Raw genomic sequence first — 59,648 nt, 5'->3', positions numbered from 1 at the left:
TTTTATTAGTTTAAAATTATTTTATATCCGTTATATTAATTTTGATGTATACTTTTTAAAATATATTTAAATTTTATTTTTTTATTAAATTTAAGATGGTTAATCATAATAACATAAAATTCTAATTTAACAATGAAATAATTATATTACGTTTTATAGAAAGTTACCGATAATAAAATATTTAATAAAATTTATATTAAAATAAATAAACTATATAATATACATGTATATAATTTTGAAATTCAAATCTGAAAATAATGTGACATGAAAACTGAATTGTTGAAATGATGATGTTATTTTGTTTCTAGTACATCAACTTTTTTATTGGTTTGAGTAACATAGTCCATCTAAGTACGTAATGCACATGCTTGCATAAAAATTAGATAGCTCATTATTGCATTCCATTTTAATTCTCATATCAACTTATTTGAAGATATAAAAAATAATTAGTAATATCACAATCTCCATAGCCACTATTATTGAAGATATAGGTAAAAATATAATATCTACTTTGCTTGCAGAAATAACAGAGTCAAATTTGTTTTTTTTTTGAACGTCAACAATATCGAAAAGTTTGAATTTTCAAAGTATTGATATAAAAAATTGCCATGGATAAAAATATGTTTTATAATTATATTATTTTCTATTCAAATTATAAAATGATTTATCAAAACATTTACTTAATGGACTGATTTAGTAGACAAATATTAAAATAAATATATACTGAGTTTTTATTACAGCTTAGAAATTATAGTGACCGTACTGAAAGTAGAACGGAGGCGTGGGTCCGTTACGTCCGTAACACTGTTTGAGTACTACTAGAGTATACGAACCTGGAAGTGCTTTTTCTGAAACGCAGAAATGTAAGTAAACTGACATAAATGTATACACACAAACACACGCAACAATACTTTTATCATTGTTACTGAATTTCATTCTTTAACAGTGTCAAATTGATCATTTATCCAATAAAATTAATTGAATTTATGTTTTATATTTGTCACTATTTATATATATTTTTTACATTGGAGTTAAAAAAATGTTATTAAGTGGACTTAAGTCCTCATGTTTGAAGAGTTTATTTTGACCAACTTTTTGATAAACATGTCTAGAAAAAAATAATTCTTATAAATTAGAAATTGCTATATATAAATTTAATAAAAACATGATATATACAATTTTGTAATGTAGTGTAATAAAATAACATCTTTCAACGTAAAAGCATGCATAACAAAAATATTATTGTTCAATATATAAAATACTTTAAAAAGTATAATTATTAAATAATTTAATATATAAATTTTTTTTATTTTCATATTACTTTTTATGTGAAACTTTAATGAATAATTGACTAAAAACTAATACTTCTATATATTAATTAACCATATATCCTCTACGAAACTATGAGAAATTAAACATTAATTTTTCAAAAAGGTAAGAGAAAATGTTAGCAAATAAAGTGGCACTGATTGTGGTTATATATTTGGAAACCCTCTCAAATATTCTTCTTATCTTTCTCATTATTTCTGTGTAAGCATAAGAAGAAACCAATTAAATTAAATAATATTTCATGAAAGCACGAAAACAAAACACCAAACTAACTACACGGATGGAACATAATTCGCAACCTACAAACAACATTATTCACATCTTTTTGTCCCTTCAAGTTTCTTAATTAATTAGATTTGGAGATTTTGTAGGAAGTATGTTTTGTTGAAAAACATTGAACAAGGCAAATAAATGCCATGACCCAAAGTTTATAAGTGGCTTTCTATGCTCAAATCAAACAAACATAACATTCATGGATGTACCATTTTAAATTAGTTTTTTTGCCAAAGCTACCAAAGGAATTGGCCAACATTTTAGTTCTAATTTTTAAATGTAATAAGGATGTTGTAGTATTTTATGGTATTTAGAGAAGATTCATCAATTAAATATGAGTTAAGCTGTAAAGTAACACGTAATTTATAGTTTTTTTATATTATTGAAAGTTTATGTCAATTAGAGAAAACATAAATTTATAAACTTAATAAGAGTAGATTTTACTTTCGGTTTTGAAAAGTTCATTTAGATTTAAAATTTAATTTTTAAAATGATATTAAAATTATTTAAAATTAGTTTGTTATTGATTAGACATTTTATTTTGTTTATTATTAAATTACTCATTTAATTCACATTATATATATATATATATATATATATATATATATAATAAACTGTGTTAAATCGGAAAAAAAGTAAAATAAATTTATATTATATAAATAAATATAAACTTGAAAACTAATTTTATATATAAAATTAAGTTAGATTTAAAAATTGTATCAACTTTTTCAATCTACTTATACTCATTATAAGATTTCTAACCATATTAGAGTATAAGATTAGAGATTCTAAAAGATTTGTATCTGAGAATAATGGAAATGATTAATTTTAAGGATGAGAAGTGACAAATGTTAATGAAGTAATAATGATAAAAATAAGAAGAGAAATACATTGAAATCTGATTTAAGATGATGGATAAATGGGAGATAAGAAGGGTTTTTTGGCATTTCATTGGAAAAATATAAAGAAAGAGAGAAATGGGGTAACGCTGCACATGGGATGTGGTCAGATTTGGAGGTTAGTGAAAAATGCTGCCTTTTTAGAAGAGATGTATACTAAACTTACGTTTGTTGTTTGTTTTAATATTTTATGGTCCCTTTTCTTTGAGAGATGAACAAAAGAAAAAACATTGAAAATGTTGTGCCAGCCTAGCCTCACACATTCATTGGTTCAGTTCACTAGGAAAGAAAGAAAGAAATACATTGTTTGGTAGAGTTGTAAAGTAATTATATATCTTTTAATTTCATCATCAAGTAGAGAAACAAAGAAGAGAATTTACTTTTTTTTTCTTGAAGCCATAAAAATAGTATTATTTTCATATTTTTTTCACAAAAATATGAGAAAAGAAAAAAAAAATTCAAGTAGTCATTAAGATACATATCATTTAGTAGAGTACAATAACACAAATACATACCCACAACAAAACAAAGTTTATTAAACTCCTATAGAACAAATATGGCAACAATGGACTATGAACTATGGACCAATTCACCAACTTCATGGTAGTATCAAAACTATTACATTTTGTTATGTAGTAAGGATATTTATGTAATAACATAAATATCTTAGATATTTTAGACAGTTAAAATATCAGTCAAAGCCACTAACCACACTTTTAGGTAAGGTGGTTATTATTATTTTGCTTATAAATACAGTGACAGGACCCAAGTCCAGGTACGTTCTCTTTATGCTCTAGAGATCCTGAATAATATTTCAGAGCAGTATCCAATTGCTCTCTTCTGAGCTTCAGCTCCATAACTCATATCTGACTTGAGCGTCGGAGTATCTTTGCAGGTACCTCCCCCTCCTTTGACGAACATGAAGAACAACAATTGAAGAAATGCAAGCATCCCAGACATCCAGGAGCAACAGAGACACACAGGAAAATGTACACCGAAACACATTTCAATTTATAATTCAATCATTAATACTTTTCTTGAAATGAAGTGTTAAAAACATGTTTTTATGAAATATGTTAACTTTTATGAAAGTTTAAATTTTAATTATAATTTATTAAGTTGTTTAATACACAATGTGATTTTAAAATGTTAAACTTTTGCATATATATAAAATATTTAAAATTGATGGATACATTGTTTAATACACAATTGATTAATTCTATTTTTTCTGTTAAAAATACTGTAAATAAATAGCCTGATAAATTTTTGAATTACATTCTGAATTTAATAAAATTACACAACTAGCTGTTTATATAATATCTTTTATAATATATGAATTTACAAAACTCAAATGATTGTTTGATCGTGGTTGAACTTTTTCTGAATAAGCTAAACAAATTTTATTAAAAGATAGTTAATGTTTAATGTTACTTTATAGTATATCACATTTTACTCTTACATATAAAAAATGTACATATTCGTGCATAGGTAATTAAAATTACATCCCATGTTTAATCTCAAATTTGTAGAATGTAGTTAACACTTCACACTTAAAAGTATGTTCATAAATCAGTATATCCAAGTAATGCAACTTCTCAAATGACAATTGTCATGTTTGATTTAGTACTTTTTTTAAAATTTTAATTATATTTAACATTGAATTTGTAAAAGGAATTTATAATATTATATATATTATAAATATTATAGGTAGATAATAGTACACGATATTTTTATCATAGGTGGCAATTTCTGTGAATACATGTATTGTTTTTTTAAGAGAGTCAACCTTCGGGACCATAAAATTTGCGGTGAAATTAAAATTGTGAGCACTCATCGATGTTTGGATTGAGCAATTTTAGGTGTTATGACCACTTATTCAATTCTTTGTTTCAATTCACTGATATCTGATCACGTTATCCAGATATGATGAAAATTGCGTGAGCATTGTAAATGTTTCCACCATATATGACCACTTATTGTATTTATAAACACATCAAATGTATTTTAATTATGAAAGATGATGCATTGAGTTAAGTTATAAGGTAAATAAGTTTAACACCTAACTCTTATAATACACATATGAAATTTAAAATCATACATAATAAAAAAAAACTATTTTGATTTTAAAAACATAAAATTCTTCTAACAATTAAAGAAAATATTTATTAGAATATAAATTGTAAGAATCTTACATTAAGGAAATATTTGAAGAAAAATCTTAAAAATTATGTAGAAGAAAGAAACTCACAAATTAAACTAGAACACGATCTCTATAGTGAAAATATCTAATAAAATTGAAAAAGTTATCAATAATTAACATAAAAAAATATGCATAAATTAAATTAAAATTAATAATAAATGATTGATGAACATTTAAATGTGAAAATTTATAATAATACTTTTATTTACTTCAACTATCCAGAATATTTAAACTATTTTCAACAAACATTATATTGTTAAAATATATTTTTTAAATCATAAATTATATTCCAGTTTAAGTTGAATAATAAGAAATTTTAAAAAATTAAATTGATAAAATAATTAGTGAAATATTTTATCATCCTAATTATAATATTATTCTCATAAGTTAAATTCTCAAAGGGTGAGAAAAGTTTGTGTGTACATTATGTATGGTGAACGAACATGAATTTCATTAATTTTTTTTATTATAAAATATAGTTTAAAAAATTGTTTCAACTTCATGTTGAATTAAAAGCTACAATAATTAAATTTAATTCAACTCAACTTTTTAAATTCTAAAAATACTTTTATCAATTTAAAAACAAGAAGAATTTGTAAAATTATTATTATTTAGGCAAGAAAATAAAATGAAATATCTTTCATTTTGCAATTGTTCAAACTTTTATAACATTTAACTTAGTTATTTTATACCTTAAATACTCTATGTATACTAAAACTTTTTTTTTATAAAATTTGGATATAGAGAAATGAACTAAAAATCTCCTTGCTAAATTATTTAAAATCACACACTACTTGAAGAAAAGGAAAGGTATTGCTACAAGAACTAGAGACAGAGGAAGAGGTCAGCCTTAGTTCGTAAATATCCTCAAAAACAAAGGGCACTTTCCCAACTTTGCACCTATAAATCCTTAATCTCACACCCTCCTTCAAATCCCTCAACCTTTATTTCTATCAACAATTCATCATCAATTCCACTGCAACTTTCTTAAAAACAGAACAAGAACAGAGGAAAACATAGGAGAAAAATGTCCCCAAAATGCAGCCAAATCCGACACATCGTTCGGCTCCGCCAGATGCTGCGGCGCTGGCGCAACAAAGCTCGCATGTCTGCAAACCGCACACCGTCGGATGTGCCTGCAGGACACGTGGCTGTTTGTGTAGGCACTAACCTCACCAGATTCGTGGTGCGCGCAACTTACCTGAACCACCCCGTCTTCAAGAAGCTTCTCCTTCAAGCTGAAGAAGAGTATGGCTTCTCCAACCACGGTCCATTGGTCATCCCCTGCGACGAAATGCTCTTCCACGAGGTTCTCCGGTTCATCTCTTGGTCCGAATCAGCAAAACCAAACCGGTTTGTAAACCTCGAACTTGACGACTTAAAACAACACTGCCACATCAGAATCAACAACAACCTTGATTTTTGGCCAGAGTCTAGACCGCTCCTTCACGGTCCCAGTGACAAAACCGTTTGGTAACTCGAATTTTTATTTTTACACAGTTCAAAATGGACTCAGCTGAGTTTTCCAAAAAAGGTCTAGATAAACCTGGTCTGGTCTGGTCGAGATTTGAGTTGAGTGAAAAGAGGCTTTATTATAATTATTATTATTACTAAGTGAGATCTCATTTTCATAGTAAGGAAGTTTGTTTTGATGTGAGTCGAGTTACACATATCATAAAATCAGTGTTAGAAGAATGGTCCGGGAATCACCGATGGAGGAGATGGCACAACCGAGTCGTCCCGGGTTCGGATCCGAGTTAAGGCTGTGATTTCATGGCTTGTTCCAAGCTGCGATATGAGTCTCTAACTGTCATGGTAACACCCACACGATGTAAAGCACTTATTATGTTGTATTTATTTTATTCCATCAATGCAAACGCAAATTAAGTTGTAGTGAATTTTTAATTTCAATTCACTCTTCTTTATACCATATAAAAAAAGTTAATTTTTTTACATCTAATTTCACTAAAAGTGTTTATCTTATTAATTTATGGTATTAAAATTTTATTAGTTTATTTAAGAAAAAAAAAAGTAGAGAGGATATTAAATATAATGTAAAGTTTGTTGGTATTCGTGGAGGTTGCAATCAGAGTAGCAGTTGTGGGAGTTATAATGACAGAAACCCACGTGAAAGCTCTTGTTCGATCTCTCTCACTTCAAATGTATGTTTTCACCTGATCTTGGTTCTGTCCCAAGAACACTCTCATCACTGTTTTTTCCAATTTTTCTGTCCAAAATTTTGTGAAATGAAATTTATTTAGAAAAAAAAAATAGAAAGAAAGAAAGAAGAACCTCATTGACCAAAAGAAAGTGAACATGATCACAAATCACAATCATGCAAAAAAAGGGTCTTTATATTCATGAGAGAGAGGACATTTCTGCCAGCTAAGTCCTCACCTAATTAAACACAAGTTTTGATTACTATTCCTATAATGCAAGCTAAATAATTTCAATTAATGTATCCCCTCTTGACATTATTATTACTCAATTTTAATTAAAAAAACTTTAATTGATATTACATAAAATGTCTTAACAAAAGCTTAATAGTCTCTTAACTAAAACATCCTTAATGAAAGATTAAGTCTTATAAAAGAAAGTAAATAGAAAAAAAAAATAGTGACAGATGAGTTTGATATATATGATTGAGATTAAGGTAACTTTTGTGTGCTGTTTTCATGAATATGTACAACCTGGAAGAAAAGAAACATCTTTGTTAGAAACGAAGTCGCATGGGTCTCCACCATGCATGTTCGAAGCATTGTGTTCATTAGAATCTTTTGACGAAATATATGACCCAACTCTGAGAATAATATTGGTGTCACAATCAGATAGTTTCTTTTCAACAATGTTTTAGGCTTTAAGATGAAGTGATCGGGAAAAAGCACTTTCGCGAATTTGATATTTGTTTTTATTTTATTTTGTTTTTTGGTTTGGTTTGACAAATTGATTTTGTGGTGGCAGAGAAATTCTGTAGAATGTATAGCTATAGTGGAAGTGGAAATCCTTATCACTGTTTATCTTGAAAAACAGATGAAAGAAAAATGAGGAATTGACACGTATTGATTTTTGATGTGGAAATAGCCTGAACCGTACCAATAATCGAATTTGGTGGTGACCCAATTTCACATTCGAATTTGAACACACCACGATATCTTTATCATTGATCACAGTCCAATTTTGATTCATTCTCTATATGTCACATGCTCTTTTGTTTAAGATCACAAAGTTCATTTGTATATGGTACAACTATATATTCATTTTTTTTCCTATCTAGAGTCTATTAGATTTAAAATGAAAACCTTTTTATGTTTAAATATTTATTTTTGGTAGACTTTTTCATAAAGAATCACAAAAAAATACAAAATCAATGGAATATGAGCTCAATTCATAAAGGATAAATATCATTTTTAGCATAAAATTATAAGATAATCAATTTATGTTTTTTATCCTACTTCAACTTTTTCATTTTTACTATATATAAGGCTTGAATTCTTATTTGTATTCAGAATTATTTTTGGAAGAATTAGACAATTTTTCAAGGCCATTGGATTCCAAGTGGCCTTCACATCAACTGGTTAGACTTCAAGTGATCTTTATATTAACTGGTCAATTTTATTTTTAAATCTCCATCAAAATCGTTTGGATGATATATGCAAAAGATACTCCAATGCTAAAGTCACTAGATGACCAAACAAAAATGTGTTGGACATATATATGAAAGTTATACCTTATACTTTTATTTATAATTGTTGTTATGAGCTTTTACCTTTTTGTTGGCTTAATAATGATTTAATCATACCTTAATCAGTAGTAGTACGTTGATTCGTAATTATCATTCGTGTTAATCTAACCTTCATTTTGTAAAAGGATAGTCGATCACACATGATCAGTCCAGAGTTCGGTCAAAGAATAGTCGACCAAAGGGTGTTCCTTCAGAGGGTGGTAAGCCAAAGAGAGTCACCCCAAAATAATAAACCAAACATGGTTAGTCAATGATGGTCAATCCAAAATGGTGAATCAAAAATGATCAACTCAAAGTGATTGGTCCATATAGGTCAACCAATGTGATTGACCCAAAATAATCGACCAATAATAACTGATACACAATACATTAATAATTTATCAAAATAACTTTTAAGTTTTGGCATGATAACTTTTCCCCATTTTTTTATTAATTTAGAGAATACATTTTTTATTATATTTTTCCTTTGATATAAAAGTTGTTCTTTACTTCTTCATTTGCCGTTTCTATTTTTAAAATTTTCAACAAATTAAGTGGTAACATTGTGCATCTTAATTTTTTTTTACATAATATATTATTAATTTGTTTCTTACATTACAACTATCAATCAATCATAGTTTTTTTTTCTTCTTTTAGAATAGCCTAATTCTACTTGTAATTATTGTGGATAATGAGGTCTAAATTAAAAAAGAAGGAAGAAAACCTGGAAGGGTATTGCTTTCTACACTTTATCAAATTTCTTCGTATACCTTATCACTTCCGAAATTTATTTTCCAGAATACAATTAATACTTCCAGAAATTCTTTTCCGGAGAGCAATCACTCTTTCATGTCACATGGAAAAAAATTTCGAGTAACTTTTTGATGGGGTGACGCAGAAATTTGATAGTGTGTAGGAAGAAATATCCAAACCTAAAATGGTTGTAGAAGATGTCCAAGTCCATTTTTTTTATCACTAATTATTAGGTGCTTTTTTTCTTATGCATCCTCATAACTTCTAAGTGCACTCCCATATCCTCCATAATTTTTAAAATACCATTTTACAGTTTGTAAAAGCGATTTCTAGATTACCTTTTCCAAAACAAGCTTTTTAATAGAATTCTAAAATAGAATTTTTGGAAAACACGTTCTATAATACTGCATTTTGAAATGAGCTTTCTCAAATATAATTTTTGGCTCAAATATATTTTTTGGAGTGAGTTTTGATGTCTGAATCAAGCTTTTGAAACAAATTTTCTAGAACATAAGAGATGTGGTTCGAAAGAGAATTTCCATAACAGCATTTCCGAAACAATTTTTTTTAGAACATATGTAATACTTTTAAAACGAGTTTTCCAAAAACAAAAATCTTTTCTTTTTCCCCTCCCAAAGAGTGTAACGATGATAGAGAGCCAATGTGCTGTTGAATGTAGTGGTGGTAAGGGTACTTTAGTCTTTTCTTATTAATATGTGATGATAACTTAAGAGTATAGGAAGAAAAAGCCATAGTTATTTTTAGGAGAATAAAAGCCCATCTTTGTTTTGGCCCAACAATGCCTTCTTCTTCTCAGAGTACAACAACAATGGAGAAAAGAAGGTATAGTTGGAGGCAGGTGATAGCTGCCATGGTGATGACGGTGAAAGTGATGGTAGAAAAGGCTTGGAATTTTAGTATTTTTCGTATAATTATGCAATGAATGTAGTAACAATGAAATGCAAGAAGGAGAAACCTTAGTAGAGTTTTAGAGAATTAGGTCTAAATCACTTGTGTCATGTTTGGTGTTATTTCATTAAAATTTTTTATTTAAGCTTTGTCAATCATATAATCAAGTTCAAATTTGTTATATTTATTATTATTTAATTTATTTAGTGAGATACTCATAACACCATTTTTTTAATTATATTTATTTAGTAAAGTGTTCGTAACTTTATTTCTATTTATATTTATTATCCAATTCATTTAATTTATTTAGTAAAGTGTTTACAATTTCATTTTTGTTTATATTTATTACTTTTTTTTATTTAATTTATTTACTTGAGAGGTTAACCTCATTTTTATTTTTGTTTATTATTTTTTACTTTATTTCATTTATTTAGTGAGATTATGTGTCAAAAATCAAAAGTTCATGGGTCATCTATCTAATTGGTTATATATTGTTTATGATCATATGCAAATCACTGAAAAAAAAGCAACAAGCTTAAAATTAATATAATAACAAAGTTGAAAATGCAAATACTAGTAGGAGTGTTTAGAAAATTCAAAACTAATTATTTACTTAACGTTCAATAGATGTACCTTTATTATATTCTAAATAATAATTCTTGTACTTACTTATCCTTATCGTTCAAATATATTTTAGAATAAAGAATGTGTATCATCTTGTACATACAGTTCATGTAACAGGATTGTATGGTCCCGGAATATGGGTGTCTGATCCTTATGGACTAACTGGAAGGATACAATCCGTAAATCCCGCGTGGGGTGTGGAAGGTTTTGATCCTTTTGTTTTGGGACCATAGGTTCTCATCATATTGCAGTAGGAACATTCGACATGTAGGGAAAATATTGATATTGATTCTAACAGTATTGTTGCAGTCTTTTCTATAACTTTTGTCGTTGCTGGAACTATGTGGTATGGTTCAGCAACAACCCCCATTGAATTATTTGGTCCTACTCGATATCAATGGGATCAGAGATACTTCCAGCAAGAAATATATCGAAGATTTAGTGCTCGACTAGCTGAAAATCAAAATTTATTAAGAGCTTGGTCTAAAATTTCCTAAAAACGAGCTTTTTATGATTATATCGAAAATATTCTAGCAAAAGGAGAGTTATTTAGAATGCGTTCAATGGAAAATGGAGATGGAATAGTCGTGGTTGGTTATGACATCCCATTTTTCGAGATAAAGAAGGACATGAGCGCTTTGTACGTCGTATGCTTACTATTTTTGAAACATTTTCAGTTGTTTTAGTTGATGTGGACAAAATTGTTAGAGTCGATGTTCCCGCAACACAATATAAAGCTTCAAAAATACTCCAAAATAAATATTGTTCCTAGTGTAGTATGAACTTAGACATTTGTACGCTGAATAATATCGAACAAGTAGGTATAACTATTTAGTTCTATAGTGGTGAGCTTAATGGAGTACGTTATAGTGATCCTGTTACTGTGAAAAAATATGGTAGACGTGCTTAATTATGTCTTTCTTTCTTTACTTTATTTACCTCTCACTTTAATTAACAACTTAATTTAATTTATAGATAAGTCTTAATTGAGTAACATAATTATTAACTAAAACATCAACTATTTGGAGTTAAGCAATAAAAACTAATTCAATTAAAAATATTGATATCTTTTATGTGTGAGACTACATGGCTTAATGCTACTAGACATGTTAAGTTGCCTCCTAATATTGTTGGAGAAGTACTTTTGGTGTAAAAATATATATTTTAGAATAAATGTTACTTATCCTCTTGTACATGTCGCTGCACATTCATGCCAGGCTAAAGGAATTGCGGCAAGCCTTTTACCATTTTTCCATTTTGTAGTATTTTCAGACCTTTGTAACTGAAATGGCCATACCTTCGATGCCATAAATGAGCAAGTTCTTGTGAAGTTGCTTGCAAGCAGTGTGACGACACAGTAGAAGCAAGGACATAAAACATCCTGTTTGCCGACATGAGAGTAGATATGATAAGACCTCTCTCTCGATCGTAAATTCTACATTCTCCATTTTGAATTAAAGCAGTGATGCCCCTCTCTTGTAATTGCCTAACGCTCAATAAATTGTTGTGCAAGTCAGGAACATAGAACACATCACTTATTACATGTGTTCTTCCTTGCACTTGAAATTTAATGTCTCCTTTGCCACATACTATCATTCTTGTGTCATTTCCCAGCTTTGTGAAAATTTGTCATCCATCTTGTGAAACCATTTTTTGTTGTCGGTCATGTGAATTTCTCATCCATCTTGTGAAACCATTTTTTGTTGTCGGTCATGTGATTGCTGCATCCACTGTCAATGAACCAAATATTATCTTGCTCTGCATTATTTTCTTCAACATAAGCCATTAATAATTGCTCCTCCTCTTCATCTAGTTTCGCGTAATTGACCATCTTCTCCCAGTTTGGACACTCATATTGAAAGTGTCCCAATTGGTGACAATTAAAGCATTCAATAGTTGCTTTGTTGAAGAATCTACCTCAGCCTCTTCCTCCTCTTGCAGTTATACTACCTCTTCCTCTCTCACGGCCTCGTCCTCTTCCACTTGTTGTTGTCTCATCATATGTAATCTTCAAAGCCTGTTCATCCCCTCCTTTTCTCCGTAATAGCTTTTGTTCATGAACAAATAAGGAACTTTGGAGTGCATCAACCGTAAGGTTGTCGGTGTTGTGTGCTTCTTCGATGGAACACACAATGTAATCGTAGTTCTCTGTGAGAGTTCGCATAATCTTTTCAACGATTTTTGTATCTGTCATGTCTTCTTTACAATTTCTCATGTCAACGGCCACCACCATGACTATTGCGATATAATTGCTCACCGTCTCTTTCACCTTCATCTCCAAAAGCTCAAAGGCCCTCCTGAGTCATTGAATCCCACAGTTGTTTGGAAGTCTCCTTCTGAGTAATGGTTTTCAAAATAGATTTGTCAATAGCTTGAAAAAGATAGTTTTTAGCCTTTAAATCCTTCAGCCGCATCTCGTCTAATGTTTTCTTTTGCATTGCTGACAGACTTTCTTCCTCCTCAGGCTCTTTGTAACCTGATTCTACCACGTTCCAATACTCTTTCGACCTCAAGAGATTTTCCATGAGAAGACTCCAATGATCATAGTCCCCATCAAATTTGGGAATGGAAGTCTGTACGAAACTGTTTGCCTCAGCTGTCATGTCTCTCACACCCGTATTTTTGCTCTCACTCTCGCACTTTATCAGGCTTCTTTCGAAGCTCTGATACCAGCTTTGTTGGATACTAAACTAATGCACACTGCAATAGAATTGTTCATTTGCTTTATTAATGCAATGAGGCTTATATAAGCCTTTCACAACAATCAAGAGAAAACTAAGGAACCACGTTTAACAGCACCCTATAACATGGAGGACTAATAAATATCCACGTTTCAACAATCCCTATAACGTGGAAGGTGGAAAACTAACCAGCACTGATAATAAACAGAATTTAAAAACACTTAAATTGAATTACTAACAAAAGACAATTTATCCTAACAATATTGACACTGATCTAGCAGTATTGTTGTAGTTTTTTCCGTAGCTTTTGTCGTTGTTGGATCTATGTGGTTTGGTCCAAAACGAACCCCATTGAAATTTTTTGTCTTACTCGACATCAATAGGATCATGGATACTTCCAATAGGAAATATATTGAAAAGTTGGTGCTCGATTAGGTGAAAATGAACTATCAAAAGCCTGGTTTAAAATTCCTTAAAAATGAGCTTTTTATGAATACATCGAAAATAATCCAACAAAATGGGGTTATTTTGAGTGGCTTTAATGGTCAATACAGACGGAATAACCATGGGTTGGTTACGTCATTCCAATTTTAAAGATTAAAAAGGACATAAGTGTTTTGTACGTCGTATGCCTACTCTTTTTTTAAACATTTTCAGTTGTTTTAGTTGATGGGGACAAAGTTCTTAGAGTTGATGTTCCCTTTTGAAGCAACACTCTATAATGCTTGAAAAATACACCTAACTAAATATATTGTCTAGTGTAGTGTAGACATAGGCGTACAATACTTAGACATTTGTATGCTGAATAGTGTCAAACAAGTAGATGTAACTGTATAGTTCTATGGTGATGAGCTTAATAGAGTAAGTTATAGACGTGCTCGATTATGCCTTCCCTTCTTTACTTTATATATCTTATTATTGAATTAAATACTTAATTCGATTTATGGATAAGTCTTAATTGGATAAAATAATTATTAACTAAAGCACCAAATGTTAAGTGTGAAGCACTAAAAACTATTCAACTAAAAAGTTTAGTATAAAGATAAGAAATTCTTTTTCTTTTGTTTTATAAACAACCTGTAACATTTAAACCTGCATATTGACATTCGCAAGCATTATGAGATTAAGAGTGGTCAGAATTTTAGATGCCAAACATGACCTTTATTCTGCAGTCATAGATGAAAAGCTACCTATGAGAATTTTAGAGGGTTTGTGGAGGGGAATGAACACTTTCAACATCTAGCCACAACTATGTTGTGTGGCATAAATTTTTTTTCTTCATCCTCTACAATTTTGATAAAATAAAACCTCAGTTTTCTAGTTTATTTTTAGTCATAACTAATCACTTTTTATGATCGTAGGCTAATCATTTATGTGTCATCCAGTTTTTCTTGTTTTCTCATTCTTTCAATGATTATCTTGCGATCAGAAAAACATATTTGTTATAACTTAAAATAAACCTGAGGATTTATGTTATCACTAAAAATAAATTATAAAGAGCAAAGAAGCACGTGATTGGGTAATAACAATATTTTGGAGGATAAAAAACAAACGATATGTCTCACGACACAGTTGTGGTCATATGTTGAAAGTGTGCATTCCCTTCTAGGACACTACGAACCCTCTCCAATTTTTATAGACAACTCATCTATGACCGTAGGATATATGTCATGTTTGGCCTCTACAATTTTGACCGCAGATGTACTTTTAATCCCAAAATGCTTGTGAGTGTTAATCTGCAGTTTCAATGTTACGGGTTGTTTATAAAACAAAAGAAAAATAAATGCCTATCTTATATTCCAATTTCAGGATTTTAAATGTTAATATATTACTTATGAAGAAGATGGACATGCTTGAAATTTTACTCTTTCTTTTGACCTAAAAGAAAAAACAGATAAATAACTTTAGGAATTTCAAAGTGTTGCCATATAAGAACAAACAAAGAATAAATATAGAAGTAGACTTTAAGAACGTCAAAATGTACACCCATCCGGGCGTCTATATTAAGGATTATGTAGGGTAAATATTGACACTGATCTAGCAGTATTGTTGTAGTTTTTTCTGTAGTTTTTGTCGTTGTTGGATCTATATGGTATGGTCCAAAACCAAACCCCATTGAAATTTTTGGTCTTACTCGACATCAATAGGATCATGGATACTTCCAACACGAAATATATCGAAAAGTTGGTGCTCGATTAGGTGAAAATCAACATTTATCAAAAGCTTGGTTTAAAATTCCTTAAAAATGAGCTTTTTATGAATACATAGAAAATAATCCAACAAAATGGGGTTATTTTGAGTGGCTTCAATGGTCAATACAAATGGAATAACCATGGGTTGGTTACGTCATCCCAATTTTAAAGATTAAGAAGGACATAAGTGTTTTGTAAGTCGTATGCCTACTTTTTTATAAAACATTTTCAGTTGTTTTAGTTGATGGGGACAAAGTTGTTAGAGTTAATGTGCCCTTTTGAAGCAACACTCTATAAAGCTTGAAAAATATACCTACTTAAATATGTTGTCTAGTGTAGTGTGGACGTAGGCGTACAATACTTAGACATTTGTACACTGAATAGTGTCAAACAAGTAGATGTAATTGTATAGTTCTATGGTGGTGAGCTTAATAGAGTAAGTTATAGGCGTGTTCGATTATACCTTCCCTTCTTTACTTTATATATCTTTTTATGGAATTAACAACTTAATTCCATTTATGGATAAGTCTTAATTGGATAACATAATTATTAACTAAAGCACCAAATGTTAAGTGTGAAGCACTAGAAACTATTCAACTAAAAAGTTTAGTATATAAGATAATAAATTCTTTTTCTTTTGTTTTATAAACAACTTGTAACATTGAAACTGCATATTGACATTCACAAGCATTATGGGATTAAGAGTACATCCGCGGTCAGAATTTTAGAGGCCAAACATGACCCTTATTCTACAGTCTTAGATGAAAAGCTACCTACGAAAATTGTAGAAGGTTTTTAGAGGAGAATGGACACTTTCAACATCTGGCCACAACTATACTGTGTGGCATAAAGATTTTTTTTTTCATCCTCTACAATTTTGATAAAATAAAACCTTAGTTTTCTGAGTTTATTTTAGCGATAACAAATCATTTTTTATTATCGTAGGCTAATCATTTATGATCATCCAGTTTTTCTTGTTTTCTCATTCTTTCAATGATTATCTTGCAATCACAAAAACATATTTGTTATAACTTAAAATAAACCTGAAAAACTGAGGATTTATATTATCATTAAAAATAAATTATAAAGAGCAAAGAAACACATGATTGGGAAGAACACAATTGTAGAGGATGAAATACAAACGATATGCCTCTCGACACACTTGTGGTCATATGTTTAAAGTGTCCATTCCCTTTCAGAACACTACGAACCCTCTCCAATTTTTATAGACAACTCATCTATGACTACAAAATAAAGGTCATGTTTGGCCTCTACAATTTTGACCGTAAATGTACTTTTAATCCCAAAATACTTGTGAGTGTTAATCTGCAGTTTCAATGTTACGGGTTGTTTAAAAAACAAAAGAAAAATAAATGCCTATCCAATATTCCAATTTTAGGATTTATTGCCGATGTGTGTTGTTCTCATACAAGTGGTCATTCTTGAAAGTGTAAATATATATGCATATCCCTGCATAAAACAAAAGAATTTAAATGTTAATATATTATTTATGAAGAAGATGTACATGCTTGAAATTTTACTCCTTCTTTTGACCAAAAAGAAAAAACAGATAAATAACTTTAGGAATGTCAAAGTGTAGCCATTAAAGAACAAACAAAGAATAGATATAAAAATAGACTTTAGGAACGTCAAAGTGTGCGTCCATCCCGGCGTCCATGTAAAGGATTACATAGGGGAAATATTGACATTGTTTCTGGTAGTATTGTTGTAGTTTTTTCTGTAGCTTTTGTCGTTATTGGAACTATGTGGTATGGTCCAAAACCAACCCCAAAGATGGAATAACCGTAGGTTGGTTATGTCATCCCATTTTTAAAGATAAAGAAGGACATGAGCGTTTTGTACGTCGTATGCTTACTTCTTTTGAAACATTTTCAGTTGTTTTAGTTGATGGGGACGAAATTGTTAGAGCCGATGTTCCCTTTCGAAGCAACACTCTATAAAGCTTGAAAAATACACCTAAATAAATATATTGTCTAGTGTAGTGTGGACGTAGACGTACAATACCTTAAATTTTGTATGCTGAATAATGTCGAACAAGTAGGTGTAATTTTTTAGTTCTATGGTGGTGAGCTTAATAGAGTAAGTTATAGTGATCCCGCTACTGTGAAAAAATATGGTAAACGTGCTTGATTATATCTTTCCTTCTTTATTTTATTAACAACTTAATTCAATTTATTGATAAGTCTTAATTGGATAACATAATTATTAACTAAAGCACCAAATATTTAAAGTTAAGCACTACAAACTAATTGAACTAAAAAGTTTGGTATATAAGATATGCGTTTCTTTTTCTTTTCTTTTATAAATAACTTTGTAACATTTAAACTACATATTAACATTCGCAAGCCTTCTAGGATTAAGAGTACATCCGTGATTAGAATTATAAAGGCCAAACATGACCTTCATTATGCAATCATAGATGAAAAGCTATCTATGAAAATTGGAGAGGGTTAGGGGAGCCCTAGAGGGGAATGAGCACTTTCAACATCTGGTCACAACTATGTTATGTGGCATAAGGTATTTTTTATCCTCTACAATTGTGTTTTTATCTCAATCCAATGCTTCTTTAAATTTTATAATTTATTTTCAGTGATAACATAAAACCTCAGTTTTTTGGGATTATTTTCAGTGATAACAAATCTCTTTTTGTGATCACAGACTAATTATTGATGTATGATCCAATTTTTCTTGTTCTCTTTCAATGATTAGCATGCGATCACAAAAACAGAGTTGTTATCCCTTAAAATAAACCTAGAAAGCTGAGGTTTTCTATTATGAGTAAAAATAAATTATAAAAAGCAAAGAAGCACAAGATTGGTAAGAACACAACATAGTTTTGGCTAGATGTTGAAAGTGTCAATTCCCTTCTAGGACACTACAAACGCTCTCCAATTTTCATAGACAACTTTTCATCTTTGACTACAAAATAAAGGTCATGTTTGGCCTCTACAATTCTGACCGCAGATGTACTCTTAATCCTATAACGCTTGTGAAGGTTAATCTGTAATTTCAATGTTACATGTTGTTTATAAAACAAAAGAAAAAGAAATGCTTATCTTATATTCCAATTTCAAGATTTATCGTCGAGGTGCATTGTCCTCATACAAATGGTCATAAAATACGGTTGGTATTCCTGGATGTGTCAATGTATAGATGCATATCCCTGCATAAAACAAAAGAATTTAAATGTTAGTATATTACTTATTAAGAAGATGAACATGGTTGAAATTTTACTAAATTTTACTCTCTTTTGAGAAAAAATAAATAAATAAATTACTTTAAGAACGTCAAAGTGTAACTGTATAAAAACAAACAAAGAACGTATATAGAAATAGATTGTCAAACTATTTACATAATGGCCATACTTCAAAGATACTAATGCCCAAAAAAATAATACCTTCATAATATGGTCTTCTAGGAATTGTCAATGTTGTTGCATATAGTGAAGAACACAAGTTACAAGATGTAGTAGAACATGATTATGTTTTTCTTTCTTTACTTTATAGATAAATCTTGATTAGATAAGATAATTTTTAACAAAATCACCAATTATTAAGAGTTAAGCACCATAATCTAATTCAATTATAAAGATTAAGTGTGAGAGTACATGGCTTAATGCCTCTTGACATGTTAAGTTACCCTCAATATTGTTGAAAAAGTATCTTTGGTGTAAAAATGTAATTAAAAAATTAAGTGTTACCTGAGTTGACCATGTGTCATGGTTATCAATAAACGTGACAATCTTAAAGACCTCTATCTGATCACACCTGACGCCTTTCCTCTAGCATCACACAGCTGTCAAAACTCTCCATTAACAACATCCTGCAAATTAAAACTAGAAGATCAATTAACATGTAAAAGGATTTGTTTAAAACTAACACAATATAGTCCAAATAGGCATTCCTTTAGTTACTTTTCATTATAGTCCAAATATATTTTAGAATAAATGTTACTCATCCTTTCGTACATGTCAATGCATATTCATCTCATGCAAAAAGAACGTTATCGAAACGATTATATATTCCTCCCAATACATATTAAAAAGATTGATATTTTTTATGTGTGAGACTACATGGCTTAATGCCACTTGACATGTTAAGTTGCCTCCCAATATTGTTGAAGAAGTATCTTTGGTGTAAAAATATAAATAAGAAATGAGTTGTACCTAAGTTGACCCTGTGTCATGGTTATTAATAAATATGACATATCTTAAATCCCACAACCCGATCACACTTGGCGCCTTTCCTTGATCACCAACGCAGCCAACAAAACTCTCCATTAACAACATCCTACAAATTAAAACTACAAGATCAATTGCAACAGGATTTGTTTAAAACCAACTCATTATAGTCTAAATAAGAATATCTCTTTATTTACTTATCATTATAGTCCAAATACATTTTAGGATAAATATTACTTATCCTCTCGTACATGTCATTGTACATCCATCGCATGCTAAAGGAATGTTATCGAAATTATTATACATTCCTCCATGTCCTTGAGTAAAACGAGTATGATGATTGATAACAATGTCGATCCTTACTCTAACTCTATATTGTTTCATCTTCTGAAGTAAAGTTTTTAATTGATGCTCAAAACCATATTTAGTATTCAAAAAGTATGATATGATCATGTCTAACAAATAGTATGATTATTTCTCAATTTGAATCCTCAAAAGACACAACCAAAACAAATTTGAGAAGAATGTAAATTGAAAAAGGATGTGAAAGTCACAATCAAGTAGATTGATAAGTCAAGTGAAATATTTTTTTCTAATGATATGGATTGTTAGAATTATTAGTTTAAGGGAGAGATTATTAGATATGTTAGTATTTTTTTTAGTAAAAAGGATTGTTAGTAGATAATGGTAGTTATCTATCTTGCTTTTTAGGAGTTAGTTGAGATTTTTTCTTTTCCATTACTCAATCAATTTTTTATAAGCCCATTTAAACCACTTATTTCCGAATCAATAAACAAGCAAGAGAGTTCCTTTTAATTATTCTTTATTTTCTTGTAGGGGAGTCTTGTTTTAATTAAAATTGTGGAGCTTAATTTAGTCTCACACCGGATCTTGTTCTCTATTTAGCTATATAAGTAACCCACTATAAAGCTTAAAAGATACACCAAAATAAATCTACTTCCTAGTGTAATATGGACCGTGACGTACAATACTCAGACATTTGTACGTTAAACCACTTTAAATTCTTGTTGTTTGTGGTGAGATATTATAATTGATATACTTAGTTATGTCGAAATCAACTTATTCAATGTATTAAATGATAAGGGATGAACATATGTGGGATACCTTAAGAATTTCTTTTGTAATAAAATCAAAAGATCTCGTTCTATCTACCCAATTGACTATATGTTGTCTATGATCATCTGCTATCATGAAAAATGTAGCAAACTAAAAAATTCAAAATTAAGTGAAAATTATTTACTTAATTTAAGTTTTAATGTACCTTAAGTCCAAATAAGAATCATTTTATTCAAACTAACATTATATTCTATTCAATTAAGTGAACGGAATAAATAAATAATTGAGGTTTTTTTAATCTGTTTTAACATAAAAAGTTACTTTTAAAGCATGAAAGTGAAAATGCCTTGATTTGACGGGGACAAATTAGTATTGTATTCATGATTTTTTTATTATAAATAATTATTTAAATTTAAAAAGGTAATTATTAAAAGAATAAATTTGTAAAAAAAAATTAAATACCAAAAGGTGACTCTACTTTAATAGTATACTTTTCTAAAATTTAATTAATATATCTTACATCAATAACATAAGATTGTAAATTTTAAAAATTTAGTTCATTTTTATAATCAAATATTAGTGCACTCCAAATAAAAACGCTAGCATTTCTAAGAGAGAAATCTCCTAACAACACGTCTTACAGGTTTGTTTGAAAAAAAAACTGAAAAATGTTATCAGTTATTATTCAACTTTCTAAAAGTAATATGTTTATGACCAATTATCATGTAAATTTAATTATTTTTTCAACCTAAAGAAAGAAAAAAAAAAACATGTACAAAATGAGAAAAAACGTGTATAAAAAAACATATATAAAATCAATTTTAGTTAAAAATAAGGAGCTGCAGGAATTTTTATTATATTTTTAATGAGGGTAATTTGGGAAGTGTGACTTTTATGGGAGAACATGGAGGTGCAGGAAGGAATAACCATCCTTCCATCTTATGGGCCAACCAAACTTTAGTCCAAAAAAGTAGGTGTTACTCCCTCCACCACCACAACTTGCTTCCTCCACCACCTCATTCCCTTTTTACCTTTTTTTTTTTATTTTTTCATTCCTATTTTAACTTTATTAAAATTTTAGGGTTAATATTATTTAAAATCTCACGTGAACATTCATTCTCTTTATCATTCTTCCCTCTTTCTCTTTATTATTTTTCTCAGGTTCACTCTTACGTTCTACTATCGTTGGTTGTTTCTCATGTTACACTTCTTCTTCTCTTTTATAGAATTGTGACGTGAGAGTGTGGTGGACTTTATGTTTAGTAAGATTGAAAGTGCAATTCATCTTCAGCCGTGAGTGGGGTGGTGCTTCAAGGTACTGATTCAGAGGCGTGAAGGTGCGTAATAAAACCCTAAAATATAAACCGTAATCGTTAAACGGATGTGAGCATCCGTCGACGGATGTCGACATCCGTTTTCCCTTAAACGGATGTCGACATCCCTTTTCCCCTTATGTTGACATCCGTTTAAAGATTATACGGTTTATATTTTACAGTTTTTTTATATTAATTTTGAAGATATTTAAATAATATAATTTATATTTTTTTTATATATTATTTTTGAATATATTTTGATGTATTTTAATAATGTATTTTTGAGGAGGAGGCATATCAGGCCTATGGAGGAAAAATGGAAGATGAGTAACGGATGTGATGGAGTTTGGGTGAGAATTTGAGAAGGTTGGGAGGTGGGTGAGAAGGGGTAGAAAGATAAATTTTAGGGCTAAAATAAATAATTAGGATTAAAAAGTAAAAAGGTTATTTTTGTAATTATAAAAGGTTAGTTTTGTAATTCAAAAAATATGTAATAGAATTGGGGAGGTGGAGGGAGAAAATGTGGTGGTGGAGGAAGTAACACCCCAAAAAGTACAAACTTGTGTCGTCCTAGTCCAGTGAAATATTGAAATTTAAAAAGGATATAGTATTTTTTTCGAAAATTAAAAAATAGTTAAACCTAATATTTATAAATAAAAAAAAATATTTTTGATTCTAAAATAATGTCCTCATGTATAGAGCTGTCAAAATAGGTCACAACTTGAGGGCCAATCTGGTCCACCACAGGTTCGAGTCAGGTTGGATTTGAAAAAATTGTATTTTTTTATACGGATCAGATTTCAATCCGGCTCATTTAAACCCGACTCATGTGGGTTGAATCCGGCGTGGGCCGGGTTGGCCCACCAGTCCCCCTACCTAATTTCATTTTATTAAAATTTAATTTTAATTTTATAAAAAAATATTTCTTATTTTTTTTTTTGCTTGAAAAAATTATTTAAGTTCCTTATTTTCAAAATTAATTAAAAACCCATATTAGGAGTAAAATTTGTTTAGATTTGAATTATAGAAAGTTTTTAATTTTTTATTATTTAAAAAAAATTGTAATTAAGTGAGTTAGTAAGTCAACTCGTTTATCCACCAACCTCTGGTAGGTCAGGTCTAGTTCGAATTTTTCTGGTTCGCTTATAAATGAACTGGGTTGGGCTGGCTCACTAAGTAACCTCTCCTTAGTGAGCCGTGTGACTCGTTTTAAGAGCTCTACTAATGTGAATATGTTTAGATTCTCAACAACACTCTAAGGAAACATTTTTTTAATACAAGAAAAGAGAATAAACATTCCGAAGAATTTTACATGATATAATCAACATATCTTACATCATTAGATTGCAAATTTTAAAATTTTAGTTATTTTTTATATTCGTATCATAAAAATTATTATATACGTAATTATAACTACCATTATTTAGCTTCAGTCAAAAAATTCTCTCAACCACAAGTTTTCATTGCTTGCTACAAGTTTGTTTGGAAAAAAGCTGAAAAATGTGAATATTTTCAAAAGTAGTCTGATTATGACCAGCTAGCATGGGAATTTAATTATTTTTACGACCCAAAGAAAAAATCATCTATAAAATGGAAAAGTTGTACATATTCACAAATTAGCATTTTTAGAAAAACTGTGTTTCAAAAATTCTTTAAGTTCTTTGTTATTAAAGAACAATAACTCTTTAATTATGTAATTATATTTACAATACAAAGTATTCTGAAAATAAGAAAATCAACAAACTAATAATTCTAGCAAGCACTTATTTAAAGAAGTCACGTCTTTTGGTTTTAAAATGGTTAGCCGATTTAATAACAGAATCTAATTACTCAAATTTTTAAAATAATAAAATCCAATTTAGAAAAAAAAAAGTTTAAAATAACGATTAAAGACTTCAAACTAAAATTAGAAACTTGATTACACCTAAAAATAACCAACTCAAATTCCCAGAAAGAAAACATTGATTTGATTTCCAAAAACACGATTGAACTGTCCCATATATACTTATATACTTAATTAACGTAATAAAACTTTAATAAGAATATCTTCCCTTAAACCACACCAACTTTGAACCAATAATGTCTATCAGCCTTCCTTCACAGGATTTGTCAATTAAATAAATTATCAACTTAAAAGAACTACCAAAATATCAAGTTTTAATATTCAAATTGTCAAACTTTTTTTTATATAGTTCAGCTCCGATGATGAATTCCGTCAGCCCATCTGCACCAACCCACATGTAGCTCTTCCAGACATTCGTCCACATAACGACCATGTCATCCCTCTTGACATTTTGGAAGCCTTCCCGCACAGTAGTTTTAGATATGTCTAAAGCTTCATTGTAGCCGGAGACGATTGGCATCAGAATGTTTGCACAGGCCATTGCATCCGGAGGTGGAGCCATAATCGAGTTCATTCCATACAGCCTTGCTAAGCGTGAGAACGCAGGGGGGTTGGCCTTTACGGTTGCAACGCCATTACTGATGACATCGATGACATCCCTGTACATCTCATTCAGTTTCTGACCAGCAGGCTTAGTAGCCCATAAATCCGGCGTGGAGTTGGCTATCATTAGTCGCTGTACCGGTGGGGGTGTCACATCTATGCGGACGGCTAGTGGTGTTGCGAGTGCGTTATATCGAGCCATCACCCTTGCTAAACAGTATGTTTGCCCCAGTCCGAATGGGTCTGCGACCGTTCTAGCGAACAATTCTTTTTTGGCAAGTAACTCCTTCTGAACATTCTCTGTGGTCATGGTGCCCAGATAGTCGATCCATGTTGTCAACATCATCTTGTTCTCTCGTTACGATCAAACGATTTAAAATAGTTTTCCTCGGCTAAGTGCAACAGTCCAAACATGGACAGTAGGTTCAAGGACAGAGCTAGGATTGAACTCTCCATTTTCGTCTCATATTGGACCACTGCTTCCATATGATCGCGAGCTGCGTTCCTCACGACATATGTGTATTCCTTAGGATAGCGCGAATCAGGCGAAGGTAGTACGCCAGCACCCAAACTATATGCTCGAATCCATGCTGCAATAGGCACCTGTTCGCAGGCGGTAAAGTTCAATGCAGCGATTTGTCTCAGAGAGAACGCTTTCAAGCGATTGTAAAAGCGCTCCATTGGGAATATCTCGTGATGAGCCCAGGCGTGGTCAGGCAGACGCATGTCCTCTCGGTTTAGAATCCCCCAGTCTCTAACATCAAAGTTCATCTCCAGAGCATTACTCATGTAAGCGTAGACATAGTCGACGGTCGCAGGTGCAATATGTACATCTGCCGGCCCAGTGGTGTCCCAGTAATTCTTTGGTTGAGTGATCGCAATAGGCTCTAAAACTTCGACACGCCGTCGGATTTGAGCAGCAGGAGTCCGAGCATTGACTAATGTATACATCTCCGCGAACGGCATACTAGGCAGCCGTTGATAGAGCCTCCACAGGTCGGCCTGTTTGTCCACTTGTCCTATAGCTGTGTCAGTCGCTCCCATAGCTAGTCCTGCAGGGATGATGAGTTTCTGCTCTTGTTGAATGCACTTCTCTACCACTTGCTGCTCTGCGATACCAGATCTTGCATTGGCACTGGTTAGCGCTAGTGTACTCATCGTGTTCGCATCCCAATGGGAGTCTCGCAACATAGCGTCTACGTCAATGGTCGTACGCAGTGCAACATATTGTGGATCAGTTAGCAGTTGGGACAAAAGGCCAGGAGGAGGTGGTTGAGCTTGTTGGTCGGCCATTGCACGAAGGAGCGATTAGACGAACTATTATTAAGTACGACAGCCAGTAGTTGTTCACGTTCTCCTCTGCTGATGTCCCAGACTTTATATCTTAACCTCATTTATTTGACAATAATGATACTTTAAAAAAATTTATTTTTTTATATTTATATAAAATTATTTTTTATTTATTTCTTTTTGAAAAAGTACAAAATTTTATTTATTTATGACCATTTTATACTCTTACTATCAGTCAAATTAATGTAAAAGTATCTCTTCCTATCATTACTTTTTTTTAATTTAATGAAGAGATAATTAACCGATTTCCAAGTGTCTAGGTTCAAGGTATGTCACTCGATTCCACTCTCCAAAATTATCAATTTAAAGTTAATTAGAGTTCCAACATATGCTTTCAAAATATTTCCCAAAAAAAAAACACTTTTCCCAGACAAAAACCTACATAAATCTTCTCACTAAGAATTAAATCATGACATGACCTTCTTATCATTACAAACTATTTCTCTAAGTGGTTCATCAAATTAGGTTTCAAAATGCTTTCAAAACAATTCCAAAAAATCATTTTTATAAAATTTAACACTACCTCCATTTTTCTACAAATAACTAAAAATAAGTATAAATCAAAAGATTTGGACATAAAACCTTACTCTTCAAAACAAGATATCTAACCAATAAAACTATCACAATATTTAATATAATAATAATAATAATACATATTACTATTCCTCTTATATTATATTTTTTATAAATATTTTTTTAAGTCTTACAAACTCCCATTCTTAACTAATTTACTAATTCAACCATTCATTTACATATAATCAATCTCACCGTTATCAATTCCACATATAACAATTAATTCAAAAATTACACATATATCAATTTAACTATCAAATCACATATTCTCGCATATAGTATTAAAAAAAATAAATCAAATGTTACAAAATAATATTAGTATTTTTTATTCGAGAGAAAATTATCTTCTCACACTATTACTTGAAAGATAGGTACACAAAGTATAACATCTACATATAAAGATCAAATATTATAGTTAACCAGCCATGCTAGAGCAATAGTCACTCATTCCCCATCGGCCGATAGAGTAATACTCGTGACCTTTCTACAGTCGTTCAGTGGAGACAACCTTTGAATATCATTAAACGCATAATTAATGATGTAACGGTTATTGTGGAGAGGTTAAAGTTTGCATTGATTCTCATTAAGAGATAAATTAATGGATTATACAGGTCACCCCATCTTGATATTGAGAAAGGAAGATCCAGGCAGTAAGGAGTACGGAGGACCGATCGGTGGAAGCGAAACATTCCCGAGCAGAAACAACAGGAGTTTTCCTCATCCCATTTCAGCAGAAACATATATAAAAGGTTGACACGTTAAACTTCTGGTTCATTTTATGTTTTACAACCTCTAGTATCATCCAATGCTCCTAGCAGTGCAACTATTATGGAAATATTTTTTTAATTCACACATAGTATTAAATGTTTACTATTGAAGGTGAGATAGGTAAGTTAATATCACTTTTAAAAAATTTACAAATCTTGATCTTTGTTTACCATGTGACCAAGTTAACAATGTCTTATAATAAAACAGCAAGGGAGCACGCATTTTTAAATTACATATACGTGAATTATAATTTACATTTATTTATATAACAAATCATTATAATTGAAGTTTAAATTTAAATTCAAAACTATTATTTAAATTTAAAAAATATATCTTATTTATTTTTATTTAAAATTATTTCACTTTTATTATTTTAATTTTTAAAGTAGTCCAAAATGATACATTAGATGACATTGTTACGAACATGAAAAAATGTGTAATCGTTTCAAGATTCATTTAATATGGGATGAACATGCACTGCATGATCGCCACACTCACGGACAGCCAACTCAAATTCCTATGCATTGCACTAACTGCTTACATTGCCAAAGAGAAGAAAACATTGATTTGATTTCCAAAACCACCATTAAAACTCTGATTGGTCTATATTCAATGCATGTTACGTCAGCCCTAGAATCATCAAATTAGGATTCTAAAATAAATTTTCATAAAATACTTTACATAATTTTCTTTAACACAAGAGGTTTTAATCAAATAAGCTATTACAATATTTTAAAATAATAATAACAATAATAATATGTAATATTACATATTATTGTCTTTCATATATTTTATCTCTGGTAAATACTTTTTTTAAATTTTATAAACCTCAATTTTCAACTAATTTACTAGTTCAATAATTCGTTCACATATAATTAATCTCATCTGTATCTAAACAATTTCACATATATCAATCAATTAAAAAAGTAACTCATATACCAATTTAACTATCAAATATTCTCACACACAGTATTAAGAAAAGATATATCAAATGTGTAAAATAATATTAGTTTCCCATCTAGAGAAAAAAACTCTTTTCTCACATTATTATTTTCTATAGTTTTATACAACACATAATCACCTAAATTATCGATCAAGATTTTGATTACAGTTTTAGGCATAGGTCATAGAGAAACATAGATTCACCACAAACAACATTAAATCACATGCATCACCTCATAATTCACATGTAAGCAAGAGTAAACAAAACAAAAATTTATTTTGTTCGACACTTTAATCGGATGGTTGAATAATTTTTGCTAGAAATAATCTGATGATTTAAACAGATGAAAAATAAAATTAGAATTCAAGGGAAAAAGATAAAAAATAAAATTAGAGTTCAAGAGAAAAGATAAAGAGAAAACCTAAAAGAAGGTTTAGAGAAATGTTAGTTTTATATAAAATAAAATTCAACTATTAAAAATCTTTACATAAATTAAACTTTTTATTATTAAAATATTATAGTGTTCTCTTTTTTATAAAAATCATCACTACTTGCAGATCTCTTCCATCTTCCCAGTGTTCATAACTTGGTCAATATCACTCACACTGCTCCATTATTTGCTTCTCCAAACCTTTCCAGATGGTGGAACGATATCTCCTCTCCTCATTCTTGGAAGAAGCTTCTTCAAATTCGCCAAGAATACTTAAAAAAAAATTAAAATGTTTCATCTTTTTTGTTTTGTTACATTTTCTGTTTTTTAGATATATATCATTAATTTCAGATAATTAGGAATGATTGAGTGTAGTTAATCATACTTATAAAAAAGTAATCTAAGATCATTTCCTCCCGTATATGCTTAGTTTCTAAAAAACACACTAAGAAAACAATTTTTTTAATACTAAGAGAGAACAAACATTCTCAAGTTAAAACAATCGGGTATGTGTGTATTTTTTTGTTACTATGATAAAAAAAAATTATTAAACTATAAAATGATTTTTTAATTATTGAAAAATTGTTCATAGAAATAATTATAAATTAATATATAAAAGAATAATTATAGAAAAAAATATTTTTTTTATAAATTAATTCTAGATAATATTTTTAACGTATAAATAATTGTTATTATAAGTAATTATTTAAATTTAAAAATTTAGTTATTAAAAGAGAAAAATTATTAAATTATTTTTTATTATAAATAATTATTTAAATTTTAAAAAACATTATTGAAAGAATAAAATTTACAAAAATTTGTGTATATCGAAAGGTGAATCTCTTTTTTTATAAAATTCAATTAAAATATCTTACATTAATAATATAAGATTGCAAATTTCAAAAATTTAGTTGATGTTTATGATAAAATATTAGTATACACGTAGCTTAAGTCCGAATAAAAACGCTAGCATTTCTAAGAAAAAAAAAATCTCCCAACACGTCTTCAATTGCTTGCTACATGATTCTTTGAAAAAAATAAACTGAAAAATGTGAATAGTTACTATTCAACTTTCTTAAAGTAATATGTTTATGACCAATTATCATGGAAATTTAATTATTTTTTCAACCCAAAGAAAGAAAGAAAAAACATGTATAAAATGGGATAAAACGTATAAGAAAAAAAAAACATGTATGAATCAATTTTTAATCAATTTTAATTAAAAATAAGGAGGTGCAGGAATTTTTATTATATTTTTAATGAGGATAATTTGGGAAGTGTGACTTTTATAGGATAAAGGAAGAAAAACAGGTGCAGGAAGGAAGCGCTATCCTTCCATCTGATGGGCCAACCAAACTCTAGTCTACAAAATTGTAAAAACTTGGTGCCGCCAAGTCCAGTGAAATATTGAAATTTAGTAAGGATATAGTATTTTTAGAAAATTAAAAAATATTTAAACCTAAAATTTATAAATAAAAAATCTTTTTGATTCTAAAATAATGTCTTCACGTATATATGTTAAGGTTCTAAACAACACACTAAGGAAACATTTTTTTACTACAAGAAGAGAGAACAAACATTATGAAGAATTTTACACGATATAACCAACATATCTTATACCATTAACATAAGATTGCAAATTTTAAAATTTTAGTTATCATAAAAATTACTATATGCTTAATTATAACTACAATTATTTAGCTTAAGTCTGTATAAAAAAGCTACCATTTGTAAGAAAAACATTCTCCCAACCAAACGTCTTCATTGCTTGCTACAAATTTGTCTGGAAAAAAAACTGAAAAATGTGATTAGTTAATATTCAACTTTCTAAAAGTAATCTGTTTATGATCAACTATAATGGAAATTTAATTATTTTTACAACCCAACGATAAAAAAATAACATCTATAAAATGGAAAAGTTGTACATATTCACAAATTAGCTTTTTTTGGAAGAACTTTGTTCCAACAATCCTTTTAGTTATATCTTATTAAAGAACAATAACTCTTTAGTTCTGTAATTCGAAAAGCATTGAAAGATGATTAACTATATTTACAATACAAAGTTTTTTTTAAATGGGATTAAAAATATAAAGAGTAAAAAATATTTTTTCTCTAAAGAGGCTATAGCTTGTTGAGAATAATTACAACTGGTAAGAATAAGAAACTCACAAACCCTAAATTTGTCGTTTTTGTTGTGGAAAAGAACTACAACTTTAAACCTAATTCTTAATTAATGATTAGGAAAATGGAAGGAAAATAACGATGCATATTACTTACTCCTCTAGCAAGACCTTGTTTAAAAAGAAAAAAATGAATTTGGCCACGTGTGTAAGAACCTATATATATATATATATATATATATATATATACATATATATATATATATATATATATATATATATTAAAAGAAACTAAATTCATTTTCTTAAAATTGTTCCTCTCTCTAGAAAGCTTCTTCTTCCTCCTCTGACTTCTCTCTAAATTCCCAGCATCTTGAACCATAGGAATTCAATTCTGGTGTTACCCAAGCGTCTGCGGAGTAGAGGGCTTCATTTCTACCGAACATCTTCTTCTTTCCGATCGGGGCAGGTTGAGTTCTTGTGTTGTGGGCAGTTGCAATAGTTGTGCTTGGAGAAACCCAGGTAAGGGGAGCTAGATCTTTTTCTGTAGATTGTATGAACAATACATGTGCTGAGATCTGTAATATTCTGACGTTTGATGAGTAAAATTTGATGTAGCAGCTGTGTGTTGAAAGTTAAGAGGATTATTAGTGTTTTGAGTTATTTTGGAGGAAGTGGGATAATGAATTTGAGTAGTGAGGATCAAGGACTGTTAGAGGCTGTTGGGGTAGTTTAGACAGGTCATATGTGACTAGTTGGAATCATCAAAATGGTCAAGAACAGGTTCAAAGTGGTATAATTGGTTTTGAGTCTCTAAGTTGAGGAATTGGAGATTTTAGAGTAGAGTTTGGTGCATAAATACTTTAGATTGGGGTTAGGAAGGTGTAGAATCATTTAGTCTAGTCCAATTAAGTATATACATCAAATTAGGAGTGTTAGAAGTTGGCCAAGTTGAGTAAAAGTGGTAAGGAGTGGTTGAGTTGCATAGTTCTGCAGATTATGCAGACTCGCTGTGCGAATGGATTAGAACGAATTCGACTAAGTTGAAATTTAATTAAAAATTTAGTTAAAGTCGACCAAGTTGGTCATGATAAAATTTTGACTAAATTCAATCAAGTAAATTCATCTTGATAATCGTGATGGGCAACAATCGGTTTGGACTGACCAATTTCAACCTTTGTTCCAATTTCAATCATTGTTCCGGATTGATTCGTCATAGCTTTCTGCCTGGACTAGTCTATCTCGACTTTCAGCCCCCAGACTGACTCGTCTTGACATTTGGACTAGGTCTACCCACCATCTTGACCTTTGACCTTAATCGACATGTCTCAACCTTATACAGAGACCGATCTTTATCAACCTTCGACTTAGGTCGACTAGTCTCTGTTGTTGATTTAAATCAGCTAGTTTTGACTTTTGGTTCAAAAAGATTTGTCTAAATCTTTTGGCTTAAGCTTACCAATTTCGATAATTGACTCATTTTAATCTTTAATTTTAGATAATTTGTATTTAAAGTATTACTTTTTAAGAGTTAATTAAAACTTTTTAGTATAACCAAACTCATCTTAGTCATAAACCGTAACCCATTTAATAAAAGGTTTTGATGGTTGAAATTTTTTTTATTCAAACGAAGACCTAAAATAGGCCAAATTGATACCTCTAACAAATAAATCGGGCTCTGCTTACATTGACAATTGGCCCACAATAGAAAAACTGAAATGATTCTTCCTTAGAAATTTATAATTATTAAAATGTTCACTTTATCAATAATATCATCTATTTGAATAAATAAGAAATTGTTTTGGTCGCCTTTTCAAGAGTTTCGGGTTCTCGTGGTGATTGAAAAATGCACAATAACGAAACTGTTAATCAGATAATGATAATTGTACAAAAAAAAAAGTAGAATCCTCCTTCACCTAGCAACACAAGAAAGAAAAACAATATTAAAATATGAAAAAAATAAATAGATAAAATAGATTCAATCTATGCACATAAGAGAGTGTAAATTAAAACATAAAAAAAGATTACATTATTTAAAAATTGGTTTGGGTGAAATGAACTTCATCAAACAGTTTTAATGGTGTAATGAAAAATGAAAGCATGAGGCACAAATGGAAGAAAACACGATGCAACAATGACAAAGAAAGGAATTGATTGAGTGGGGTAAAGTGCATTAATCACATTTCTGTTCTTTCAGAAGACAAAATCCCAATGTTGCTTTTCTTCATTACTCAAGTAGTTGCAGCCTATTTTCAAGGCCATGCAATGCAACAACAACACCAAATCATTTTCTTAATTGTATATATCTGTGTGAAAAACATCAAATATTCTAAAATGTATTTCATTTATACTTTCTATGTAAATTTAATGAATTGAGCACGTGAAGTGAGTCTTTTGAGTTAAAAGACTTTTTTATTTTTTGTTCATTCATGAAATTTGTTGTATAAATGTCAAGCACTGAGATTGCATGAAAGTCAAAGGTGTTGTTGACTTTTGAAAAAATTTCAAGAAAAAGTGTGAGAATTTGCATGTGAGAGAGAAGAGTGAGAAGAATCCAATGAATGAGATAGAGATGGAATTGGGAATGAGAATGCATTGACATGTGAAGTTTCAGAAAGTGGTTGTGTACCACAGAAAGTGTCATGTCCAACATTTTGCAGTGAACATCACAAGGCACCACACAACACAACACAAAAACATAAACCCTGTTTGACTTTCCTACATAGGATCATAGGAAACTAAGTTTTCTTGGTCCCAAACTATCAACATAAGAGAACTTAACATTGGTTTGGGTATCTCAATGAAACATATACCTTATACTTTGTTCACATGATCCAATTCGAAGATAGTAGTTTTAGAACTCTTATGATGCAACATCTCATTTTAAGGACAACAATGGTGTTATTTTTTCTACACTACTTTTGTAAGTTCTCCAAATAAGGGCTTAACCTATTCACAAACACCTTGGAAATAAACATGTAATCCCTAAAAAGCCCAAAACAAAAATTTTGGTGGGTTGGAAGAAAAAAAGGAAAAACTTTAAAATATGATAGGATCTACTTTATATTTTCACTTTTTTTTAATCTCTTTTTGAATTAATTAAATTATATAATTTTGTAAGAAAATATCTGTATTTCTTTTCTGTTTTTACTTCTTAAACAAGTAAATATTCGACAATTTTTATATCTTTTCTTGCTTTGATTTTTTTTTTACCTATTTCCATTTCCTACACCTTACAAAGAGGGCATTAGTGATATTTCTCTAGCTCTTGAGAATAAAACACATGAGCATACAGCGTTGTTGATTATTAAACAAATTATTTTGAGAAATTAATTAAAATATTTATACTAACTTATAAGAAATGGATGTATTTTATTTATTTATTTATGTTTGAGCATTGTGCATAAGGAATAAAAATGTATAGTCTATTGGTAACAATGAATTTATAAAATAATTACATTTTATTTACTCGATTGCGTTTGTGAAATGACATAAGAGTAAAGTTAATTATAACATTTATGTTTATTTTCATATTCTTGTTTTTTATTCTTGTGTTGTTATGATATTACATGTTATTTCTGTTATGTTTAATAGTATTCAGAATCGAGACTTAAAATAATTTAAATATTTTTTTTCTAATAAATTACGGTTTTAAAATATACAATCAGAACATAACTATTGAAATTATTATTATTATTATACAAGTTATGTATGTATTTGGAAAAGAATATATTATTTTCATATAATTAAGAATTTCAATTAGTTTATTATTTTCCAATCTTATAATTTCCTTTACTGTATTTAATTATGCAAATGAACCCAAAACCTCAATATCCGACAAATCATCATGTTTAAAGGATTTTTCAAGTGCCTGGAATATTTCTCCTTTGGAAAATGTATATGAGTGATTTTAATAGAGTATTTTTTTCATTAATAAATCTCTCAAATTTATATCAATATTCTTATATTAGTTTGGATCATATATATTTTTTTCATGAGTAAAATCATTATCTAGTTCTTCAATCACTCTCTCATTGTTATAGGTTTAAGAATCAAAATTATCTTTATTCCTGACTATTTCTATTTCTCTATTATTTTCACTTATATTTATATTGTTATTATCTTGTTCATTCGAAGAGCACTCACTTGTATTTTCTAATACATTTTCTTTATCTATTTTGATAAATTTATTTATAACTCTTTTTTATGATATTACAACCTCAACTCTTTTCTTCTTTTGGAATTTTGAATAGCGCGATTCATATTTTCTAGCTCATATATCTATATATTTTGATAAGAAATAAAAAATTATAATATATAAAACACTGCTAAACATAAATATATAAAAGAGAATGAATTAAAATAATAAAACCTCATTCTAATTGTCAATAAAATAAACTCAATCATATTCATAATATCTCGAAGTCTCAAATATCTTTCTTTCATTTGATTAGTGATTAATTTAATTTAAAAATTTCAACTTTTTTCATAAATTTGAACAATTTATTTTGAAATTAATCATTAACAAAATAATTAAAAAACTATTTTGAAGATTAATGATAAAATCTTTATATATATATATATATATATATATATATATATATATATATATTATAACTTATTAATACAATAAAAATTTATCCATATTAGATTTAAGGTTACTACATTAACATTTTTAATAGAAAAAAATAATTATAATTTGACAAAGGAACGTGAAATTAAATTAAATTAAATGACATAAATATAAATATATCAAAATTAAATAACATGATTAACAATGAATAAATAAAACCAATACACAATTGAAAATGAATTAAATAATATAAATATAAAATTTATAAATTAGACTAGTATTAAATAATATAAATATAAACTTTATAAATTAGACAGGTGTCTAACTCGATATAAATTAACTACTAAAATTATACAAAAAAAAAATGAAGTAAAATGATGTATAATTCAAAATAAATAGAAGATTAATACATTTTTTATAAATTAAAGATTAGTATAAAAGAAATTTATCATTACTCCTTTTTTTACGTTTTAGTAGTTATAGCATTAATAACAAATACAGAAAAAAAGAGAAGAGACAAAGAAAAGAGATATGGGTAGAAAAAGTGAGACGATGAAAACTTCAGAAGAGAGATGCAAAAGATATATTTATACTACTAAAATCTAAAATCAAATGTTACAAGTTTAATTAATTTTTTTGAATTTTTAATTTTTTTAACCTTTTATTTTAATTGATTTATTTTCTGAAATTCATATTTTAGTAGATAAAATATGAAAGTTCTAACTATAAGATCTTCTGGTATTTATATGTAAAATATCTGTAACATCCCAAAATACATGTAAAATATCTGTAACATCCCAAAATACAGTAATTACCATAATTTAGAATTAATTACAATTAACAGTAAGATAAACCGTCTTTACAATTAACAGAGTTCAAAAACCGAACGGCTTAGAGTGTAGAGTTAAGATATACAAATCGAATTCATGAAAGAGCTAATGACGAACGGTTTTACAAAATAAAATAACCGAACGTATAAACCAAAAACGGACGTCCTAAACTAGAAAGAAAAGACGGACGTCCTACTGCTCCGCTTTCACTTCCACTTCGACTAAATTCTCTTCTTGGATCACCTCTTCTAAAGTAGCCTCGCCTTCTGCTCACATCCACAACGGATGATCATTGCAAGACAAGACGAACGTACACATACCATAGACAACACAAGGAAAAACGATAGGGTAAGCTTATATAATTAAGTTCATACGATCAACATATATACTTAACATTTCAATTCACACACACATGTAACTTAACATAGAGCTATATGTATATAAATATACTAGACAGACCGTCCGGACTGTATGAACTGTGTAGCTACAGGCGTCCTTGCACCCGAGTGGTGTAGTAACTGGGATACACTCAACAGCTGCCACTCGAGGTTAGTCCGTTCTTACGTCGCCCATGTTAACTTATGGACTAAGGACCTCCTGCCATTCCCACACATGAACTACTCTCCTCTACGTGAAGATGAGTATCACGGAATATCAGGATGGACCGTGCCAGCATTAGCATAACCACATTCATACTTTACCAAATTCCATAATCAACATATATGAGACGTTCCTCCCTGGAACGCTCGTTCAAATTCCATAATCATAATATCTCTCAATAAGGCGTTCGCACTTTAAATTATCATAATTCATCATCTTTTACATATTTAGATTTAAGAGTATAAAATGACGAACGCTCAGTCCACTGAAGGATTAGGACGAACGTCCAAATAAGGCACTGAATGAACAGAGAAATATATAACGAACGTGACTATCTGTTTTGGTCAGTTAAATGAACTGACTCGACTTGAAGTGTACTGGTATTTAGAAAATATTTGTAATAAAAACTTGGACCAGATTTAATACACAATGGAGGGTGAAGAATACTTAAAATTATCTTTGAAGAGGTTTGCATAAGAAGACCAATGCCAGAAATTGAACGGACGTAAAGAAAATGAATATTTAATACTTTGAACGAACGCTATTTTATCAAATGATTATTCAATCATTACGAGCGCTTGGTATGAGACCGAGCACCGCTTATGACGAACGCTTGGTATGAGACCTAGCGTGATTTAGAACGGACGCTCGATATAAGGCCGAGCGTTATTTAGGACGAACGCTTCGATATAAGACCGAGCGCTATTTAGGATGAACGTTCGGTATAAGACCGAACGTTACTTATTTCAGTATTATTTAATTTAAGGTGTACTACATTTCCATGCTGAGCCGAGCGCTCATACATAGTACTTCAAATGAGGACGCTCGTTCTCAAACCGAATTCTTCCCAAATGAAAGAATTCCACTCTAAGTCTTTTCAGGGAAACCGAACGGTATAAGACCGTACGATAACGAGCATAATTTATCATAGGGAGTAATTTATGTTTCAGATTGTTCTTCTATTTAAAATTCAATATTTCTCATACAATTCTTACTTTATAGTTTCATATCAAATATCAATTTCCAGACTTTATACAAATCACATTAATCATTCATAATCATATGTATCAAACATGATCATACATCACGGCCAACATATACCCTATTCCTTCAGTTCATCATCAATCATACATTTATACTCATACTATACACATACATTCATTCGTTCATCCACAAGCATGCATTATCATCAATCATTCAACAAAATATGAATTAAATATATAAGCTTCCCTTACCTGGATAGCAGTGTACGCCCTAAAAGTATGACTTTCACACGTTCAACTACAGCTCTTCTATACTCAACAGCCACTTAAGTTTCTTCCACTAAATCTAGCCAAAGAAATGTAGAAAATATCAACTCCTACCCTTGCATGCAACAGAATCTGGGTTCGCAGGAGTATCCAGAAACGACACCTAACTTGGGAGACTTACCGTTTTCAGAACTGAGATTGGTTCGGTCCAAAATGAAGCTCACGGCTGAACGAACGATCCTACGGTGCTGCAAGTTTGATTGGAGAAGAAACGTGATGATTACAGTAGAGAGAAGTTTAGGGTTTCTAGAGAGAAGTTGGAGAAGATGAAGGTTTAAGTTCTGAGGAAGATGAAGAGTGCGTGCAGGTGAGAGAGAGAGTTTTTTCAAAACTCAGTTTTGTAAATTCCACGTCCAAACGGACGAGCGTCTCCTCTGCTGACACCTGCACCCCCACTTCTGACTTCAGAAGCTTCGACCGTGACAAGTGGCGCTCGTGCATGCAGCGCTTAGTGCATTTTTAATGGTTCTGCGAATGATGTGGCGTGCATTGATTGTGATTTGACAGATAATCTATAGTGCTGATTTCCTAGGGTATTACAATATCAATTAAAAATACGAATTTCTGATATCTATATTTTGAAAATAAAGACATAATAACACCATTATTTAAAAATAAGGATACTAAATAAAGACCGCTAAAACACTAATTAAAAATAATGTGAAGTAAACTATTTTGATTAAACTGTTTTTTTTTTTTGTAATATAGAAGACTCATCAACATAAAAAAATAATCAATTTTCATTTCTCTCAACTTAAACAATGTTTAAAAATTGGTGTATTTTCAAAATGCCATAAAATCTCCTAAATTTATTTATCAAGTGTTTTAGCTATTCTATTTCTGGGCCCTTTTGAACTATTTACCATTCTAAATATATCATACGCTTTCATATATTTAAATTAAATAAAGAACCTGGTTCAAAATAACGAGTGAGAGACTAAAAATCATGAGTAGTGAAAATTAGGGAAAAGAAAAATAAAATACAGCTAATTTAATCAATATATTCAAAATAGAATTAAAGTATACACATATAAATAAAAATTAATTACTGAGAAATAATTCAGAATTTCAGTAATTAGAATACTTATCTAAAAGATGAATCTGTTGTTTGAATTATCATGGGAAAAGAAAATTAATTGATTATATCCCATGATCATTACACTTTGTATTCATCAAACTCCAACAATGTTATGGCACTATGAATAATAATTAAAACAAAGATAGAGTACTTATGAATATCCCAGTAATTGAATCTGTCATAATTAACTTGATTAAAATCTTAATCATTGGATACACAAAAATCCAGTACATTTAGCATTCAGAGGAAGACTCAAAATAAATATAAAAAAAAAAACATAGAAAGCACAATAGAAAGTGCAGACACCAACTTTTTGCTTTATTCTGTTAAAGTTCTTCCTTGTACAAGTACCAAAGCGAATCCCAAGAAAGAAAAGGTAGAAAAAGATAAAAAAAAAAAAAACTTTTGATTAATATATATATATATATAATATAAAGATAATCTAATGTCTCTAAAACTTTTATTCAAATTACAAAGTAAATAAGAATTAATTTTGAAGTGAATTTTAAATTCAATTTAATTTTATAAAATTAATTTGTAAAGTAAAATTTTGTATTTATTTATATTTATAAATTGATTTTATTTATAATTAACTCTAACAGTTTGCACTGTAACTATAAAAATGACTTTTTCTTTAATTTGATTATATCAACAAATGCTTAAATTTAAATATATTATTGTATTATGGGAGCATGTATAATTACGAGAGAATGTTTAATATTGATTTTATAACACTGTTCGAGTCGTTAATAGACTAATTTCTGTAGATGTATATTTATCGAATTGAAATTTTTAACATTTTTCGCATCGAAAATATATATATATATATATATATATATATATATATATATATATATTTCAAATGAAAAAACTGGATATTAATAAATAATTCGATAAAAATTTAATAATAAATGAAACAATGAATTTAAAAAATAACAAATTACATTATAATATATTTTAACTTTTATTATAATCATATATAAAAAAGTTAATTTTAAATTTAATTTAACTTTCCACGATTAAAATTTATACGAAGTTATATAATATAAATATATAAATACACGAGAGTGTAGATGATTATATTACCCAATAGAGCGCACATGGTTAAAAAATGAATGGTATGAAGAAAGCAAAGTTGAAAAAGATGAAAACGCATGGGTTGACAATTATTAGAAATGACGCGTTATGTTGGGTGATGATTCTGTCTAAAAACGCTATTTTTCAGCAGATGTCACATTCTAGGCTCTATCTACTTTCAATTAACACCCACTTTACTACTTATAAATTTTGTATATATCATACATCATAAATTCAATAACTATTTTTTGTGTTTTTGGATAAGCATTGATGTGAAACGAATCACTCGCTCACCCAATTAACCTAATTTGCTTTAATTTGTTTTACTTCATACGGCTGGAAGTTCTTCGCTTTTGTTTCTTACCATATTAAGAAGTGTTTGCAGAAATGGGTGAGCATGCTCGTGAGGGCCTCCGTTTCATACCTTTACACATGAAGATGTATCAGAATATGTTATTGGCATCTTGTAGCTGGAAATTTTTTCAAGGAATAATCTGATTTTGATGTTACTTTTCTATACATGCATGTGCTTTCAACTTCAGAGAAGCTTTTCTATGTCCAAACACTCCCCAATCAGATCCTTCCTTCTTGCTTCCTTTGCTAAATTTACACATCTCCTCACATGTTCTCAGGATTCCCTTCATACCAAACTTAATTACTTTATCAACAAATACATTATTTTCTAAAACTATATCCTCGTTCAAAACATAAACTATTATAATCATTATCGATACATTCTCAAATACTATTTCTTAATTTGTTTTATCTGTAAATCCTGTTTAACGAGTAATTTTTGTGTTGTTAATTTTCCTTTAAGTGTTATTTATTTTGTCTTATTGTGAATTTCAGTCTTTTTAATTTATTTATCTCGCGTATTATATTCAACTACTTGTAATGTGTTTATCATAATGGTAATTATTGTTAAAAAATAAACTTTAAATCTTATTTAATTTTATAAAATTTATTCACTTGATCTTATATCTTTTATATGTATGAGAAACAAAACTAAATATTTTAATAAGTTTGTTCAGTATACAAAAATATAAAATTGTGTACAACAATGAAAAAAAAATCCAATTTAAATAAATAACAAAAAAACGAACCATACCCTATTTATTTTATATTCTGTAAGTACACTTAACTAACTCTAAGAACTATAGACTACTCTATGAAAAATAATAACATAATAAATCTGCAAGATACCTTTATTACATGTAACCAGAAATAAATAAATAAATAAATAAATAAATAAATATATATATAAAATATTTGAGGACAAGATTTTGGAGCCAACACACTAAGTGGGACACTGAAGAGTGACCACAACCAAACCAACAATAAAGCAGAACCCCCACATTGTTTCTAGATTCATATTAACAGATTAACTTTATATTTAAAATAAATGTATACAGTAAAAAACAAATTATATTCTAACAATAATTTTTAAAATTTATTTTATTTAACTTTTTTATTCAGTAACTCTAAAAAATTATGCATTAAGTGAACTAAGATAAATAATTATTTTTTTCAAAAAGATTAATCTCAAAATAAGTTGGCATACATAGTTTGGTGTGTTGTTTTTATTTATAGACGGTGTTGTTCCAGCTGGCCAATTCATGGCAATATAAGAGAAACACTACGAGAAAAACATCATGTTCTTTACTTCATTATATGAATTTTTTATTCTAAATATTTCTCAGCTACCACTATATATGTTTATTTCTCACAAAATGACAAATGAATTAATAGTGTAAAATTTGATATTGAAAACTAGGTTAATAAAATTTATTTTTAAGCCCGCTTGAGTGGCTGAATTTCTGACACAATATTTCTTGTCGTTTTTCTTATAATGCAATAAAAATTAGTTTTTTTATTTTCTTTTCTCACAAATACATTACTAAGTACAAAAGAGAAAAAGATGCCAGAGAATGGAACCGTTGACATCATCATTATTGACTTTTTTGGTCTTTTGACATCATCATTAGGAAGTTTAAAGTAGGTGACAGTTCTGCAAAAAAGAGTACCTAAAATTCTTAAAAAATATATTTCAATGGCTATGATAAGAAACCTATCTTCAAATTAGGTAAATTTTGGATCCTGAAATAAAAAAACAATATTTTAATATTAATATTAATATTAATATTTAATAATAATAATAATTACTTAATTTGATTTTTTTAAGTTATAAAAATTAAAGTTTAAATAAAAAATTATAAAATTCTTAATTTTATAAAATGTTATTATCAGAGAAAAACTCATTACACATTGTAAAAGTTTTTACAATACAACATAAAACTAATTAGGAAATTTCCAAATGATACATTCCATTTGTAATTATGCTAGGAAAGAGATATTTATATGATGTTTAATTATAGTTTAACAACATTGTCTTATGATCAAGTTCAAGTAATCTTAATTTGGTACGCAAACAAGTTTTCTATTATTATACTAACTTTCAGTGATTCCTGTGGAAAGATATGGACAACACATAAGAATAGTAAATTAGAACTTTTGTCTGTCATGAAATTTAGCAGCATTCTTATTACAGTTTAGATCTGTGTATATATTTATCATTTCTATTATAAATATATTATGATTGTATTTAAACAAAAAAAAATATTAATTGTTCCCTTTTTATTTTTTTTTTTAATTTTCTTAGAGGTTTTGGTTATTAATGAGTGTCACCATCTGGTCATTATCCGAATTGCAACTCTAATGATTGTGAAATATGTAATTATATTATGATTAGAGTGTGTGGTTGACATGATGTTGATGTCTTGGAATTCTGATACAGTGTTTTATTTGATAGTGCCATGTTCTTGTTTCCATGTCTAATGAATGATCATGATTTATGACAGTAGAAGACAAAGTAAAATGAAGAGAAAATAGTAATTTTTTTGACCTAAAGTGTGGAGTTTGTGTAACTGTTCTTGGAGTTGGGACCAACCCACATATGGTAGATTTTTCTATTATGAAATAAATTCTTAGAAAATGCATGAGCATATGAAAAGATTGGTATTTGTTACTTGAAAGTTTGGTTGGTGTGTTCACCATTGAAAATAATATCCATTAAGTATGAACATTATTACAAGGTCCCTTGATTAGGATTTGTGTTTCATCATTATTGGTTAATAATACACCTTTAATCAGGTTGTTAGCTTGTTTGTTTCACTAGTCATTTCTTAATACATGTGTGATAGAAAATTAGGGTTTAGATTTTTTTCTAATCTATATGTTCATTGAACAATAATAAAAGAAACATGGGTTATCTTTCCTTCAAGGAATCAATTAACAATAATAAATATTTTTTTGAATAAATAAAGGTTTAAGAGAATAATAGGTACTCTCATTAGATTAGCAAGGGATGTCGGCTTTAATTAACATTACAATTTGTTTAGTATATATGTTATACAACTTAATCAATATAATCCAAAAAACTAGTGATACATTTCAACAAGAAGACTAGTTTAGAGTTGAATTACAACACTATAGTTAATTTATATAAAAAAAAAACTTGTAAATTGGGTTCTAGTGGGTTAATAAAAATAGTTTTAGAAGTTTTTAGTATAATGCTATTAAAAATAAAAAATAAAAGCAATGTATATTATTTTTGTTATTTTTTACTCTAGATTCAAACTTGATATTAAAAGAAAAATGCAGTAACAAACATGCTTTAAATGACTAATTAAATAAAGTAAAGGACTTTTGTTAACAAATACAACATAAGTCAAACGATTCAATTTATATTGTTTCATCATCATTATTATTAAACTATTTATAGTTCGTTTGTAATAAATTTGACAGAAATACACCTTGTTGACTATCCTGTCTTAATTTTCATCAGACTGAAGACTTCTGATATTATTTATAACTTATAAATAAAGAGAGGTGAAACTTAATGAATGTCCATTAGGTGGGAAAATATACACTTATAAAATTTCTCAGAGTAATTTCATTCAATGAAAAAATATTAATATTTTCTTTCATAAAGTATAAAACAATTTGTAACAATAAAATGGTACACGAGTGACAATTTTTTTATATAAATGTATCTTTTATCTTTTATCTATAATAACTAAAAAATGAAATCAGAATAATGTGCAAACGCATAATGTCGCATATAATACATTTCCCTTTTATAATATCACTTTATATGAACATTTATTTGATTAAAATATATTACTTTATATACGGATACATATAATCATTACAAAGATCGATTCACACGTATACTTAAAAAGAAATTGCGACTCTCTCTCTATATATTAATAAAAAATATTACATCATTCGCATTATGTAAGAACCATAAAATATATATATATATATATATATATATATATATATATATATATATATATTTATAGTAGTAAATTTTAGTATTTTCTTAGTAATAATAATTTTAATGGATAGAAAATTGTAAATTTTGGATATAAAAATTATAGTAATTTTAGAAGGAGAGGTTCAAATTTTTGGTAACTTATTTAGTAAAATTTTTTTTAAATGGAATAGTAAAAAGTAAATAGTAAATAGTAAAAAGTAAGTAGTAAAAATAAATTTTCAGCATTTGGATTTCTTAGCATGGAAGAAAGTAGTAGGTAGAAATTAGGATCAGATTTGGTGAGAAAATGATTGAAATATTATTTTTAAATAATATTAAAATAATAAATAATATTAAAATATTAATGAATAGTAAATTTTTTTTACTATAAATAGCCATGGGAGGGAAGGGTATTTTGCACCAAGAGAAGAAGAATCAAGTGAGAGCTTGAGAAATAGATAGGGAGAAATTTTTAGTTGCAAGAAGAGTAGAGGTTCTGAAGGGTTTCGGGGAAACAAATTCGGAGCAGGAGATTAAGTCTGGAATAGAGGTAGGGGAGCTAATCCTTCTTGTTTATGATTTTTTTTATCCATGTTATGATAATGAATATGAGTTATGAGTATGTTAAAATTTTGGTAATGGTAGTTATCTATTCACTTATATAAATTTAGTTTTCATTATTATAATTTCTTATTTTCGAGTTACTGTTGTGAAAATTTTCTATTAATTGTTTTCACCGTTGGATTTAGCTAAAATTTTAGTATGTGAATCCTAAGACCTATTACTAAACTTTGACCGTTCGGATTTGAAAATAGAAGTCTGTACTTGGAGAAATAAATACTGCAAGTTTGAGTAAATTAGTCACCCTATAGTTCTGTTACTAAGTTGTCTCGGTAAAAATATAGATTTTGACCTATTTAACCGTTAGATCAACCTCAAAATTTGATATATGATTCTTAGGACATATTAATACAATTTGACCGATCGGATTTGTAATTAAAGGTCTATGTTTAGAGAAAGAAATTTCGAAAGTGTGAAACAATCGGATGAACACTGTATTGTTGTTCTTAAGCTATCATGGTACAAATTTCATATATATTTCATCTACCGTTAGATTGAGCCCAAAATTTAGTATGTAATTCATAAGACATATTAAGTCATTTTGACCGTTCAGATTTGTAATTAAATGTCTGTGATTAGGGAAATTAGTTTCGCATTTTGAGTATAACCGAAAACCACTTAAAATTCTGCACTTGAGTTACCTCGGTAAAACCTCAATATCTATCTAGTTAACCGTTGGATCAACCTGAAATTTTAATATGTAGTTTATAACAAATAGTGAATTATTGTGACCAATCAGATTTGAAATCGGAGTTACAGATTTAGAGATATTAATTTCGTATCTTCTCAGGGATCTTAATATTGCTTAATTTCTATTTTTTGATATCTATATTAAATTTCGGTGTTAATATTATATGCTGTTGTTTTAAATCTGTAAATAAGAAATTTGTTAAAAACTAGTTGAGGAACGCTTTGGCTAAGGAAAGATTTGGTACTTAAGTTGTCCATTGTGACGCACCTCTCTTTCCTGGAAGTCTACTCGACAAGTTTTTAACTTAAATCCTATTGAACAGATTTTGTACTGTTAAATTATTATGCAATATATGTTGTTGGAATGAAAATGTTTGATTAATTCATGTTATTGTGGTAGATATGAAATTATGAATTATAATTGTGATTTATGCGATAATTGTATTTTATTATACTGCATTTGAATTTATGCATCTGAACATGTTATGAGTAGTATGGGGAGATTTTGTAGGGGTATAATGTGAGTTGAGGAATATTAGTATGGTATGAGTCTTGTGGAGAGATTAAGTAAATGTTATGGTATTTGTGTATATGTTGATGTTGAGGGTCCCGTAGTTGGAGGTTATCCTGATACTCTAATAATCATCTATTCTCAAGTAGAGAGGGATGAATTATGTGGTGAGAGGAGCAGGAGGTCCTGGTCTATGTGCCGGTTTTGGACATAGTGAGGGGATTAACCTTGTGAATGGTATGAAGTATTTTGAAAGTGTATTTGTATATAAAAAAAAAAGAGAGAAAGAAAAAAAAAAAGAAGAAGTAGAAGTCATTACAAGTGCATAACCTCCCGTGACCGCTCATCAACTTATCATCCGAATGAGTGTCTATTGGGTATTGTGGTGTCTATTGGGTATTGTGAGACGAGTGTCTAATAGGAATTGTGGTATGAGAGTGTCGAACATAATTATTATATGATGTTTATATCAAGGTAATTATATATGTTTTATAAATGATTTGTTGCATGTTAGCTCACCCTACTTGTTTGTGTTTGTTTTGTTTGGGTATGTGCGATGATCGTATAATTCGTTATACGGGAGCAGATGAAGGAATGTCGTCTGAAACAATACCAAGGAAGAAAGAGATCGAAGAATAAGTTAGAAGAATTCAAGTTATATTTAGGAGTTTATAGTTGAAATCTGAGTTTAAAATATATCAACGGTGAATTTTTAAGTGTGAGATTACGGGATGTTACCGTAAATGTAATGTTACAATATATAAATTATGAATTATCCAATGTGGGATATTGGGATGTTACATTAATGGTATCAGAGCAGTTCGTCCTTAGGATGACCTCTGTGTTGTGGGTCTTCCGTGTCTTCTCTGTGAAGAATTGAGTCTAAATGGTATAATTTACCATTTCCTCCAAATCTAGATAGTAGAGTATTATGTCTAACTACTCATGACTTTTACCATAGATGATTTTCCTTTCTTAATTCTGAGGGTTTAAGGAAAGATATTAGAATTAGTTAAAGCCTTGATAGGAGATATAATATTAGAGTTTAAGTTTCAAAGGATGAGTGAAGATGTTGGTGTTTAGAAGTAAAATTTTTAGAAGTTTCTAGAACAAATTAATAGATGAGATATCTTAAGTTTCACAAAAAGGAGTTGAGTTCAAAGGCTAGATTAAGAGAAGCTTTGGATAAGCATGAATGTAGCAAGGTTTGAGAAATCAGTTTGGTTTAGTATATCAGTAACGTTAGAAGTCAGAAGAGAAGGAAGTATTGATGAGAAACAGAGTGGCATTGTGTGAGATTGGTAACATGGATTGATGTATCAGCGATGATTGGAATCTGAAGAAAGAAAATGGTGGAAGATTTGAAGATAAAGTTTAAAATAAAAAGGGATAGGAATACTGAAGTAGATTAAGAATAAATCAAATATTAGACAAAGAAGAGTAGATGAGAAGTTGTATAAGGCATAAAGAGGATTGAGAGAAAGTTTAATAGGAGGAGAAATTTATAAGTTAAGAGAACACGAGGTCTTTAGAGAAGAATGAAGTATTGGAAGGATTCTAAGCTAAATGGATGATTAAAAGGAGATGGTTAGATTTTTTTCAGTAAATGTATTAGAGATAAGATTTGAGAATATGTGATTTTTGTATGAGGAGTAGTGGAGAAAATCCAGGTACGAAAATTTTGGCTTTCGACTTATGCAAATATTTGGTATTTTTGATAGGATTAAAATGTCATGATTTACGGTTGTAAATTTTATTGATTTTGGGATGTTAAAGTTAGTAGAGGTAGTGTAGGTTGAATTGATATTATTATGAACATGGCAAGATAAGGAAGAAGAAGAGTTTGGAAATAGATAAAAAGGAGGGTTGCAATACTAATGTGATTAGGGAATTAGGAATAATTAAGAAGTTGTAGGTTGTGATTGGAGCAATTTCATCAGGCATAGTTATATGGTAGTATTCAAACCTCAATGGTGATGTAAAGGATAGGTAAAGATTTATATGTCGCACCTTGATCTCTATCAAGTGATGTGTGTGAGTGAACTTGTTGATACTTACTTTTAGTTCGCATAAGATAAAAATTTTAGATTTAGTTAACACTAAATATCCTGGGGTATGGTTTTGATCTCGGGAAGCACGTTATAATTGAGGTGGGTTGTGGTTGATTGCCCTGATAATCTCTCTAGATCGTTTAACTTATGTGGCATAAGTGGTTTATTTAAATGAGTAGGTGCAGTATTGATAAGGAATCTAGTTAGTTTTAAATTCGGCCTTATTGAGATTAAAATAAGTGGTTTCAGAATTTATAACATTGTTGATTGAGTGATCTGTTGAGTCTTATCAGAGATATGCAATTGTTAGGTACTGGATTAGAGACAACATTAAGTTTGTGAATTCATATTAGCTTAGGATGTGGGAAGGTATTTTGAGGACAAGGTTTATATTCCTAAAATTTGGAGTTTATAAGTTAATTCTTGAAGAATGTTTTAACTTAGACTAGAAATGTTTGCTAGGAAAATAATTACATGAAGGTTGAAGTAATTTGGAGTATAATCTTGAAATAAGCTTGATTATTCTAGTTTTGTTAAATATTTCAGAAGTGTTTATCAGGGAAAGAAAATAGTGGTTCAACATTTAGTGTGGGTTAAATAAAAGATGAGGATCAATATTTTAGGGATATCTGACCAATGCAAGTGAAGGATAGACATTATAGTCTAGGGTATGATCGAAAGGATGGTTTGGTTCAAATATGTTTTTAGAAGTTTATGGTCTTCAAGAATTGTGAGTTGACTGTTGTAGTTAAGGGTGAAGGCAGTATTACCGAGAATCAGATAAGTTCATCAAGGACGAGTGAAGGAAATGATGCATGATCTTAAGTGTGGAAGGGTTTATATGGATGTTATAAAGCATACTCAATATAGGTATTACTTTTGGACAAGTTCTTGATAAATGAGTATAGAAAAGAAAACATAAGGATGAATTATTTAGTAATAGTGTTTTGGACTCCGTGTAATCATTAGAGTAATTAGAAATTTTACGAAAAATAGAAGTATAGGGTAAGGTGGAGCAATCTAGTATAAAATTTTGGTAAACATAAGTGGCTTTTGGAGGCGTACGATTTCTAGGAGTGGAAACTGTGTTGAGAAAATATAATGGAAAGTTGTTACGGAAAAAGAATGATTCTTAGAGTTTTAGAGCGTCATGGAAGTCTTAAATAAGGATCTCTAAGGAGAATCACTTTCTGATTATAGTAGGAATGAAAAGTTTTCTCTAATCTTGTGATTTATAGTTTATGAGTGATGAGTTCTTTTAAAACATTAATGGATTATTTTGAGACTAGTGAGGAAGGTTTAATGATGGTTGTGATAGGGCTAAAGTAAGAGTGTTTGGAAGGTTTATGATTTTAATTTTTGTGAGTACATTTCAATTTGAGATGCTAGAAATTTTATGCACAAAATAAGTAGAGAAATGATTCAGGTTATGAGTGTGAGACTTTTCTAGTTGAATGCGTTCAGATGAGTATTAAATTAAAAATTTTTATTTTCGAATTTTCGAGGACGAAAATTTTTGTGTTGGGGAGAATGTAAGAACCATAAAATATATATATATATATATATATATATATATATATATATATATATATATATATATTTATAGTAGTAAATTTTAGTATTTTCTTAGTAATAATAATTTTAATGGATAGAAAATTGTAAATTTTGGATATAAAAATTATAGTAATTTTAGAAGGAGAGGTTCAAATTTTTGGTAACTTATTTAGTAAAATTTTTTTTAAATGGAATAGTAAAAAGTAAATAGTAAATAGTAAAAAGTAAGTAGTAAAAATAAATTTTCAGCATTTGGATTTCTTAGCATGGAAGAAAGTAGTAGGTAGAAATTAGGATCAGATTTGGTGAGAAAATGATTGAAATATTATTTTTAAATAATATTAAAATAATAAATAATATTAAAATATTAATGAATAGTAAATTTTTTTTACTATAAATAGCCATGGGAGGGAAGGGTATTTTGCACCAAGAGAAGAAGAATCAAGTGAGAGCTTGAGAAATAGATAGGGAGAAATTTTTAGTTGCAAGAAGAGTAGAGGTTCTGAAGGGTTTCGGGGAAACAAATTCGGAGCAGGAGATTAAGTCTGGAATAGAGGTAGGGGAGCTAATCCTTCTTGTTTATGATTTTTTTTATCCATGTTATGATAATGAATATGAGTTATGAGTATGTTAAAATTTTGGTAATGGTAGTTATCTATTCACTTATATAAATTTAGTTTTCATTATTATAATTTCTTATTTTCGAGTTACTGTTGTGAAAATTTTCTATTAATTGTTTTCACCGTTGGATTTAGCTAAAATTTTAGTATGTGAATCCTAAGACCTATTACTAAACTTTGACCGTTCGGATTTGAAAATAGAAGTCTGTACTTGGAGAAATAAATACTGCAAGTTTGAGTAAATTAGTCACCCTATAGTTCTGTTACTAAGTTGTCTCGGTAAAAATATAGATTTTGACCTATTTAACCGTTAGATCAACCTCAAAATTTGATATATGATTCTTAGGACATATTAATACAATTTGACCGATCGGATTTGTAATTAAAGGTCTATGTTTAGAGAAAGAAATTTCGAAAGTGTGAAACAATCGGATGAACACTGTATTGTTGTTCTTAAGCTATCATGGTACAAATTTCATATATATTTCATCTACCGTTAGATTGAGCCCAAAATTTAGTATGTAATTCATAAGACATATTAAGTCATTTTGACCGTTCAGATTTGTAATTAAATGTCTGTGATTAGGGAAATTAGTTTCGCATTTTGAGTATAACCGAAAACCACTTAAAATTCTGCACTTGAGTTACCTCGGTAAAACCTCAATATCTATCTAGTTAACCGTTGGATCAACCTGAAATTTTAATATGTAGTTTATAACAAATAGTGAATTATTGTGACCAATCAGATTTGAAATCGGAGTTACAGATTTAGAGATATTAATTTCGTATCTTCTCAGGGATCTTAATATTGCTTAATTTCTATTTTTTGATATCTATATTAAATTTCGGTGTTAATATTATATGCTGTTGTTTTAAATCTGTAAATAAGAAATTTGTTAAAAACTAGTTGAGGAACGCTTTGGCTAAGGAAAGATTTGGTACTTAAGTTGTCCATTGTGACGCACCTCTCTTTCCTGGAAGTCTACTCGACAAGTTTTTAACTTAAATCCTATTGAACAGATTTTGTACTGTTAAATTATTATGCAATATATGTTGTTGGAATGAAAATGTTTGATTAATTCATGTTATTGTGGTAGATATGAAATTATGAATTATAATTGTGATTTATGCGATAATTGTATTTTATTATACTGCATTTGAATTTATGCATCTGAACATGTTATGAGTAGTATGGGGAGATTTTGTAGGGGTATAATGTGAGTTGAGGAATATTAGTATGGTATGAGTCTTGTGGAGAGATTAAGTAAATGTTATGGTATTTGTGTATATGTTGATGTTGAGGGTCCCGTAGTTGGAGGTTATCCTGATACTCTAATAATCATCTATTCTCAAGTAGAGAGGGATGAATTATGTGGTGAGAGGAGCAGGAGGTCCTGGTCTATGTGCCGGTTTTGGACATAGTGAGGGGATTAACCTTGTGAATGGTATGAAGTATTTTGAAAGTGTATTTGTATATAAAAAAAAAAGAGAGAAAGAAAAAAAAAAGAAGAAGTAGAAGTCATTACAAGTGCATAACCTCCCGTGACCGCTCATCAACTTATCATCCGAATGAGTGTCTATTGGGTATTGTGGTGTCTATTGGGTATTGTGAGACGAGTGTCTAATAGGAATTGTGGTATGAGAGTGTCGAACATAATTATTATATGATGTTTATATCAAGGTAATTATATATGTTTTATAAATGATTTGTTGCATGTTAGCTCACCCTACTTGTTTGTGTTTGTTTTGTTTGGGTATGTGCGATGATCGTATAATTCGTTATACGGGAGCAGATGAAGGAATGTCGTCTGAAACAATACCAAGGAAGAAAGAGATCGAAGAATAAGTTAGAAGAATTCAAGTTATATTTAGGAGTTTATAGTTGAAATCTGAGTTTAAAATATATCAACGGTGAATTTTTAAGTGTGAGATTACGGGATGTTACCGTAAATGTAATGTTACAATATATAAATTATGAATTATCCAATGTGGGATATTGGGATGTTACACATTACAAAAAGAAAAAAGAAAAAAAAGAATGAAAGAAATGAAGTGTGGACTATATAATATACAAGTGCGTTACATCCGATGTTGATGAAATATTAACATTTAAAAGATCCATTGATAATGAATGAGTAACTTTGTATATACTCTACCATGTGCCTCTTTTCGGTGATGAGCTGCAAACACTTTCTTCCATCGTCACTATTTTGTTTGTGACTAAATCTGCATAAAAGATAAAATAAAGAAAGTGAACATGCTTCACTTACAATTAGATATGTTTAGAAATAAAACATTTAAGCTTAATTGAAGTTATTTGAAAGATAAAGTTTGTATTATTTATATATTATAAATTAGTTTTGTAGTATAAGATTTTTAGTACATTTCTCATGTTAAAGTTTATGTATCTTGAGATTAGATATTAATGATATTTAATAATAGATGAAATAATAGACTCAATAAAAATCAAATTTCATTAAAATAAAATTTAACCTATAACTCTGATATCATGTTAAAAAAGAATTTTTAAGCTTAACTTAATCTTACAAAATTCACTTCTAAATTAAGATTTGCATCTATTTATATAGTATAATTTTGTTTAATTTTTAATTGACATGAAACTTCTAACACACTCGTCGAGAAATATTTCATGAGACTGAACATATATGAGTTGTTTCATAATTACCATTAATTACTTAAAGAAAAAAAAGTTATTATTGACGGTCAAAATTCGTTGGAAACATAAAAAAGTCAACGATAATGTTTTTTTTTAACAAATTATCGATAGATCCAAATTTGTCGGTAATAACACACTCAGTAAGATTTATCAATGGAATGTTAAATTTGTCGATAATTATCAACAAAAAATATGTCGATAAATATCGAAAAAAGTTAGATAATTAACAACAACAAAAATCATCGATAAATACAGAAAAATTCGTTGGTAATTATTGACGAAAAAGTTCATCGATAAATTTTGCCATATAGTTCATCTTCTTCTTCCTTTCTCCTCCTTTTTTTCTTTTAGAGTTTTTTTTTTTTTTGTAGTGAAGCACAACATAACAATGTTGGTGAACCTGCAAAGAAACCAGGAACCAAATCCTAACACCAAAATCCTATCTCGCGTTACTTTATTTCGCTCCATCACTGTTTGTTCCAGCAGCCCCAAGAACCATCACAAAATCGCGATCCACCGCAACCATGGCCTCCTCTACACTGATCACCATGCACATACTGTTGGAGAAAACAAACATTACACCTTCATCTCTTTCATTGCGCCTCTAACCAGAATCGTCGCAAATAACGAATTCGTCCTTGTGTCATCACTATAATCTTCATCACCATCAAACCATCACCACTAGATCCCTCCCACAGGATGAATCACTGTGTCTCGTAATAGAAGAAACAAAAGTTGTGCACCTCCAACGTAGACCATTGTGAGAGATCTATGTGAATGAGAAACTTTCTTTAACTAATGCACCTACCAGGCTATTTGGGAGAATAAATTACCGTTCATTTTACTAGCAAATTTTTTTGTCATTAAATAAAATATGAATTATCGACAAATATGTCTATTAGTAAATAAAATATGTATTACTGATGAATCTGTCGATAAATTTTTTTCGACGATAATTATTAACATATTTTTTTGTCGACAATAAGATATAAATTATCGATGGATTTTTTAATCAATAAATAAAATATAAATCATCAAAAAATTTACTGACAAAGAAATATATTAATAAATAAAATTATCAATAAAATTTATTATATTAAAATTTTAAAATTTATCAATAAAATTTGTTACTAGTTTAAATTTATCGATAAATATAAATCTATTGGTAAAATTTCAATAATTTAAAAATAAAATTGTAATAAACTATCAACACACTTCTCATAATACACTACATAAAAAGGAACTGCATTTACGACACTATATAAGAATGTGTTTTTTTCTTATGAGAAATTACAAAAAAATCAAACATCTTTAGTAGTAACTTTTTAAATTTTGAATAAATTAATTATCTCGTCTTTTAATGTTTTTGTTTGATATGTTTTCTTTCATTTTGTTAACATCGTCTCTTCCATTCTCGCGCTCAACAAGACAAAAGGTACTTTTTTTAATGCTAAATTTTGTTCAAATGTATTTATTATATTTACATTTGTTTGGTATAGAAGAGTTAGGTAAGAAGAATGCATGAACAGTGAATTTTATGAAACAGTGAGATTGGTAAAGTGGTTTATTTTTACTTTGTTTTAATATTTAATTATCAAAAATTATACCGACCATTGTAAAGGATATATCTATAAACCAACCATATAGGTGTTGCATCAAGACTTCATTAACTTGTGAAGGAACCTTGGTCAATCAGTCTAATCTATGTTTAATATGATAATAAAATATTATTTAATTCTACAGCCTAATTACATATAAATACTTTACATTTTATTTATTTTTATTCATTTTATCACATCATATAATCCATAAATCAATTATTTTTATTCTCTTTCTAAATATTTATTAAATATACATGCACAATTTTCTTTTGTCTATAATATTTTTCCATACTTTATCTGAATTTAGTGTGTAAAAATGGTTAGTGTTAAAAAGTGTTTTTTAGACTATAAAATATGATATGATTATGATATAATAGATTTTAAGTTTAATTTAATCTTATAAAATAAGTTAAAATTTGTAATTATTTATATATTATAATTTTTTTATATTTCTAATCAGTTAAAATCTTTCATGTACTATCATAAAATATATATTTCAATTTTTGAGTAAGAAATGAAACATCATAAATAATTTGATAACGACTCAATAATAAATTATATGATATATAGACCTAATAAATAATAAATATTTCAATAATAAGTGAGACAACAAACAGAATAAATAACAAATCATACTATAATAATTCATGATATTAATTATCATGTTAAAAAAATATATTTTAGTATGTGTGAGAAAGTTAAACAATATATAAAATTTTACAAAAATATTTATTAAAATTTTAAGTTAAAAATAATATTAATCCCAGACATCATTGATATTGTATTTTTTTAATACATTTAATAACTAATATTCGAGTAAATTCAAATAAATTATGAAAATTTTGAACAGTGAAAAAAAAAGGAAATAAAAGTCACAGAGATACTTTTTGCCCTTTAAAGTGAAAAGAAAAACAGCACAGGAAATAAAATTGCTCCATTTCTTCTTCTTCTAGACACAGCCCTCAGTATCTGTCTTATATGGTTTCTCAGTGGCATGATTACAGTGGACACTTCTGTCTCTAAAGTAGGCAATGACCCTCGATAAAAAAAAATGTGGTTGTTTTTCCAATTTATGAGGTATTCCACATGAAGCACTTCACTGTTGAATTTTTTAACTTCATCCAGGAGTATTGTTTTTAGGTGCAACACTTGTCTCTATTGATTTTGGACTCTAGCAGGGATAATTGGAGAATAGGGAAAAATAGGTGTTGAAATTAAAATTTTATTTTTATTATTATTATAAAAAAATATTATTATTTTTTTGTTTGTACGCGGTTTGTTTAGTTGTGGTAAAAACATAGGTTTGGTTACTGGGACACAGGAGACAGTGACAGGGTGAAGAAAAGTTACTGAAGCAGGAACGCTGATTTTATGTTGTTATTTTATTAACCAGTTTTGGTTACTCTCTTTTATTTAGAATGATTAAACAAAGTACAGTGTCTCTGCCGACGCAGTGAAAGAGCAGTGTGGTTTGAGGTTTGAGAGAAATGAGGTGAGTGTAGCATGACACGTGTGCTACCTATTGCCTTTGTTTGGTCCCCTTTTTCTCTGTATGAACACGTGTGCCCCTATGCCATAATGCAAGCTACCTCTACTCCTTCATAAATATCTTTTTCCTTTTTCTTTATTCTAAAGTCTTGTTATATACTATAAACTTTAACACTTCAAAATGTATCAATTATTTATTAATATAAAATTTATTAAAAGTAAAATTAAATTAAATAATAAAAGTATGGATCTCTTTTCTATTCGTCAAACTACTTTTTATAAATATTTTATAATAATTTTTAAAGAAAGATATTTAGGTTCATTATCATCTTATATAAATAATCTTCAAAATCTAAATTTAGATTAAAATTTTAATCTTTGGTTCTTTCTTTTTATTGTTTAGTTTGATTGGATACAACTTGTAGAAAACATTCTATGTTAAAATCAGTATTTATTTAACCATTTTGATAATAAATATGTAGTAAAACTAATCAATTATTTGGATATCAAACTTATATTTATAGATTTTATGATGAATTTTTTATTAATGTCGATCTAATTACAACCCAATTCGATAATGACTAAAATTAAGATTGATTATTCTTATTGTTTATTTTGTTTGTAATTTGACTATTCGACAAATAGAATGTTTTGCAATAGATTAACACCTTGTTCTTTTGAGTGGATTTGAGAGAGTGGATTTGAAGATAAATTTTTTTGTCATTTATTTGAGTGAATTTGAAGGTAAATGAGAGTGAATTTGGAAATAAAATTTGTGAGAACTAGTATAAAATTGTATTGACATGACAAATTAAAAAAATTTATTTCCAAATTTACTTAAATAAACGATAGAAAAATTTATCTTCAAATTCTCTCAAATCCCTTCAAATTCACTCCCTCAAATTCACTCTCAAATTCACTAAAAAAACAAGACCTAAAGGTTTCACTGTTTGGTCTGTGGTTCGTGACCGGATGGTTCGTGACTAACCGAATGGTGATTCTTATCAAAATGAATTATTAAAATGATTTTTTAATTGTTTCCGTTTTTTTTTATGTTTTCATAGCTGAAGCAACACTACTTTTTAATTATTATATACAGAAACCTATACATTTTTCATCTGCCAACAACAACACGCACAAATGAGGAATCCAAAGAAAGAGGCAAGGTTTTCGATGTGGATTGTCGGGCTGCACTAGGAAAGTTTGTCCCATAACATATTTGATTTTTCTTTATAATGTTTTATTAATTAATTAATGTCCCAAAACATATTGTATAAGATTTTGCAATGAATTACATGGACATGAATACCCTTGTTCATGGAATTGAGGAATCCAATTTATTTAGAGTGCCTAAACAAAATTGTTCAAACCAATAAACCAAACATCATATCCAAATCTTGTTCTTCTGGCAATTTATCATTTTTGTTTGTTCTGGGACCATTCAATAAGAAAATGGCTTCTCTTGTCCCTGTCACATAGTTTATTCAAAAAATAGTTTGTGTATTTGGTAGTCCTTCGGAAAAAAGAAAGTCTTAAAAATGGATAATGGATTGGAAAATATATACATTTTATATTCATAGCCCATAATATGCTTTTCTATGTGTGTTTGTTAGACCTAATCCCAAACCCTAATCACAAAAGTCTGATATAATTAATATCATCTTATTATTGTTTGTAAGCATAGATATTTGACCCAGTCATACAGTCAACAGCTATTAATGAAATATTTAGACATTTATTTATAAATATTAAGAATTTAAATTTCATCCCTTTTATGTCATTAATCTTATCACCAGCGAAATTGGTTGTAAATTTATAGATTAAAAAAATTTAAAAAGATGACAGATGTTTTATAAAGAAAAGATAATTTTTAAAATCTTTAATTTAATAAAATATTTTGGGAATTAATTGTTCTTTCTAACTTGATAATGATTAAATTTGTGAAAATGTATTTAATAAAAGAAATTGAAATAAAAATTATGTCTTTTGGTAAAGGTTCGTTTTCAATATGAACATATATTGAAAAGAAGAAAAATTAAAAGGTTAGATACGTATAATACAGGTACATATATATAAGTTGTGTTGACTCCTAAGTAACACCAAGATCTTAAATTAGTTGCCAACTCAATTGAAATTATGCTTATTTTAGGTTAAGTTGAATTTAAGTACTCCCTGGTTAGATGCAATTAATAAAACTTTTATTTTGACAAATTAATTAATGCTTACACAATTAATTAATTTCAAATTATGTCAAATGTATCTTTTGAAATTTTTTTATCACAAAAGTCAACAAATCATATGCTACATAATCATGACTTATATAATTATGACCAAATATTGGTGTGAACATTTTCTTTACACGCTAATTAAATTCATTAGTTAAGTCCATTTTTGTACCATCTCACAATATTAAATTTATATAAAAGAACTGGATTTAGCTTGTCTTCAAAGTAAGTAAGTTTACTATTCTTCATTTAATATTTGCATGGAAATAATTTTCCGGTTTTAATTCATTTTTTTTACATTCATGTAGTTTTTTTAATCAATATTATCAAACTAATATTCGTCCTTTACTAGAGAAATCGAAAGGAATGATTTAGTCCCGTTTTTTAAAGAATGATTCTAACAACGAAAATATTAAACATTTGTAGCATGACAAACTAAGTATTTTTTTTGAATAAATTTTACATGTAATTAAAACTTTTCAAAGCATATACTTGAAGAATAATCACGACAGAATTGGATGATTAAATAGATTTATCGAAACAAGATTAAACATAATTAACACGGTTTTTGATATTATAATAAAGTCAAATTGATAAATTTATTTGCCAAACGTGTGGCTATCTTAATATTCAATTAACTCTCAGACACTAAAAGTATATAAACTTAAGAATACTATATTCATATACGAGAATTAAAACTAACTTAAACTAGTTCATTTATGGTTCTATAAACCATCACGAAATACTATAATTCTGAAAGACTTTCCAACTAAGAAAAATGAATTAAATTTATTACACTTCGATGTTCCATTCCAAACGCCATTATATAAATGTCTTATTATCTGAGTACAGCTAGGTTCATGTCTCGTTGTGCGTACTCTGGAGAATTATTTAACCATTTTGCGTAAAGATAAGGTGATGTGATTGATAATGAAATCCATTAAGCATAATTTTAATTTACTTAAAACTAATTACAAATTATTTTCTCAAGCTTTTAAAAGTATTATTATCTAATGTATGTA

The 59,648-nt window shown here is 28.8% G+C and overlaps 1 protein-coding gene and 2 long non-coding RNA genes across 3 annotated transcripts; all 3 read left to right on the top strand.

The window, feature by feature from the left end:
* The first annotated feature begins 5,622 nt into the window (after positions 1–5,622).
* Positions 5,623–6,599, top strand: LOC124844891 (SAUR-like auxin-responsive protein family). Its single transcript, XM_047321910.2, has one exon. The coding sequence runs from the start codon at positions 5,729–5,731 to the stop codon at positions 6,176–6,178; it is 450 nt and encodes a 149-aa protein (XP_047177866.1). The 5' UTR covers positions 5,623–5,728; the 3' UTR covers positions 6,179–6,599.
* A 38,118-nt stretch (positions 6,600–44,717) lies between these two features.
* LOC148204774 (uncharacterized) lies at positions 44,718–47,190 on the top strand. The gene is made up of 2 exons (XR_015781733.1): positions 44,718–45,138; positions 46,997–47,190. It is a non-coding gene; the product is annotated as an uncharacterized LOC148204774 (long non-coding RNA).
* A 2,960-nt stretch (positions 47,191–50,150) lies between these two features.
* LOC148204773 (uncharacterized) lies at positions 50,151–52,622 on the top strand. Its single transcript, XR_015783915.1, has 2 exons — positions 50,151–50,571; positions 52,429–52,622. It is a non-coding gene; the product is annotated as an uncharacterized LOC148204773 (long non-coding RNA).
* The last annotated feature ends 7,026 nt before the right edge of the window (positions 52,623–59,648 follow it).

This window comes from Vigna umbellata, chromosome 1 (genome assembly GCF_029865625.1).
Source record: "Vigna umbellata cultivar VRB3 chromosome 1, Vumbellata_1.0, whole genome shotgun sequence".
NCBI lineage: Eukaryota > Viridiplantae > Streptophyta > Magnoliopsida > Fabales > Fabaceae > Vigna > Vigna umbellata.
Note: the sequence above shows the minus strand (reverse complement) of the source record. Positions and strands in the feature narration are given on the sequence as shown.

Bases quoted from the DNA above. Each gene is read 5' to 3' on its own strand.
- LOC124844891 (XM_047321910.2), top strand. From the start codon at position 5,729: ATGTCCCCAAAATGCAGCCAAATCCGACACATCGTTCGGCTCCGCCAG.